Source organism: Crocuta crocuta, unplaced genomic scaffold (assembly GCF_008692635.1).
Source record: "Crocuta crocuta isolate KB4526 unplaced genomic scaffold, BGI_CrCroc_1.0 scaffold415, whole genome shotgun sequence".
In the NCBI taxonomy this organism is placed as follows: Eukaryota; Metazoa; Chordata; class Mammalia; order Carnivora; family Hyaenidae; genus Crocuta; species Crocuta crocuta.
In genome coordinates this window covers 1845423-1917511 of record NW_027531525.1, presented here as the reverse complement: position 1 = coordinate 1917511, position 72089 = coordinate 1845423, and the positions used below count along the sequence as shown (strand labels likewise).

The following is a 72089-nucleotide window of genomic DNA, read 5'->3' as shown; positions in this document are numbered from 1 at the left end:
CTTGCGCTTTTTCTAATTTCTTGAAATAGTCTGGGCCTGAAGTGCAATGTACTCTTCTCCTAGGACTGCCTTTGCTGCATCCCATAGAGTTTGAATTGTTGTATTTTCATTTTCATTTGTTTCCATATATTTTTTAAATTTCTTCTCTAATTGCCTGATTGGCCCATTCATTCTTTAGGTAGGGTATTCTTTAACCTCCATGTTTTTCGAGGATTTCCAGACTTTTTCCTGTGGTTGATTTCAGGTTTCATAGCATTGTGATCTGAAAGTGTGCATGATATGATCTCAATTCTTTTATATTTATTGAAGGCTGCTTTATGTCCCAGTATGTTATCTATCATGGAGAATATGCCATGCACACTTGAGAAGTTTGTTTTGTGGTCACAGAAACTTTCCAAAGTTTTGTTATTGCCTGGGAAGAAGGGGGATCAAGGAAGGCTTCCTGGAGGAGCTGGCATGTAAGCTGGACTTTTCAATAATACAGTAAACATTTATTAAGCTTCTATGAAAAATAATGCCAAAGGGGAAAAGATGATAAACACCAACTAAATAAGCAAGAAGATATCAGATTATTAATTACTTTGTGTATGTCATCTCAATTTATTTTTAAGCAACTATTAGAATTTTTAACCCCATTTTATAGATGATAAAACTGAGATTTAAAGAGATGAAGAATTTTCCTAAGTTTTCTAAGATCATGAAATCGGTAAGTGGTAGAGCTAGGTCTCAAATACAGGTCCTTTTATTCTAAATCTCTGTCTCTTTACATAGAGTTGGTCAGTCACTGTGCTTAATGCCCAAGATACAATTGAGTAAGATGCAGTCTCTGCTTGCTAGGACCTTGCAGCTTGGTGTGAGAAACAGATGGGTGTAGGGTTGATTCAGTGCAATGTGATAAATTTTGCACTGGTGATAGGTCTGGGAGGTGCTACTAATTAATAGAATAGATAGGCTTTTGTCAGATGAAAGTTAGGACAGTGCTTCAGTGGAGGAAATGTATAAGCAAAGGTATGGAGGCTGGGCAGTTGTCTGGTCAGGCTGGAGTCTAGGTGGCATGTAGGGGCATAGTGGGGAACCAAGCCGGAAGTGTAGTCTGAAGGAAGATTACAGAGGTCTTCTGTGTGCATTCAGTGGACACATATACCCACTGAGCATATACCATGAGTGTATACTCTTTTCAAAGCAGAGGGTACAATGGCAAACAAAACAAACGTTCTTCCACTGCTTCAGTTATGCGATTCATCCTTTCCACTGAAGCTACAAGACATCAAGAAGCTGATGAAATTGGGGTCCCTTGTGGCTCAGTTTCTTAAGCAACCAACTTCGGCTCAGGTCATGATTTCACGATCTGTTTGAGCTCCACATTGGGCTCTGTGCTGACAGCTCAGAGCCCTGGAGCCTGCTTTAGATTCTATGTGTCCCCTCTCTCTGCCACTCCCCTGCTCATGCTCTGTCTCTCTCTCAAAAATAATTAAACATTTTAAAATTTGTTTTCAAAAAGAAGCTTATGAAATCAAGGTAATGCTGGCTTCCTAGAATGACTTTGGAAGCTTTCCTTCCATTTCTATTTTTTGGGACAGTTTGATAAGAATAGGTACTAACTCTTCTTTAAATGTTGAAGAAATTGGTAGAATTTCTCTGGGAAGCCATCTGACCCAGGAATCTTGTTTGTTGGGAGGTTTTTGACAACTGATTCAATTTCTTTGCTGGTCACGGGTCTGTTCAAATTTTCTATTTCTTCCTGTTTCAGTTTTGGTGTGTGTGAGTTGCTACAAATTTGTCCATTTCTCCCAGATTACACAGTTTGTTGGCATATAATTTTACATAGTATTCTCTTATAATTGTATTTCTGTGGTGTTGGTTGTGATCTCTCTTTCATTCACGATTTTATCTATTTGGGTACTCTCTCTTTTCTTCTTGATAAGTCCATAGGAGTTTATCAATTCTGTTTATTTCAAAAAACTAACTTTTAGATTCATTGATCTGTTCTACTTTTTTGTTTCTATATCATTTATTTCTGCTTGATCTTTATTATTTCCCTTCTTCTGCTGTCTTTAGGATTTCCTTGCTGCTCCTTTTCTAGCTCTTTTAGGTGTAATAAGAAGCAGCAGAAAGGGAAACCAAGGAATCAATCCCATTTACAATTGCAACAAAAACCATAATATATCTAAGAATAAACCTAACCAAAAAGGTAAAAGATCTATATGCTGAAAATTATAGAAAGCTTATGAAAGAAATTGAAGATGACACAACGAAATGGAAAAGCATTCCATTGGAAGAACAAATATTGTTAAAATGTCAATACCCAAAGCAATCTATACATTCAATGCAATCCCTATCAAAACAATACCAGCATTCTTCATAGAGCAACAACAAACCATCATAAAACTTACAGGAACCAGAAAAGACCCTGAATAACCAAAGTAATGTTGAAAAAGAAATCCAAAGCTGAAGGCATCACAATTCCAAACTTCAAGCTATATTACAAAGCTGTAATCATCAAAACACCCTGGTACTGGCACAAAAAGAGGCACTCAGATCAGTGGAACAGAACTGAGAACCCAGAAGTGGACCCACAAGTGTATGGTCAACTAAACTTCAACAAAGCAGGAAAGACTATCCAATGGAAAAAAGAAAGTCTCTTCAGCAAATCTGGCTGGGAAAACTGAACAGTGGCATGCAGGAAAATGAATCTAGACCACTTTCTTACACCATACACAAAAATAAATTGAAAATGGATAAAAGCCCTAAATGTGAGACAGGAAATCACCAAAATCCTACAGAAGAAAACAGGCAGTAACCTCTTTGACCTCGGCCACAGCGACTTCTCACTAGACATGTCTCCAGAGGCAAGGGAAACAAGAGCAAAAATGAACTATTGGGATTTCATCAAGATAAAAGTCTGCTGCGCACCGAAGGAAGCAATCAACAAAACTAAAGGCAACCAATGGAATGGGAAAAGATATTTTCAAATGACGTATTGGATAAAGGGTTAGTACCCAAAATCTATAAAGAACTTATCAGACTCAATACCCAGAAAACAAATAATGCAGTGAAGAAATTGCCAGAAGACATGAATAGACACTTTTCCAAAGATGGCAAACAGACACATGAAAAGATGCTCAACATCACTCATCATCAAAGAAATATAAATGGAAACCACAATGAGATACCACCTCACACCTATCAGAATAGCTAAAATTAACAACTGAGGAAACCACGGACATTGGTGAGGCTGTGGAGAAAGAGGAACCTTTTGCATGGTTGGTGGGAATGCAAACTGGTGCAGCCACTCTGGAAAACAGTATGGAGGTTCCTCAAAAAATTAAAAATGAACTACCCTACAACCCAGCAATTGCACTACTAGGTATTTATCCAAAGAATACAAAAATGCTGATTCAAAGGGGCACATGTACCCCCATGTTTATAGTAGCGCTATCAACAATAGCCAAATTATGGAAAGAGCCCAAGTGTCCATCAACTGATGAATGGATAAAGAAGATGTGGTATATACACACAATGGATTACTCAGTGATCATAAAACAAAAAAATGAAATCTTGCCAACAATGTAGATGGAACTAGAGTATATTATGCTAAGCAAAATAAGTCAGTCAGAGAAAGACAAATCTATTATTTCCCTCATATGTAGAAATTAAGACCCAAAACAGATGAACATAGGGGATGGGAAGGAAAAATAAGATAAAAACAGAGAGGAGGGAAACCATAAGAGACTCTTTACCTCAGAGAATGAACTGAGGGTTGCTGGAGGTGGGTGAGGGGATGAGCTAGATGGGTGATGGGCAGTATGGAGGGCCCATGGTGGGATGAGCACCGGGTGTTATATGTAAGTCATGAATTACTGGTTTCTACTCTTGAAACCAACAGTACACTGTAGGTTAATTAATTTGAATTTAAATAAAAAAAATTTTTTAAAGCTGATGAGTCTCCTATTTCTTTCAGAACTCCACATGATGGATTTGCAACCACCGTATTGGCTAACTGACGGGGAGGCTCTCTGAAGCAGCTAGAGCCGAATTTTATTTGAACATTCATTGAGTCCCCACTGTCAAAATACATTTTGCACACAAGCAACTTACATTCAGGGACAGGGACTAAATTAAATAGAGAGCAGCAGTCTAAGAGAGAAAGCACTGGACTGGGAGTCAGAAAATTTGAGTTTTAGTCCTGGCACTGCCACTAATGCCACATATGACTGGGTAATTTTGTCCCCATACTGTGCTCCAGTGTTCTCATCCTTAAAATGAGGAGCTGGCACAGTACAACTTACAATGTAGATTTCCTTCAAGTTACACTGCTCTGGTTTCATAACTAAGTGTCTAGGTGAATCAGCACGTATTCCAGAGGCTGAAAAACACCTTGTCAGCCAACTGGAGAAAAATATCATGTGGGATTTTAGTGCCACCTACTGGTTACTGGATTCCCTGTGTCCTGAGACATCTAGAAAAATGACAAAAGCTGTTGAGAAGGGAACAGGTCAGAGTATGGCGCTGTCTGCCCAGTAAACAAGTAAGACTTTTGTCACATGGACTCATCATCAGTTTCTACTACAGCAGCTACTGTCTTTAAGGGCACAATGTATATAGCAGCAGTTTGTGAGTTCAATAGAAGTGAATTCTAATCAGCAAAGCTAAAAAGCAACAGACGGAATGGGAGAAGATATTTGCAAACGACATATCAAATAAAGGGTTAGTATCCAAAATCGATAAAGAACTTAACCAAACTCAGCACCCCCCGAAAAACAACAAATAACCCAGTGAAGAAATGGGCTAAAGACATGAATAGACACTTGTCCAAAAAAGACATCCAGATGGCCAACCAACACAAGAAAAAAATGCTGAAAATCACCCATCATCAGGGAAACACAAATCAAAACAAGGAGATACCACCTCACACCTGTCAGAATGGCTAACACTAACAATTCAGGCAACAACAGATGTTGGCAAGGATGCAAAGAAAGAGGACCTCTTTTGTTCTGCTGGTGGGAATGCAAACTGGTACAGCCATACTGGGAAACAGTATGGACGTTCCTTAAAAAAAAACTAAAAATAGAACTACCCAACGACCCAACATTTTCACTACTAGGTATTTAAAAAGGGATACAGGTGTGCTGTTTCAAAGGGGCACATGCACCCCAATGTTTATAGCTGTGCTATCAACAATAGCCAAAGTATGGAAAGAGCCCAAATGCCCATCAATGGATGAATGGATAAAGATGTGGTATATGTATATACCACATGTAATACAATGGAGTATTACTTGGCAAAAAAAATAATAATAAAATAAAATCTTGCCATTTGCAACTATGTGGATGGGACTAGAGGGTATTATGCTAAGCAAAATTAGTCTGTCAGAGAAGGACAAATATCAGATGACTTCACTCATATGAGGACTTTAAGATACAAAACAGATGAACATAAGGGAAGGGAGGCAAAAATAATATAAAACGAGGGAGGGGCAAAACATAAGAGATTTTTAAATATGGAGAACATGGGGCGCCTGGGTGGCTTAGTCGGTTGAGCGTCCGACTTTCGCTTAGGTCACGATCTCGCGGTTCGTGGGTTCGAGCCCCGCGTCGGGCTCTGTGCTGACTGCCAGCTCAGAGCCTGGAGCCTGTTTCAGTCTGTGACTCCCTCTTTCTCTGGCCCTCCCCTGCTCATGCTGTCTCTCTCTCTCTCTCCTAGAAATAAATAAAACATTAAAAAACTTTAAAAAAAATAAAAATAAATAAATATGGAGAACAAACAGAGGGGTTACGGGAGGGGGAGTGGGAGGGGGAGGGGCTAAATGGATAAGGAGCATTAAGGAATCTACTCCTGAAATCATTGTTGCACTATATCCTAACTAACTTGGATCTGACTTTAAAAAATAAATTAAAAAAAAAAGAAGTGAATTCCAATCTTGTCCCAACCTCTTAAGTTCTTGTTTGACTTGAGCCTCAGTTTCCTCATTTTAAAATTCTGATAATAATACCTTCTTTATAGGGTGGCTGTAAGGACCTGTGGAGTGACTGCCATAGTGCCTGGCACATTCTAGGTACTAGAGAACTGTGGAAACACAACTCATGCTCTGAAAGAGCTTACAATCAGTCAGGGATAGAGCCAGGTACTAAACTGAGCATATAGGTAATGATGATTCAATTTACAACATTTTTGTTCACCCCATGCATACCAAGAGCTATAACAGAAGGTGGTACCGTGATAAGAAAGAAAGGACCATAGAAACTCAAAGGAGGTGCAGATCACATGCTGGTGGGGCAAGATAAACGTCTTCATAGTCGAGGCAGCATCTTCAATGGACTTCAGTGAATGGTTAGGATTTAAATAGGCAGGTGGACTTATTCCATCGATATTGTACTCATCTTTAAAATCTCACTTCAAATTTCACCTCCATAAAGCCATCCCTTACACCTACCTTAGTCATACTTTTTTCATGTCACCTGTCTGTACCTACTATTTTCATTCCTCTATTATGACCTTCTAATTTATTCTGCTTAATTTAAAGTTCATAATTTGTAAGTCTGTCTTTCATGCTGTCTTCCACACACTTCCCTAAAGTCAAGGAAATTATTGTTAGTATTGATTTATAAGGCCCCACAATGCAATGCCTACTAATAACAGCAACATTTACATATGGAACATTAGGGCTACAGTACAAAAATCTCAGATTCATTCATTCATTCATTCATCCAACAAACACTAATGATCATAATTTGCTGGGCACTGTGCTGGCACTGGAGGGTTACAGAGATAAGGGACCACCATCAAGAATTCGCATGTGGGGCAGGAAGACAACCACAATTCCATGTGATGGGTCCAAAAGAACAAACAATTGTTTGCAAATACAAGTGAAAAATAGCCATTAAATTTCACAGAGCACTTCCTATGTGCTAGGCACAATGCTGAGCGCTCACATGCCTATTTCATAGAATCCTTTCATGAACCTTCTTAAGTCAAGTGCTTTTTATCATTTCCACTTTACAGATGAGAAAGCGAAAGCATAAAGAGATTCAATAACTTCCCCAAAGTCATATATCTATCTTGTAAGTAAAAAGAATAGAATTCCAATCCAGTTCTGGCTTCTGTCATCCATGTTTTTAAGTCACTTTATTGCCTCCCACGCCAATGAAAAGAGCCTACCTATAAGCACTTTAATTCATGGAGCAGAATCCTGCATGTAATTGCCAAGTCAACCAGTCTTTGCTAAAACAGCTACACATAAGACCTGATGCTAGAACTGTGAGGGGTACAAATGTAAACCAAGCTGCCCCTGACTTCAAGGAGCTCACAGTCTTCTGAGGGATGTAATACATTTAATCCAAAGAATAGTATGACAGGCTTGTAATCAAGCACATGGGTCAGAGGAAGAAAAATTACATCTGACTAGGGAATACTAGTGGGGTTCTTGCTGAAAGAAAGAAGAATTTGCCTTTAGGGATGAGTAGTCTTTAGAGAAATGCAGGTGAGGAGGCAGAATGAAGGTCACTGGGCTTACCAGCATTAGGCATGACAGATGTGACTAGGACTTTTAATTGATTGTCCTCATAACAGGAAAGTAGTGAACTGTAATTGCTTTAAATAAAAATAAAACAGCCTAAAGCATTACACCAAAAGTAAAGGCAACAAAAGTAAAAATTGATAAACTGGACTACATCAAAATTAAAAACTTCTGTGCGTCGAAGGACACAATCAATGGTGTGAGAAGACAACCCATAGAATGGGAAAAAATATTCACCATATATATCTGACAAAAGATTAATATCCAAAATGTGTAAAAAGAATTCCAAAAACTCAACAGCAAAAAATCCCAAACAATCCAACTAAAATGTGGATTTGAAAAGACATTTCCCCAAAGAAGCTATACAAACAGCCAACAAGCACATGAAAACATGCTTAACATCACCAGTCATCAAGGAAATGCAAATCAAAAGGACAAGATACCACTTCACACCCATTAGGATGGCTACTATTAAAAAATTTTTAAAAGTTTTTAAAACAGAAAATAACAAGTGTTGGCAAGGATGTGGAGAAACTGGAACCCTGTGTACTGATAGTGTTTATGTAAAATTGAGCAGGCATTATGGAAAACAGTACGGCAGTTCCTCAAAAAATTAAAAATAAAATTATCATATGATTCAGCAATTATACTTCTAAGTTTATATCCAAAAGAACTGAAAACAGCATCTTGGGGCACCTGGGTAGCTCAGTCAGTTAAGCATCTGACTCCTGATTTTGGCTCAGGCCCTAATCTCATGGTTCATGGGATTGAGCCCTGACATGAGCTCTGTGCTGACAGCATGGAGCTCACTTGAGACTCTCTCTCTCCCTCTCTCTGCCCCTCCCCTACTTCTCTGTACGCCTGTACATGCGCGTGCGCGCGCGCACGCACACACACACACACACACACTAAATAAATAAATAAATAAACATTTAAAGAAAAAAGAAAACAGAATCTTGAAGAGATAATTGTACACTCATATTATAGCATCTTTCACAATAGCTGAAAGAGGAAAATAACCAGAGTGTCCATTGATGGATGAATGCATAAACAAAATGTGATATACACACAGTGGAATATTATCCAGCCTTAAGAAGGCAGGAAATTCTGACGGATACTACAACATGGTTGAACTTCAAGGACATGAAGCTAGGTGAAATAAGCCAGTCACAGAAAGACGAATATTGTATGATTCCATTCATATGAGGACCCAGAGTAGTCAAAGCCATAGATACACAAAGTAGAACAGTGATTGCCAGAGGCTAGAGAGAGAGAGTTATAGGGGAATGAATGCAGAGTTTCAGTTTTTCAAGATGAAGAGTACCAGAGATTGGTTGCACCACAATCTGAATGTACTTAACACTATTGAACTATACACTTAAAAATAATTAAGAGGGCAATTTTTATGTTGTATGTATTTTACCACAATTAAATGTTTTTTAAATTCTTTTAATTAAAAACCGCCTAAAGCAGGGCACCTGGGTGGCTCAGTCAGTTAAGCATCTAGCTCTTGATTTCAGCTCAGGTCACGGTCTCACAGTGGTGAGATCAAGCCTTGCATCCAGCTCTCCCTCTCTCTCTGACCCTCCCCAGTTATGCTGCCTCTCTCTCTCTCTCCCACTCTCTCTCTCAAAAATAAACTTTAAAAAAAACTTTAAAAAATGCCGAAAGCAATCTTAAATTGAACTAACAGAATTAATGTCCAGTGAGGAAGGAAATAGAACTCCTGACACGCACTGCTCAGTCCAGACATGAGAGAAACAGGCAATGCGGTGAAGACCTGTTTTCTGGGAAGACTTAAAGGATGCTAAAGCATTTGCAAGTATCTGAAGATGGTCACATAGAGTAAGAAGAGACTGTACGTTGCTTGAGAGTAGGACTAGAGCAATTAGATCCAAGTTAAAAGGAAGGCAATTTTACCCAATTCAAAGAGAAATGTCATATTTATAACAGAGTCCACTGCTTTTGGGGGGTAGTGATCTTCTCATCAGCAGCCCTGTCTAGGAAGAAGCTATATGACCATCAGTCAGGGTCACTGCAGAAGCACTCCTGTAGTACATGGGACTGGAGGTGGATGATTTTTCTAAGTTGAATTAGATGACCCAACTCTCAGATTCTGTGACGTAAGGGGGTCACCTAGTGCAACCTCTCCCATAAGCCAGAAATCTCTGCCTTGGCATCCTTGCCAAATGGTTTCCCATACTCTGTCAGAACCTCGTTTAAAAATCAGTAAAGCTCTTAGATATTTTCACTCCTCTGCCTTACCCCTACCTACGGTGTAGCTGGATGAGATAGAGGTGAGTCAGATGAGAAATAAAGAAGCCACTATTCACATTCAGTCCCTCCATGTGTCTGAGCAGAGTACCCAGGAGCTTGTGAACCACACCACAGTGGCTCTCTTGGGTAAGACCAGTGGTCCATACAGTCACTGCTTATATTCTCACTACGGAAAAGACTGGCAGAGAAAACAGCGTCCACACACATTAGGATGCCAGTTCACAAGCAGCTCATTATGCTTTAGCTTCTGCAAATTTGTCCAGGCTCTTCTGGAAAAAAACTGCACTCCCAACCCTATCAACCACATCACAGAGTTAATTCCATGTATTTTCAAACCATGATGTCCTAATTCTTCTCTCTTCATTTGACTTTGAAGTTCAAAGAAGTGAGCCACTGTTCTTTAGAAAATCCCCTCCCAAAAAAAGGGAGGAACTTCCAGACAACTCGGAGCCACATCCAGGAGACATAAGAGGAAAGAGCTTGAAGTAAGATTCAGTAAACTACCAAAACCCTCTCCTCCTTAGAATTTATTCCCTTTGAGAGAAAACAAAAAAGGCCAGGAGGCTAAAGAGACATCACCCCACACAAATTAAGAGTTTTCACTATAATTGATTAAATAAAACCTGATAAAGAAACAAACAGGAAACCAGAGTGAGGAAAGGAGTCAGATTCCTTGACCTACTGTGTTTCTGCCAGTTCACAATCTCTTGCCCATAGATAAGTAAATTTTATTCATTCATTCATTGACTCATTTATTCATTCATCAACAAATAGTATGTGCCTACTATGTCCAAGAACAATCTAGGCACTAGGGATACAGTAATTTTTAAAAATGGACCCCCCCCCAAAAAAAACCCATGGTCCTCATAGAGTTTACATCCCAATGGAGAAATAATAGGAAATAGATAAGTAAAATACATATTACATCAGATAATGACAAGAGTTATGGGGGTGGGGAAGAAGCAATGAAGGAAGATAAAGAATTTGAGGGTCACAATTTTAATTTTTTTTAATGTTTTTTTATTTATTTCTGAGAGAGAGAGACACACAGTGTGAGCGGGGAGGGTCAGAGAGAGAGGGAGATACAGAATCTGAAATCGGCTCCAGGCTGTGAGCTGGCAGTCAGCACAGAGCCCAACGCAGGGCTCGAAGCCACGAACTGTGAGATCATGACCTGAGCCGAAGTCGGACGCTCAAGCTCAATCGACTGAGCCACCCAGGTGCCCCGAGGGTCACAATTTTAAATAAAGTAGTCAGGGAGGGTCTCCTGAGAAAGTAACATCAGAGCAAAGACCTAAGGAGGAAGGGAACAAAGCAAATGAACACCTGGAGAAGAGCAGCCCAGGCCAAGGGTCAGCTGCTGTAACCACTGTAGGGCCGCAGCAGGCCAGCTGAGTTCAGGAATAGCAGAGAGACAAGTCTGAGCAAGGGGTGAGTCACAGGAAATGAGGCCCAAGAGGTCACTCTGCATACCCACCAATCTGGTAGGCTTAAGGATTTTGGATTTCCCTCAGAGCAAGCTGGAGAGCCATCAGATGGTTTTGCCTCAACCCTTTCCTACTTCTTGCACTCACCTAGGATTTGTCCCTTAGATGTTTGGAGCCCATAGATCTGAACTGGATGACATGGACCCAAATAACATCCCAAGCCTATGGGTAGGCATATGATCTGACTCCTGGGTCCTGCACAGAAATCCAGATATCCTGTCACCTGGGGAGCAACATCCTCAGGGATGCTGCGATTAACCAGCATGATCTCACAAATGGTGTTGGCTGCCTAAGAATCACAACAGCCCACTAAACCCCCTTCTAGGAAGGTAGAAAAGAAACAAAACAGTCTGTCCCTAAGGAGTTTATAATCTAGTTAGAAAACCAAATGAATACACACACACACACACACACACACACATACTCACAAAAACAGGCTTTGCTTGCAAAGCAACCTATTCACCAGTGTAAAACTTAATACCACCTTATACCATATGTTTAGCTTTCTTACAATTTCACATACAAATCTTCCAGCAGCCCTTCAAAGTATTTATAGCTATGAATACCTTACAGATTAAAAAAATTTTTTAGTTAAAAAAGCTAGTGTGCTTTAATGACTCCCCCCCCAAAAATTCAGCTAATTAACTTGTAGCAGAGTCCGGATTTGAACTCAGATCTTCAGAGTCCAAGCCCAAGGCTCCAGGCACTGCCCCAGAGCTGGGCCATCTCTGACAAACAACTAAATGTGTGAGGGACTACCTAAAGAGGAGTCCTCAGGATCTGGCAAAATTAACCAGATATTTGGAGTAGGAGCTTTGAGCCAAGTCTTTATATATGGAACATAAGTGGATTGGCATCCTAGCAAAAGGCAGGAACCTGGGTATCGAGAGGAGTTTGAGTAGAGATACAGAGGAGCCCCTTCCAAGTTAAATGCAGGAAATAGCCAACAGATTGGGAGCTTGTGGAAAAGGGTCATTTCAAGTAGTGACTGAAGACTCTATAACAGAGGGTATTACTCTTTTCTTTCAGACTGCTCACTCTCTTAGTACCCTTGGCCCATTCTCTCCTTCCCCTTCTGTCTTCTCCAGTGAGGCTTTTCCTGCTCCTCTTTCTGTATGCCAAGTGCTTCTCTACCTTGGCTGCCACTTTATCATCTGGTGAGTTCTAAAAAAACAAAAATGAGCACTTGGATCCCATTCCCAGAAATCCTAATGTTACTCTGATGTGACCCAAGCTATCTGCATTGTTAGAATCTCTCCACAACCCCATGGTTCTAATGCACAGCCAGAGAACCACCATACCACATACCACCCCATACTTAATCTCATCTCCTCCTGAGCCTACAACCATCTCGTTCCTGCTGATGACTTCCAAATCCATATCTTCTTCCCAGACTTCACTCTTGCAGAATGAAGAGTCCTATTGCCTCTTAGTCCTCCTTACTTGGTATCTCACAGGCAGCTCAAACTCAACACACTCAAAACAGATCTCCTCTCACATCCCTCTCCTTGCCCTATATCTGCCCAGAAGCTCCAGACAAACCCAGATCTCCTCCTGATTCCTTCCTCTTCCTTGTCTTCTATATCTAATATGTCAACAGGTTTTATGGGTTTCTACTTCTTAAAATCTGATTGAAATTATTTTCTCCAGCCCCACTGTAAATATCTTAGTTTAAGCCTCAATTTCTCAACTATTTCATTGCAATGGATACCTAAGTGACTTTGCTGTCTTCTATCTAGCCCACCCTCAATCCATTCTCAGTGTTTCTGCCTGGTGACCTCTCCCAAATGCAAATGTGAGTATGTCATCATATCCTCTCCTGCCTTAAATCCTATAATGGCTCTCCATAGTCTCCAGGATAAAGTCTAAATTCTTTACCTTTGCCCACAAAATCCTTCATGATCTTCCCTACTTAGCTTTCCCACCCTCACCTCTTATCCCTCCCTATCTCACACCCTTCATCCAACCTGGCCCACAAGATTCAGCACACGCCCAACCTTCTCTAAGCTGCCCTCTTCGAGCCTGCTGTCTGGGTGATGCGCCCCTTCAATGTGCTTTCATGATACCCTCTACCATAACTTTTATTATCCTGGATTAAAATAATGGGTTAACCTGCATGACTCCCTGACCACACTGTAATCTCCTCAAGGGCTGGGACCAGGTATAATTCCTCTTTGTATCCCTGGTTCTTTACACATCACATGTGTTTAATTAAGGTGTGTTGAATGAATGAATGAATGAATGAATGATGGATGGATGGATGGATGGGGAAGACCAACTGGCAAAGAGAGTTGAACAACTGAGAGGTAATTATGCAGTAGGCAGTCACTGTAAGCTTCTTAATCAGAAGAGTAGCATAATAAAAATAGTACTTGAGGAAGAATATTTTGATAATAGATTATGTGGTATAGACTAGACACCAAATAGTGGGTGTTGGGCAAATCACGAAACTTTTATAAGTATCAGCTTCTTCATCTAAAAAAACTGGAGTATTATTACCTGTGGTACCTGTTTCATAAAGCTGTTGCAAACATAAAATGAAATTAAATTTGCAACAATAATTTTCTGAAACCATAAATCACTATACAATGTCAGAAATTAAAATTATATGAATAACAAGAAGTGCAGCCACCAAAGAATTTTTAGTAAAACTCAAATCAGCGAGGCATAGTGGCAAAGACAATGGGCTGAATGGGACAACATCAAATTAAAAAGCACTTGCATAGCAAAGGGGAAAAATACCAACAAAATGCAAAGGCAACTTACTAGATGGAAGATGATATTTGCCAATCATACATCCAATAAGGGGTTAATATCCAAAATACATAAAGAACAGCACACAGCTCAATAACAAAAACTCCAATAAAAATGGGCAAAGGCAGTGACATTATTTCAAAAAAGACCTACACTCGTCCAACAGGCAAACAAAAAGATGCTCAACGTCACTTGTGATCAGGGAAATGCAAATCAAAACCACAATGAGGTATCACCACACACCTGTTGGGATGGCCAGTATCAAAAAGACAAGAAATAATGTTGATGAGGATGCAGAGAAAAGGGAACCCTCATGAATTATTGGTCAGAGTATAAACTAGTACAGACACCATGGAAAACAGTATGAACGTTTCTCAAAAAATTAAAAATAGAGTTACTATATGATCCATCAATCCCACTACTGGTTATCTACCCAAAGAAAACAAAAACATTAATTTGAAAAGATATCTGCACCCCCATATTCACTGCAGCATTATTTACAATAGCCAAAACATGGAAACAACCTAGTGTTTATCAATGGATGACAGGATAAAGAAGATATGGTATATATCCATTTGTGTGTATATATGTCTATATGTGTTTATTTATTCATATGTTCAGTTTTTTATTTTAAATATATAAATATGTAAAACAGAATACTACTTACTCAGCCATAAAAAAAAAAAAAAAAAAATGAGATCTTGCCACTTGAGATGACATGGATTTACCTAGAGGGTATTTTGCTAAGTGAGAGAAGTCAGACGGAGAAAGACAAATACTTCATTATTTTACTTATATGTGTATTCTAAAAGACAAAACAAAACAAAACTGAGCCTTGCAGATACAGGGAACAGATTGGTGGTTGTCAAAGTGGCAGGGGATGGAGGGTGCAGAATGGGTGAAGGGGATCAAGAAGTACAAACTTTCAGTTATAAAATAAGTCATAGAGATGTGATGTACAGCTTGAGGAATCCAGTCAATAATATTCTATTAACTTGGTAAGATGGTAACTACACTTACTGTGGTAATCATTTTACTATGTATACAAATGTCAAATCATGATGTTATACGCCTGAAACTAATATAATATTCTATGTCAATTACACCTCAATTAAAAATTTAAAAAAGAATGTGGGCTGAATGTCATGTGACCTTGGGCAGGTCACCTGACCTCTCTATGCCTCATTTTCCTTATCTGCCAAATATGAATACCACACTCATAGGTGTATTATGTTATTTTTGTATCTTGTATACAGCATGATAAATGGAAGGTATTCAATAAATTATAGTTTCCCTTCCCTCATGAGCAACCACTCTGCACTTATCCCTGTGAGATATGATCCCAAGCCTCTGACACAAGGACCGGAACCCAGCGAACAGGAGGGTGGGGGAGAGCTGCACTTACTGAGACTGGTAGTAGTACTTAAGTAGAACGTGAGATGGAAAACTCTTTGCAGCCAAGTGAGAACCACAAGGAGATAATGGGTTAAATGATGCCTTATGTAAATGGATTACGTCAAAGATTAATGATGATGGGAGGAGCCAACAAAATAGCTCTGGAACCAGGTTTCTGAGCAAGCAAGATCATGGGAGGGAATGGGCTAGACAGCTTGGGGTCTGGGAGTGAGGTCAGGGGAGAAGAATCCCTCACTTACATCCTCCTTCTCCCTTGTGCTCGTGAATCACCCTGCAGCCTCAGGCAAGTCTGTCCCATCTCTGCCTCCATCTCATCCTTAGGAAAATGGGCGTCATAAATATACACACATAGCAGAGCACCTCAGTGGTTTGGGCTCCTANACAGCTTGGGGTCTGGGAGTGAGGTCAGGGGAGAAGAATCCCTCACTTACATCCTCCTTCTCCCTTGTGCTCGTGAATCACCCTGCAGCCTCAGGCAAGTCTGTCCCATCTCTGCCTCCATCTCATCCCAGGAAAATGGGCGTCATAAATATACACACATAGCAGAGCACCGCAGTGGTTTGGGCTCCTGAGAGCAAAAAGCCTCTGAGATGCCAGGTCCTGATGACTGCAGATAAAGAATAGCCTAAGACACCATTCCTAGGTGTCCTGGACATGTGGCAAAAAAAGGCCAATAACAGAACAAATGTCCTGCAACATGTCCCAATTTCAGTTAAGTGGGTATTTGGTAGTTTTCATGAAGAGACTATACCTGAATCCTGACACATAGTAGGAAAAAGATTTTATGTAGAAATATAAAACAATCAGGCCGAACACCCCATAATTACGGAAGATGATTATCAACTAGTAGATAGAGGATAGGGAGGCAAATCTCCCAAATCTCTGTGCTTTCAAGGAGAGTAATGTTCCAGGCAATGCTTAGTGAAATCAAGAGTGTGAAGGCCCCTGAGCAGCTCCATGGGCAGGCATCTCTTCCTGACCTCACTGCTCTCTCCGGGGTCTGATCTCCTGGGATCTATTCCCAGGGCTCTGCATTGAGATGCCAAGAGAAGGAAAAGAACATGGAGATCCTTACAAATTCTCTTAACTGATTCCCTTGTTCCTCTAGGCTCAAAGCTTATATGACCTTATTTCTTCTAGCACCACCACCTGCAAGAGGGAGGGAGGAAACAGGAGACATTATTTTAATTTCATACATAGACACGCAGGGCCTGGTGAATTTAAGTGACTCACCTAAGGCCACAGATAATACCAATATCTAAGCTGGACCCCCAGCAGGAACTGTGCCCCCAGCCCACCGGCTCCCAGTTTACCACATGGCCAGCCAGAAGCTACTTAAAACTTAACTGTTCCTGAAAAAAATACATTCTTAACCCCCTAACAATACCACGTACCAAAAATATTCAAGTGCACAATTCTGGGAGGAAATTTGGTGGGGATAACACAAGGGCGTTCTGACTATGTTAAAGCATTATTGGTACAAATGATTTCAAAACGTTGCTCACAATATTGTACAATCTGCATGATCTATACCCCTAAGACCAGTGTATGAAGTTGTGTCCAAACACACACCCCATAGTCGATATTCATGTATGACATTACAGGGGCATAATGAGCCAGGGCAAAAATGAAAAGCTCAGTTCAGAAGACATGTGGTTCATCTCCTGACCTTGAGTACCAGTTCGTGCCTAGAAGTACGTGTAGTAAGGATGATATTTCACCTCCTATGAGAAGTACAAAGGGAGCACTTCCTTGCCTCCTGTGACTCCACAGGGCACAATGGAGTTCCATAAGGAGCAGAGAAGGAAGGGGACTGCGTGCTGCCTATCTGAGTGGGACATGCTTGAGATCTCAGCCTGAATTTCCTCAGGGGTATTCCAAGAAATGTCACTGTCAGAAGACAGAGTGAAGGAAAAACTAGAGTCGGTAGTCCTTGAGTTTCAGACATGGTTTACGCTAGAGTCCTCCCTGGAAACTCACAACACACAGAAAGAAGGCTTTGAGAAGTCCTACTGTACAAGAATAATAAATAGGGGTGTCTGGGTGGCTCAGTCAGTTAGGCATCCAACTCTTGATTTCGGCTCAGGTCATGGTCTCACAGTTTGTGAGTTCAAACCCCACGTTGGGCTCTGCACTGATAGCACAGATCCTGCTTGAGATTCCCTCTCCCTCTTTCTCTGCCTCTTCCCTGCTTGTGCTCTCGCTCTCTCTCTCTCTCTCTTTCTGGCTTTCTCAAAATAAATAAATAAACTTAAAAAAAACTATTCTAAAAAATCAATAAAATAAAAATTAAAAATACTTATTTAAAAAGAATAAATAAATAATGTGTTTCAATTTGCTTAACCCTGAGTTCCTACAGTTTGTTAACATTAGAGCCTGAAGTACCTGCATTCCTAGGAAGATCTCAGAAACCAGTGCTCTAACGAGAGACTCTCTGTAGAGAATGAGAGGATATCACAATGCTATTTCCAAGCAAAAGAGAGCTATCTTGCGATGCTCACATGGCCTGTAATCAGCATGATCATAACTACACACCACCTGGGTCCCTCTCTAAATGCCTGGAACTTGAAATCACTCATTCAAGACCAACTTCTTCTTTTGGAGTATAGAGGAAAAGTTGGCACATCGCAGAAGGGGAAAAGGAATGACTGAGTTCTTCCACTTTTGATTCATTGGTTCTGGACACCAAAACCAAAATTCACAATGGAAATCAAATCACAAATTTCAAACAACACATCCTACTACCTTCCAGACCCCCAAGGTATTACTTCATTAGCTCTAAATTTCCTGATTCCCACATCAAAGGAGCAGACCACATCTGGCCAGTCCATTAAGTCGGAACCCCAGCTCAGCCGCTGGGTGACCTCTGGCAGAAAACTTAACCTCACCGTGGCCCTGTTTCCACATCAGGAAAGCAGAGGCGGCAGCCCTTCTATCAAGCTTGCCTGGATGGAGAACAACTAATAAAAAGGAGATCGTAAAACACTTGGCAATACATTTAGTGTCCTATAAAATCTTAATTATTATAATCAAGCTGTGGCTAGAAGTCTGCAAGGTCTGCACATGACATTCAGCAGTCACTGTGCTGGTATCTGATAACAGGACGCTCTCGGCCTCCGAGCATCAGCTGCACAAACTGGTCTAGGCTGACTTTGGTTTCTTCACACAAAGTTGTGGGGGAAAAATATCACACAAGTCCAGGTGTCTTGGTTTAAGAGCCACCATGTCTCGTGGGAGACAAGATCCTCCCAGCATTCCAACAAAGACCGTGAACTTCTGTGGACTTGCAGCTGAGGCACCAGCCTTCGTGAGGGCTGCCCTACTATACAGCATGTGTTTGTTCTAGTCACATGGAGGGCACAAGGGCATTAGCTGACCATGAGAAGGAGTGGTAAAGGGAAGATCTTTTATCTTGATACAGTACTTTCCATAACAAAGTATTGTCACCTCCACCCAGGCTGCAAAGAATTAAAGGAGTAGTACTGAGGATGGTAAAAGAGCATGGATTTTAGAGTCAGATAGATCTGGATTCAAATTCCAACTTCACCACTTGTCAACTCTTCCACCATAGAGAAGTCACTTTGCATCTCAAACTCTCAATCTCCCCACCTACAAAATGAGAATAAGCATGCTCACCAACCAGACCAGTTAAGAATGAGAAACAACAGCTACCATCATGTCTGGCTCACAGTGATGATGATGAAGGTGGTGGTTGTGGTGGTGATGGTCACAGAAACACAAAAAGACTCTACTACGCACCATAAGCCAAACTCCCTTCACCAAACTGGAGACGGAGGACAGAGGGATCTCTATCCATCTTTTCATTTTCAGTACCTGGGCCAGTGCTCAGTAAATTTGATTAGATTTAACTGATTATACGATGCTGAGTGCAGAGGATCAGGCTAAAATATTTCAGATGTTTGGATTAGAAAGATGAGGCCTCCTCCATGAGCCATTGTCTAAATACGGGCAAAGCCAGTCCTCTCACTTAGCCTTGCCTAGGCTGGGGCCCCAGGCACTTTTCCTCACTGCAGCAAATTGTGCTTAGTCAAGCCGTCATCTGAATAATAATAGCAGGGGGAAGTTCAGATGGGCTCAGGTGATACTCTTGGAACTGCTTTTAAATTACAGATATGAAACTAGCCCCTTGGTGAAATTAATTTCTTTCTCCAAACCTTTGTTCCAAGTCTCCAGAAGGAACCACTAACCAGGGCAGTGTAGAAAGAACTGGGATATTAGTTTTATTGTCACTACTCTTGCCCTTGCCCACCCCCCACCCCCCATCCTCACTCCCTTGAGACCAGGACAATCCAGCCACCTACTCCACACTCCCAGCAAGACGTTAAAAAATGAAATAAAAGTTTGCCCTCTCTCCTATTTCATGGCTCATTATAACTTCTCTCACATGCTCTTCTTCCTCTTAATTTCCCATTGATAAGGAACGTCTGAACTCTTCTAGGGCTACTTTCTGATCGTGGCACTTATATGTGGTCTTGTATATGATGCATAAGTGCAATTCATTCATTCTTTCAGTCAACAAATATTTCCTGAGTGCTTGCTCTGTAACAGGCACTAGGGATACAGCAGCAAACAAAACAGATAAAGACCCTGCTTTCATGGAAAACTATGTCATACGTATTCACTTCCTTACTAAATGAATGGATAGGCAGTTGATACCAACATCTCCTCTGTAAGGCCAAACTACAAAAGGACCAAGGAGACACAGCCCTTTATGAAAAAGTGATGAACTCTCCCATATAGTCTGACTGGTCGGCTATCTTTTTCTCACAATAGACTGCCTGTTCCTACTCCCCAGCTTTCCACATGCGGCCTGGAATGCCTGAAATCCTTGACCTGCCTGGAATCCACTCCTCTTATCCAGAACAAGCACCATCTCTTCCTAGAAGCCTTCCCAAACTATGTTAGCCATCAGCGGTGCCTTCCTTCTTTAAACCATGGAGTGTGCGTGGATTATAACCTGGCTTCACAATTATGTCAAACTCTGAATGCCCAGGATGTGATCTTCTTTTCTTCTACTGCAGTGCCTTCCATTTTATATGTTTCTTTTTAACTTTTTTTTTTTTTTGAGAGAGAGAGCAAGAGTGGGTGAGTGGGGGAGGTAAAGAGAGAGAGGGAGACACAGAATCAGGAGCAGGCTCCAGGCTCTGAGTTGTCAGCACAGAGCTGGATGCGGGGCTCGAACTCAAAGACCACAAGATTATGACCTGAGCCGAAGTCAGACGCTCAACCAACTGAACCACCCAGGCGTCCCTATGTAGGTTTTCAATGAAAGTTTTGATTAGCTGAGGAGCAAAGTGCTGTGAACATTCATGGGACAGGTAAGGGCATACAAGCACTATTTTAAAGTTTGCATTCAGAGACTTTCAAAGAGTTTTGCACCTTGAAAGCATGACGAAAGGGATCCCCAGATCTGATTTTGAAATCCACTGGCACTGAAAGGAGGGATTACATTAATGTCAGAAAAACTGACTTTTCGCCCTGTGAGAGCTTGCAATCATTCCCTGTTTGCAATACCTATGCAGGTTGTGGTTCACTTCAAAGACTCCATTTGTGCTGCTGAAAGCACTTTTTCTTGGAATTTGGGAAATGCTTTCAAACAATGCGGTTATAGATGAGCCACTCAGGGTGCACTCTCGGATCAGAGCTGATGGCCAGCCAGCTGCGAGCCCAGAGCCAGGTGGGGCCGGTTAGACAGCCAGAGAACCAGCATCCACGGCACTCTTCATCTGCAGATACGGAAAAGCCTCAAAGAAAACTATCTCAAAAGTCCCAATTATACATCTGGCAGAATAGCTAAACGGCAAAAATGCATGCTTAGTGTGCAACCACTTTAGTGAGTTTTAAGGTTCAAATATTTTAAGGGCTACTTCATTTCATTGCAATTAAAATACCTATATATGAATCCTCAAGTACCCTGCCAGATGTAATACCAAGTGAGTAAATGAGATGTCTTCTTGTCTTCTAGAAGCACTGACTCCCAGAAACTCTCCTGTTTCTGCTCTTTTACATCTTAGAATAAAATGTTTGATTCCTCTATCTCCTTCTGCCAGTTACCTTCACTTTATTTCATCTCTTTTCTCTTGGACTGGAGCGTGCCTGCTTGCTCTTTTCCACGTTTGAAGACTGTGACTTTTACTCCCACAACCCAACTTTACTAAGTCTGAAGCCTCAGCTCCCCGTCTCCTTTATGTTATGCCTTACTGTCAGAAGCAAACCTTTCTCAAAAAAATTTTTTTCTTAATTGTTTAGACACAAATCCTCTTATCTCATCCCAAAAATCGACTTACCATTGTACTAGGAGCAGATCTAAGTCCGACAGAGAATGTCACACAGCACTTAACCCTGAGGAGCCATGGCCCTTCTCTCATATGGCAGCTGTGAGCCTTTTTATGATAGAACCATAAAGCCTCCACCGCCCAACCAAACATGCCTGCGTCCTTCCTTCAGAGTGTTCAGCAAATTATTAAAATTAGATTCATTTTTCCCACTCAGTGTGTCCTTCGATCGATCCCCACCAACACCGTGCAATTGAGAACTGCTGGTTAGGATATACAGTTACAGGACAGAGAAGAAAAAATCACTTGAAATCTGTGACCAGTTTAATGACAAAGAAAGCCAGGAGCCCTCTGCTACTCTGGGCGAGAGCGGGAGTCAGCAGAAGGTGGAAGTGCCCTCGCTGGGCACTTGTGCCCTGTCACCCTGCACGGCATGATGTAAGATGAAAGCATCTGCTGACTCTAAGAGGTATAATTACCACCAGGGTGGGGGTATAATTAAAGTAAGAATAATTTACCTTAAAGAAGATAAAAATTAAGAATTATTAATGATCATAATAATTAGTCCCTTTATATCTAAGAATCACAAATGCTTTACAAGCTGTAATTATCACAGCTCCCCTCTGAGGAAGGGATTCATATCTTACAGCTCCTCACTTAACAGAGGGGTGAAGTGATGGGCATGGGGGAAGGCAGAGAGGGGTGGAGAAATGCCTCCTCTGTCATCTGTCCAACACGTGGCGAAACTAGAAAGAGGCCCCAGGAGGGCTGACTCCCATTATGGTATATGCTTTCATCCCTAGACCCAGAGAACTCCATCCCAGATCAAGCAGCTCATCTCATTCTGACCTGCTGGCCATTTAAACTACTGCAATGCAATAAAATTTTATCATATCAGTAAGGACTTTACTAAACACCTAGTCAAAATAAAAGATACAGCACTGCCTTCAAGGAACTTAAACCCTAATTGAGAAGACAAAAGGAGCCCCCCAATAAAATAGAGAAAAAACTCTGAAATCACACATTAACTAGTGCTAGGTTGTATGATGCTGATTATGCATGCTGTGTAAGTGTTTTTTAATTGGAAGATCATTATATGTAAAGGTCAAAGAAAGTTTTGGAAAGAGATGGAACTTGTACAGGGCCTCAGAGAAAATATATTAGGTCTTAGACAGGCAGAGGTAGGGTCCCAGCAGATGGATCAATGAAAAAGAAAAACAAAACAAAACAATAGGAAAACTTGAAAGGTTTCACACATAATTTTAAGAAAAAAATTCTTCATTGGAGAGGTTTTTAGAGAGTTTAGCAAACAGTCTTCTTTTTTAAAGCTGTCTAAAGTCATCCTATGACTTTAGACATTTCCCCAGAGTTCCACATTGTGGCTCATATTGTGTTCTGGAAAAGCTCATTAGCCTTAGGATGACACTGGTACCTTCTCTGCTTTATCTAAATTTTTACTTTGGGGGCACCTGGGTGGCTCAGTCAGTTAAGCATCTGACTTCAGCTCAGGTGATGATCTCTCAGTGTGTGGGTTCAAGCTCTGTGTCAGCTGACAGCTCAGATCCTGGAGCCTGCTTCAGAGTCTATGTCTCCCTCTCTGTCTCTGCTCCTCCTCCACTCACGTTCTCTCTCTCTCTCTCTCTCTCTCTCTCTCTCTCTCTCATAAATAAACATTAAAAAAATTTTTTTTTAATTTTCACTTTGGTGGTTGTCCAGTAAAGCCAAGATAGGTCCTGGTCCTGGTAGAATGCCACAGAATGTCAAATCTATTATTTACTTTTTCTAGGTTTTTGCAGGAGAAAAATGAGATATGAGCCTTTGACTAGGATATAGACAAGGGAAACCTAATACTTCCTTAGTTCTATTAATCCAGCAGAGCTCCACCCTGAAAGATCTGAGCATGACTGACATAATATTAAAGCATCTGATGGAGCGCCTGGGTGGCTCAGTCAATTGAGCAACTGGCTCTTGGTTTCAGCTCAGGTCATGATCTCATGGTCATGGGATCGAGCCCTACACTGAGCTCCATGCTGACACCATAGAACCTGCTTGGGATTCTCTCTCTCCCTCTCTGCCCCACCCCTCCACATGTGCACATGCTCATTCTTTCTCTCTCAAAATAAATAAACTCAAAAACATTTTTTAAGCATCTGAGTGATATAAATTTTATTTTCTCTTTTCAGTTCCTCTGTAATGAAGATCCCAAGTCTCAAAGCCATGTAACGGTACAATCCTGTAACTGTGCTCTGGAACCAGTAGCATTAACCCTTAATAAAGAAGGACATTCTTACAGAATGGAGCAGGGGCACTTGGGTCCTTCCTGGGTCAGTCAGTAGTATTTTCTGACCTCTCAGTGCCTTAGTCTCCAATCTTATAAGAGAAAGATAATGAAATTTTTCTGTCTATAAAAAGGATGGAGATCCTCAGATTATGAAAAACACCATTCTTTTTTGATGAACCATAATGAGTGGACTGCTACATTTCATAATGAGAGAACACTGCTACATTTCAAGGATTCCCAGTTGGTCTTTAAAAAAAACCAACAGATTGAACCAATATGTTAGGGCTTGATTATTTTCTACATTCTTTGGCATTTACCAACCTTTTAACAATCTAGAAAACAATGAAAATTATTTCCTTGTCCAAACATCATGTCAGAAGCTTCTTTTTAAATGGGATTTTAAAATAATGATACTGTGTTAACTAAAAGAACATTATATAGTAATGAGGGCCACTTCATTAGAAGAATATCAAACATGATTTTAGAATTTAGCATTTGAATTTACTTACAATTTTTCTGATGACAGACAAAGAGCAGCAAGAAAAACAGGCTAACTCTCTTAGGCCTTTCAGGTTTTTAAATATTTTGCCTCATGGTGTGCTGACTTCAGATAAGAGTGGGTAAGAGAGCCATCACTAGATCAAAGATCTAGTTTCATTCAGAATGGGGGGGAAGGGGTTTTTCTGAAAACAATTTCAGCTATTTTCTCAAGGTTATTCAGAAGCACTTTCCTTTGGGTTTGCCTCTATATTTTTTTGCTTGCTTACCCATGATTTTAGAATGATTAAAATTTTCCCTTTGTTTTCATAGAACCTAGTTACTGTCCACTGTTCTTTGAGTATATTGACTCCAGGAAGGTAATGGAATCACACAAATGAATCCCAACACCTGGGCTAGGTTCCCCAACAGATCACACACTCATGTATAACAACAGAATCAGACACAAATCAGGATTTGTCCAAGGAATTCCTTGAAGGACACCCATAAAAAAGGCTATCCTCTGTGAGATATAGATGTTCTAAGATTGTCTGTGGTTACATTGTACACAATGCTCATGATGGTTCTACCCTAGAATCCAAAGATTAAGAGACTGTATAAACCCCTAAATAGAAAGGAAAAAAGGAAACATTAAGTTTGCTATCTGATCCCAAGAAATAGTGACAGTTCAGGAAAATCCCTAGGTCATAGGCTCCAGTGCTAAAGTCCTTAAGGATGTAAAGTTCAGTTGCAAAAGATGTGATTGTCTTCTTACCACCTCTCACTTCCACTTTCCTCTTCTCCCACCTCTGGGATGGCAGCAAGTGAGGAGAGAAATAGAATTCAACTCTACTGTCATTTGCACCAATATTTGCCCTCAAGATTTAGGTTCTAAATCTTTACTTTGAAGGGCCCTACAGAGTCTCCTCAAAATTCAGAAAACCAATAATTGGATGTATTAGACAAAGGAGAAGATAGAAATGCTGAAATCCGTTGAATCATTTAATAGTCTCCATAAAACTATTGTGAACCAACGTTTCATAAACTCTGAAATGTAAGGGTGGAAGTCACTGACAACCAGGGAAAAATCCAGTTCCTTACAATAAAACAGAGCTGAGATTTGCAAGTGATCGCCAGGGTTGAGAAAGCCCTGACAGATATAATGGGCTAGAATGACCGATTACTTTAATGTGCTTTTAGGAGAAGCAGACTCAAGTGTTTAAATGTCATAATCATTAGTAACTTAGGCTGAGTAGGATGATTATATCTACAATAATGCATTACACCAGCTCTTTTTCTCCAGGGGCATCAATATGCTAATGAGAAAAGATATGAGCAAACTTCATTTAGACGTAATATCCTAAGAATGAAATTTCACAGATTTCATGTTCTCTTTTTTATTATTTTATTATTTTATTTTTTTAGTGTTTTTGAAAGAAAGAGACAGAGTTTGAGTGGGGAAAGGCAGAGAGAGGAGACACAGAATCCGAATCAGGCTCCAGGCTCTGAGCTGTTAGCACAGAGCCTGATGTGGGGCTCGAACCCATGAATGAGGAGATCATGACCTGAGCCGAAGTCAGATGCTTAACTAACGGAGCCACCCAGGCACCCCACAGATTTCGTGTTCTCTTATAAACAATTAATGAAAACATATTTTTAAGCTGCCAAAACTGCTTACCAAAGAGGCAATCCCAGTCTGTAGAGAAATCATCATAAGACCCAAAAATACAAATGCAAACATTTTCCCACCTTCATTTTTAGAGAAAAAACTAAAACTAACTCTTTACACACTCTCATCATCCTAGAATTGCTTCAGGTAGAGTTATATTATTTGGTTCTCACCAGTTTATGTTAAAGTTTTTGTTTAACCCCATTCTAGAATTTATATCTTTTATAAAGTAAAGGGCCTAGAGGTTACTACTTTTTTATGAAGTCATAATTAAACATTAATTTCTTTATTTCACTGTTTTATTTAAATATTAGCACTTTAAAAAAATTACAGATTCTGTCAAATATTCTATCCATTCATGTTAGGTGGCATCAGTAGTACCTCAACTGTCAGGAGGATAGGTCTGTGAACCTCATGTCAAACAGCTACGTGAGCAAATAGTGAGATAAACAAGTCATTCGTGGAGACAGAGGTGGAGCTGGGCTTGGTTAGGAATGAATCAGGCCATCCCATAGAGTGGGTGTCTCCTTCCCAAGTTGCTCTTCAGGGCACAATTAAATCCCCTATAAAAGGCCCAGCTCCCAGCTGCCCAGTACACTTGTCAGCAGTGTCAGCGAGCGCTCAGCTTCCTTTGGTGAAGTGGGTAAGTCCCAGCCAATGGATCATTTCTTCTGTACAATTCATTTTCCAGCTGTAGTAGATGCTGGGTGGAGGTCTAGAGGGTCTATGTACCAGAAAGGATCAGTATCTTCCAGGGATATCAAACTCCCACTAACTTCATGCCATTTTATAGCTGGAGCCATCAATGAAATGGAAACTTGGCTCTTCTCACAAGTCTCTGAATTCTTTAAGTTTGTTTGCACATTAGGGGTGGAGGGTGGTTCATGCGTGACTCTTATGGGGTTCATCTTCCTAAAAATTGCCGTCTCAAGAGGTTGCCAATCCGGGGCGCCTGGGTGGCTCAGTCAGTTAAGCGTGTGATTTCAGCTCAGGTCATGATCTCGTGGTGGGTGGGTTTGGCCCCACGTTGGGCTCTGTGCTGACAGTCAGCTCAGAGCCTGGAGCCTGCTTCTGATTCTGTGTCTCCCTCTCTCTCTGACTCTCCCCTGCTCATGCTGTCTCTCTCTCTCAAAAAAAATAAAACATTTAAAAAAATTTTTAAAAGAGGTTGCCAATCCTCAGTACTCTTTTTATATTGGTTCTACTCAATATGGGCCATCTTCATGTAGTTATGACATCTAAGAAGCCAGCCAATAACTGAGTATTTGCAACATATCCGGGTTAATGCAAATAACATGTACTGTTTTCTGCATTGTTATACCTGAATATTATAATGCCACCTTTGCCTAGGAAGAAGTGGTGCTTAATCTTAGAAATAGTGACTTATGAATTATCCTCATAGATCTCATATGTACTATAATGTTGGAAAATAATCCATGTTCCCTTTTTATTTTTCTGGTTACCACCAAATGTTTCGCTGCCCCAATTAGATCTACATAGCTTCTATCCACTTTAAGATACTCTCAAATCTTCCTTCACCTTTTGGCTTTCACCTATTCTCCTTATTCATCTTTAGAAGAAGATGCTTATGAATAGCCACATATCAAATTTAAATTTCTACACTCCTCACTATTTGATCTGAAATGTGCTAGGGAGCAGGAAGAGACAGAAGTAAAGGATATGGATAATCCAGATTGACTAGACAATCAAAAGCTGACTACAGAATAGTCTGAAGATAATTCCATAGCTTGAAATTTCTCAGGATCTGTCTTTCCCTTCCTAAGTACAATATTCAAAAATAAAAAGCTTTGAGAGCCCAGGTTAAAAACAGTAGTTGGGGCACCTCAATGGCTCAGTCAGTTAAACACCTGACTCTTGATTTCGGCCCTGCTCATGATCTCAGGTTGGTGAGATCGAGCCCCATGTAGAGCTGGGTGCTGACAGAATGGAACCTGCTTGGGATTCTCTCTCTCCTTCTGTCTGTGCCCCTCCCTCACTTGTGTTTCTTTCTCTCTCTCTCTCTCAAAATAAATAAAAATAAAATAAACTCAAGAAGAAAAGAATTACTGTTATAAATTTAGGGCTCTGATTGAAACAGTGTGGATGAAGCCTCCCCAAGATGAGAAGTAGTTTTAATTCTGGGTCCTACTTTATTCTTCTAGATTTACTTGAACTTGAAGGAAGGGAAAAAATGTCTCCACTTCTGAGAAGCATCTTCGACATTACTGAAATTTTCAATCAATATGCCTCACATGATTGTGATGGGGCAGCAATAAGCAAGAAAGACCTGAAGAACCTCCTTGAAAGGGAATTTGGAGATGTCCTTCGGGTAAGAAATAACAAGAAAAGGAAATCTATTGATTTAGGATTATAAAATTTCTTCTCAGGAGAGATCATAGCAAAGAGTGGTGACTTTGTATCCATTTTATACCATCACAGCTCTGCACTACATTCTTCATTCATCTGAGTCAGAAGGCACTTAACTGGCATTGTAGTCTAAGTACTTAAAGAAGTTACTAGCAAATATTTCATGTACTTGAAGGAAACGTCTATGTGAATGAACATTGGAAGTTATCACCAAAGATGTCAGATCAAACTAAATTTGGAAGCAATTTAAATTTACTTCCAAATTTTGATCATTAAAATCAGTGTCTTCACTAGTAAAATGGTGTTAACATAAATGTTTTGTTCTGTTTTCAAACATGGGATAAAAATCAATCAAGGGTACTGACTATTTCAGACAGAAATGGCTGCCGTAAAACTTCAAAATTTTTTGTTATTCTTCTGTTGAGGATGAGGTCATTCTTATTCACCCAGCTAAAAAGAACTTGGGTTCTTTTGATCAGCATTAAATTGGAAGTTACAAAAAATCTCCAACAAATGTATGCTTTAAAATGAAGTGTTCACATTTTACATAGGGACAAGACTGGAAACACAACTGGATGTTTTTCTAAATGCTTTTAATGTCTTGTGAGTGTCAGCGTATCACAAAATATTCGTTGTGTGTATGAGTGAAAGTTTACTATTTGTAAATAGTACATTGTAAAATTTTTGTTTTCATTTTTTCGTAGAGACCACATGACCCTGAGACAGTAGATCTGACCCTGGAACTTCTGGATCGAGACTGTAACGGGCTCGTTGATTTCAATGAATTCCTCCTGTTCGTTTTCAAGGTAGCTCAAGCTTGTTACTACGCTCTCAGCCAGGCTTCCGGGCTGGATGAGAAGGGGGCCAGGTGTGAGAGAAAGGAGAACTCGTTACAAGATCCCAGGCAAGAAGACGAGAGGAAATTTGAGTCCCGGGACAGGCACCTAGAAGAACACTGGCAGAAAAGGCAGGAACTGGAGCGGGAGCTCGCGGAGGGAGACAAGCCGCGGCTGCAGAGGCGAGAACTGGAAGAGCGCCTGCAGGAGGAAGAGCGGCTGAAGAGGCACAAGGGTCGGGAGCCTGAGAAATTTCCCGACGGAGAGCAAAGGCAAGAGAGGCGGGAGCAGCGCGAGCTCCAGGAAGAGGAGCAGCTGCAAAGGCAGAAGCGGGAGCAAGAGGAGCCGCGCTTGGAGCAGGAGCTAAGGCGCGAGCAGGAGGTGAGGCGCCAGGAGCCGCGCTTGGAGCAGGAACTGAGGCGCGAGCAGGAACTGAGGCGCGAGCAAGAACTGAGGCGCGAGCAAGAACTGAGGCGCGAGCAGGAGAGACGTGAGCAGGAGCTGAGGCGCGAGCAGGAGGTGAGGCGNGGCGCGAGCAGGAGAGACAGCAGGAGCTGAGGCGCGAGCAGGAGCTGAGGCGCGAGCAGGAGCTGAGGCGCGAGCAGAAGCTGAGGCGCGAGGAGGAGAGACTTGAGCAGGAGATGAGGCGCCAGGAGCCGCGCTTGGAGCAGGAGCTGAGACGCGAGCAGGAGAGACGTGAGCAGGAGCTGAGGCGCCAGGAGCCGCGTTTGGAGCAGGAGCTCAGACTCGAGCAGGAGCTGAGGCGCGAGCAGGAGCTGAGGCGCCAGGAGCCGCGCTTGGAGCAGGAGCTGAGGCGCGAGCAGGAGAGACGTGAGCAGGAGCTGAGGCGCCAGGAGCTGCGCTTGGAGCAGGAGCTGAGGCGCGAGCAACAGCTGGCTGAGGAGGAGCCGGGCAAGAGCCGCACCTCCAGGTGGCAGTGGCAGCTAGAAAGCGAGGCCGACGCCCGTCAGAGCAAAGTCTACTCCAGGCCCCGCAGGCAGGAGCAGCAGAGGCAACTCCCGGAGCGCGAAGAAAAGAGGCAGCGCCTGGAGCTCCAGCAGCAACTGCGGGAGGAGGACGCCCAGTGGCGAAGCCGGTCCGGGTCCCTCCAGGAAGAGCACCAGCAGCGCCTGCGCCGAGAGGAGCAGGCACGCCTGCAGGAGGAGGAAGAGAGCGAGAGGCGTCGCCAGAGGCTCTCGGCCCGGCCGCAGTTGCGGGAGCAGCAAGAGAGGCAGCTGAGGACGGAGGAGCTGCAGGATCGGGAACTGCTCCGTGAGGAGGAGCAGCAGCGCCGCCAGCGACTGGAGAGGGAGCGGGAGCAGCAGATCCTCGAGGAGGAGCAGCAGCTCCGGTTGGAGCAGAGCCTCCAAGAGGATCGGGAGAGGAAGCTGCGCCGGGAGGAGCAGCGCCGTGACCAGAAATGGAGGTCGCAACCAGAAGAGGAAATCCAGAGGCGCCGCCACACAGTCTACGCCAAACCAGCTCAACGAGAGCAGCTGCAGAGAGAGGAACGCGAGGAGAGGAGGCGCCAGGAGAGACAATATCGGGAGGAAGAGCAGCTGAGGGAAGAAGAGCAGCTGCAGAGAGAGGAACGCGAGGAGAGGAGGCGCCAGGAGAGACAATATCGGGAGGAAGAGCAGCTGAGGGAAGAAGAGCAGCTGCAGAGAGAGGAACGCGAGAAGAGGAGGCTCCAGGAGCGGGAGAGACAATACCGGGAGGAAGAGCAGCTGCAGCAGGAGGAAGAGCAGCTGCTGAGAGACAGGAGGCGCCAGCAGGGCGGCAGGCAGTACCTGGAAGAGGAAGAGCTGCAGCGCCTGGACAGGAAGAGGCAATTCCAGGATGAGGATCAGCGCCGTGATCTGAAATGGCAGTGGCAACCAGAAAAAGAAAATGAAGTTCGTAATCACAGGGTTTACTCCAAACGCAAAGTGAACGAAGATAAACTCCGGCGATTGGAAGATTCTCAAGTTCGAGACAGACCATTCCGGCAGGATCAGTGGCTCCTGCAGGATGAACAGAAAGAGGAGAGAGCGCGAGATAAAGAGAGAACCCGGCAGCAGCGCGACATGCAGTTCCCAGCTGAAGAACTGCTGGAGCGAGAAGACCAAAAGGAAGCCAAAAGGCGAGACAGGAAGTTGCTTGAGGAAGAGCAGCTCCTGCGGGAAAGGGAAGAACAGCTGCGCCGCCAGGAGCGCGACAGACAGTTCCGCGAAGAGGAACAGCTGGGCCGCCAGGAGCGCGACAGAGAGTTCCGTGAGGAGGAACAGCTGCGCCGTCATGAGCGCGACAGAAAGTTCCGTGAGGAGGAACAGCTCCTTCAGGAAAGGGAAGAACAGCTGCGCCGCCAGGAGCGCGACAGAAAGCTCCGTGAGGAGGAACAGTTCCCACAGGAAGGAGAACAGCTGCGCCGCCAGGAGCGCGACAGAAAGTTCCGTGAGGAGGAACAATTCCCACAGGAAAGAGAACAGCTGCGCCGCCAGGAGCGCGACAGACAGTTCCGCGAGGAGGAACAGCTGCGCCGTCAGGAGCGCGACAGAAAGTTCCGTGAGGAGGAGCAGCTCCTGCAGGAAAGGGAAGAACAGCTGCGCCGCCAGGAGCGCGACAGACAGTTCCGTGAGGAGGAACAGCTGCGCCGCCTAGAACGTGAGCAAAGGCTTCGCCAGGAGCGCGACAGAAAGTTCCAGGAGGAGGAACAAAGGCTGCGCCGCCGAGAACTAGATGGTGCCCTCTCCCTCGAGGGGCAACTGAAGGACGCTGAGCAAGAGCAGAGCGTCCAGCAGGAGCGAGAAGAAAAGCGACACCGACAGGAGCGCGACAGGAAGTTCCTCGAGGAAGAAGAGCAACTGCCACGCGAAGAGCAGGAAGAGCTGAGGCGCTTGCAGGAGCGAGGCCAGCAGTACCGCGCGGAGGAGCAGTTTGCCAGGGAGAAGAGGCGTCGTCAGGAGCAAGAACTGCGGCAAGAAGAGCAGAGACGCCGCCTGGAGAGGGAGAGAAAATTCCGGGAAGAACAGCTCCTACGCCAGCAGGAGGAAGAACAAAGGCACCGCGGGCAAGTCTCGGAAGACGGAGACAAGGGCCGTGGGCAGACTCTGGAGGCAGGCAAGAGTCAGTTTGCCAGTGTCCCGGTGCGCTCCAGCCCTCTCTATGAATATATCCAAGAGCAGAGGTCTCAGTACCGCCCTTAAGAGATGCTGCCAATATCCCGTCACCTGCCAAACCTTCCAGCCAAGGGAAAAGAAACACTGGTTACCACATGACTCAAATGTTTCTGGTTGTGGGAGAACTCTGATTTTCCAAAATCTTTTTTTCCAAAATCTTAAACTACACTCATCTCATGTACCTTGTACTCTTGCCTTTTATTCTTCCTCAAGTAGTTCTTTACTTCAGGGTGTCTTTGCTCTTTGGTGCAGATGTGGTGTGCAATTTTTAAAAATATAAATCATTTAATTTGTTTAACAGAGTTTTGTTTGGGGAACGTTTCTTTATTGCTTTCAAAAGTAACAAGAATAATAGGATTTAAGATTCAAAATAATAGAGTCTGTTTTAATGATTGATTCATCTTGTGGAGAGTTTAGATATTTTTTATGTTCCAGCTGGCATTTTTTTCTTGAGCCTAAATTACATTAATATTTACCTCCAAACAGATTCTCATTTTCTTGTGGCATAATTAATACAGATCCTGCAAGGGGACTGAATTTTTACAATCATTGAATACTGCAGTGGGGAGTGACTTCTCCAGAAAAAATTCCCTGTGAAATCAGCCCCTAACTGGAAGAAATATGTTATGAAGTTTTATCTTCAAAACTTAATTTGAATTCGATTTTCTCATACTTCATAAAATCCCTGGAGGCAAAAGCAAGGTGTTTCCCAAACAACTCCAGAGCTCAAATTTTAAAACTGTCTACCGTAGTCTGTAGTGCTCAGTTCTCCCCGCCCCCCCCATTCTTTGATGAATTTGAGAATATTCCTACCTTTGTTCATTTTAACCTAGAGGGACATGCTCAGGATCCTGTAAACATCTATTTCACTCTAGAGCCAATAAGAGAACAGCATTTTGGGGGAGGGAAAGGGAAAAATTTGTGAACAGAAGGGCAAGTTCCTAGAGGCCCTTAGATGAGACCCATCAGCTCACAATCCTTTGAGACCTATTGATACTACCTTGGAGACATTCTTGTTGAAATGATTGGACTGTATGAAAAATAAATGTTTGGCAAACAATTATTTTTGTCTGGTTTCATTATGCATCAAATCATAACATCTATTGATCTATAGCTGATATAAGTTCCCACTTAAAAAGTATTTGGCTACTATTATCTATGTCTAAATATGAAAAGGGGGGGAAGCTATTTTCCCCAACCATTTTTCCCTATTAGGTTGCACCCTACGTTATTTCCATCCCCAAAGCTATACAATTCTCTTTCCAAAGGTTTTTATTCTTCACCCCACAGCTTTCTGTGTCCTTTCTTGCAGTGACTCATTGATCATGACATTATTATTTGTATAATGTCATGGACTAATGTTTGTTAATATTTCCTTCTAAGACTACAGCATCATCTTGGTCTCTGATGTCTGATAAGACAATAGTAAAAAATGACCTGAAAATTCAGCTCAATATTATAGAAATTGTAGACAACCTATTGACTTAAGCAACTTAATACCAATCAGGCCAAAGTATCAAATTGTTATCTAATAATCCAAATACTTCTGTACCACCTGCTGAAGTTTGTATTTAGTATTCATACCTTTGTAACTAGGAATAAGCCCAAGAAGGCCTTGATCCAGGATAGGACCATTTCTAATTGTGAGGGTCATGGATGAGAAGATGTTCTAAGCTAAAGACACTTAACATTTTGATCAATGGTGCAGATAATAAAGCTAAGCTTACAGCTCCTGAGAATCATTCTGGTAAAGTAACATTTTCTCCAAGGAACACCAGCCTTTCTCTCACTTTAATACAAATAGCAGATGCCCACCAAGGATAGAACCTGGGGACCCCCTGACCTTACCTTGGAACTTCATCTCTTCCAAATGATTTCTAACTGCAAACTGTTTTTCTCTTAAAGTAAGTATAAGCTTTTCCTTATTTAAGGATCTTCACAGGGACACCTGGGTGGTTCAGTCAGTTGAGCATTCGACTTTGGCTCAAATCATGATCTCACAGTTCGTGGGTTTGAGCCCTGCATCGGGCTCTGTGTTGACAGCTCAGAGGATGGAGCCTGCTTCAGATTCTGTGTCTCTCTCTCTGCCTCTTCCTTGCTCGCACTCTTTTTCTCTCTCTCTCAAAAGTAAACATTTAAAAAAAAATTTTTAAGGATCTTCACAGAAACCCTTGGGAGAGCCTTATTGGTTTTCCCCAGGATCCTCTCAGTGGGAACACATTTCAGAGCCTCCTTATAAATGTCACCCCCAGGATACTCCTGAAATATGCACTCATCATCTAAGCAAGAGTTCAACCATAATAAAAACAATCAAATCCCTTCAGACTTCTTATAGCACTTTACAAGATGAGGAAAGAGCTAATTTCCAAAGAAGAAAGTATTGTTTCATCAGTTATAATAACATGTAGTTAAAAAAAAAAAAAAAAAAACAGTCAGCCAGTCCATGCCCTATGGCTCCTTTTTTAGTTGCTGGCAGGGGGACATGCTGGCAAGCCAACCTTCCTCCTCCACCTGGATAATGTACATGCATGGACAGAGCCTTGAAGCTGTTGGGCAACTGGCTGCTTAACTATAAACTGGGAGCTCTGTTAACATCACCTTGGCTACTGATGGAGAATGGGGTTGACAGTTTAATACATATGCTCTGTGATGGAAAAGCTAGTTTCCATGTTATGAGCTGAATTATGTCCCCTCTATGGGTTCATATGTTGAAGTCCTAACCCTCAACACATTAGAATGTAAACATATTTGGATTTACAATATTTAAATAGGCCATTAAATTAAAATGAGGTCATTAGGTGGGCCCTAACCAGATATGAATGGTGTCCTTAAAAGAGTTAATTTGGACACAAGCATAGACAGAGGGAAGATAATAAGAGAACACAGGAAGAAAATGGCTGTCTACAAGCCAAGGATAGAGATCCTTAGAACAGATCCTTCTTTCATGGCCCTCAGAAGAAACAAACCTCCCCCCTCCCCCCAAAAAAAGAAGAAGAAACAAACCCTCCCAACACCTTGATCTTAGACTTCTAATGTCCAAAACTGTAAGAAAACAAATGTATGTTGGTTAAGCCACCCAGTCTGTGGCACTTTGTTATGATAGCACTAGCAAACTAATACACAATGTGAGATGAGGTTATATTGCTAAGGTAGCATATCTGTATTGTAATTGTGATGATCTTTATCCTTTGACACTGAACAAGCAGATCCTGTTTCCTTACAGACACTATTGTGTTTTTTGTTTTTTATTTTTATTTAAAAAATTGTTTAATGTGTATCTATGTTTGAGTGAGAGAGTCAGAGACAGAGCACAAGTGGGGGAGGGGCAGAGGGAGAGACACAGAATCCGAAGCAGGCTCCAGGCTCTGAGCTGTCAGCACAGCTCAAACTCACAAACAGCAAGATCGTGACCTGAGCCAAGGTCAGCCACTTAACCAACTGAGCCACTCAGGCACCCCTAATTTTATTTTAGAGAGTGCAAGTGGGGAAGAGGCAGAGAGAGAGAGGAAGAGAGAGAATCTCAAGCAAGTTGCACACCCAGCACAGAGCCCAACATGGGGCTCAATCCCATGACCCTGGGATCACGACCTGAGCCAAAACCAAGAGTCAGATACTCAACCAAGTGAGCCACCTATGCACCCCTCAAAGACACTGTTTTATTAAATCTGCCATACTTCTACAGTGCAGTGGAAACAATGCTACAAGGAATCAGAAGCCTGAGATTCATTCATTCATTCAGCAAATATTGAGTTCTTCCTATGTGCAAGGCATTCTAAGGCAATGTGCATACAGTGGTGAAATAGTCCTTCTCACCTGTTCCTTCACTTTACTATGTGTCCTTGTGCAAGCCACTTAAGCTTTCTGGGCTTTATTTCATATTTCAGGCTATGAGGCTGAAATAGCTATTACCAAGGTTATTCCTAGGACTGAAAAAAAAAATGACTTTAACTCTAACATTCAGTTTGTTCAACTGAAAATCTAAAAGCAACACAAATAATGCCTCACCCTAACTTCTACCTTGAACTAAGTGAAAGCAGGAAAAAAAATTAACTGACAGTGATCATCAGTTCCAGCTTCACAGATCTTTCCTTTCTAGACAATCAGATCTGAACTTCCATCTATCTCCCAAATTCCTCTCCAGAGTGCTTTCTTTTCATCCCAGGTTTATTCACTGAGGGAGAAGACCCTAAGCCTACCCCACTTTCTATGATCCTAGAACTTCACATATACATTTAATTACTCCCATATGTTTCAGAGGAGAAAACGAAGTCTGAAACTTGGTTCCACTCAAAGTAAAAGTCAGTGGCCATTAGTTAGGTATGAACCCATCTCTGCTCCATCTTCTACACTAATTACACATTGCCAATATTTTCATTCAGTCATAGTAATTAGTCTGTTCAGCAAGTGTACTGGTACTATAAGCCACAGAAGATTATGATCTAGGTAATATGTAATAAGCACATTTCCCTTGTTATTTAAGAGCTGACAGTCACATGCAATAACCTAAAATTAATGCAAAACATAGATTTCTGAGTAGGTTATTTTCTGAAACCTCAGGACATCTAGGGCAAGCATTTAAATTACAGAACTCTTAAAACTTTGATTTCTATTTGTCATCACCCTGCTTTAAAAGAAAAATGAGTGTGGCATTTTCTGCAAGATAAAGTTTAAGATCTTCAGTTTGGAATTTAAGGCCCTCCACATTCTAGAGATAATATACCTTTTAACTCTGGTCCCCTCAATATCCCTTGAACCTACTATGTTGTTAAAAGCAGACTCCAGGGGCACCTGAGTGGCTCAGTCGGTTGAGCATCCAACTTGGGCTCAGACCATGGTCTCAAAGCTCATGAGTTTGAGCCTCGAAGAGCTGGCTGCTGTCAGCACAGAGCCTGCTTTGGATCTTCTGTCCCCCTTTCTCTCTGCTCCCTCCCTGCTCTGTGCACGTGTGTATGCGCTCTCTCACGCTCTCTTTCTCTCTCTCTCTCAAAAATAAATAAATCTTAAAAAGAAAACAACAACAGACTAGTCTATGTTGTCATCGGGGCATCTTACGATTGCCCTTCCTTCAAAAACTTATTGGCATAAGTTTATCTATTTAGAACACCTGCCTCCCTGTCTACCTGGACAATTTCTACTCAGTTGAAAAGACTCAGGTTGAGTCCCACCTCTTCCCTAAAATCTTTCCTAAGCTCTCTGATACATATTCACTGAGGTTCTAAAATGTATACTATCTTTACTACTCATTAATTTGTTGCAACATCTGCCTTAGCTGGCTTTATCCTTGCTTAATCTCCCAACTAGATTGTAAAGACCATGAAAACAGAGACTACAATTTGGAATTCTTGATTTTTTATATTCTTTCCATGAAAAACAATAAGCAATAGATCTCTGTGAAATTCTAATCAAATATATGGCTGTCTCACTAGAAAAATATACATACTCAAAAATTTCACCTAGGATTTCAAAAGTTCTTTGTCCTTATGAAGCCTTCTTAACTTCATGCTAAGACACCAGGCCCAAAGAATTGTGAGAATAAGAGGCATAATGTAAGCATTCAATAAATATTTTTCACATGAATTACTATAACCCTTATAGTTCTTTTAGTCCAAGGTTCCTACTACCCACCTAACATATCATTCCTCCTTCCTGAATACCAAAGTCCTAAGCCCTTTCTTGTATTTTGAAAATTCCTCAATCTTGGGCATTACTGAATGTTTATGAAAGGAGAAAGGTTGGGTGCAGTTAAGGACGCAAGACAGGATTTTATAAGGTAGGAGACTAGAGAAATTGCAGTATAGAAAAGAGAAAAATTATCAACATAGAAAATTTCCTGAGAAGTCAGGAAAAAACAGGACCCCGAGAGAAAGAGAGATTAGGCTTACATGGATACCTTTTCGGATGTAACAGAAAGAAACCATGCATAAAAATTAGTGCCAGTAAATTTGTAGTTTGGTGGAAGGAAGTTAAGGGATTCTCATCTGATGACTTTTATTTTCTTTACAAAGTAAATAGGCAGATAACCAAAGGATGTGGAGATGGTTTGAAATAACTGTTGTATTACAAAGCTGTAGTGATCAAAATAGTATACGACTGGCGCAAAATAGACACATAGATCAATGGAACAGAATAGAAAATCCTGATATAAACCCTCCATTATACGGTCAGTTAATCTTCAACAAAGCAGCAAAGAATATCAAGTGAGAAAAAGACAGCCTCTTCAAAAAATGGTGTTAGGAAAACTGGACAGCAACATGCAAAAGAATGAAACTGGACCACTTTCTTACATCATACACAAAAATAAATTCAAAATGTATGAGAGACTAAAATGTGAGACCTAAAGTGCTCGCTTCGGCAGCACATATACTAAAATGTGAGACCCAAAAACATAAAAATTCTAGAAGAGAACAAAGGCAGTAATTTCTTTCACATTAGCCATGGCACCTTCTTTCTAGATATGTTTCCTGAAACAAGGAAAACAAAAGCAAAAATAAACTATTAAGACTACATCAAAATAAAAAGCTTCTGCGTTCTGGAGGAGACAATCAACAAAACTTAAAGGTATTGTACAGAATGGGAGAAGATCTTTGCAAATGTCATATCCAATAAAGGGCTAATATAAAAAATATGTAAAGAACTTATAAAATTCAACACCCCAAAACAAATAATCCAATTTAAAAATGGGCAGATGGCCAACAGACACATGAAAAGGTGATCACCATCACTCATCATCAGGGAAATACAAATCAAAACCACAATGATATACCACCTCACACCTGTCAGAGTGGCTAAAACCAACAACACAGGAAACAATAAGTACTTGTGAGGATATGAAGAAAAGGAACACTCATGCACTATTGGTAGGAATGCAAACTGGTGCTGGCACTGTGGAAAATTGTATGAAGGTTCCTCAAAAAGTTAAAAATAGAACTACTCTAAGATCTGGTACTCTTTTGAACCCCAGTCCCATTCCTCAGAGAAAGACATTTAAAAAATAATGTTTGTTGTTCTTCTGGTAGTAAATTTTATCCATTTAAAATTGTATATCCACTATAAAAAGGGAGGATTTAAATCACTTATACTGCCTCTCTTCTCCTCCCCCTTTCTCAGTGTTTCTTATTTCATTATTCTGATCTTTCACCTTCCCAACTCTAAATAATAACCTATTTTTCTTTTCCCATCAACTTCCAACAGTATCACTTCCACTTTTACGTTTCCAACCACAACCAAATATACCAGGCATTGTACATACACAGACTCTAACACTTGGAAACCAATGAATATCTACATTGTTGTGTTAAGCACATAGGCACAGAAGCAAGATTGCCTAAGAACGAAAACTGGGTTTAACACTTAATAATAGCTTTGTAGCCTTGGGCAAAACACTTCACCTTTCTTTTCCTCATCCTTGGAGTTCTGAAATTTCCAAGGATATATCTAGATGAACATTTTGTGGACCTTTTAAAATCTGACATCTCTACGAAATCTTCATTTAATTTTTTGATAAATTAATCATTTATCTTCCCGTTTTGTCTTTCTGATGTTCCTATTAGTTGGAAGTAGGATCTCCTGAGTTGATTATATTTCTTATCTTTTCTCTTACGTCTTAAATTTATTTCTCTTTTTGCTTCATATTCTAAAATTGTATTATCCAAGGAGGTAGCCACCAGGTAAATGTGGCTATTTGGATTTAAGTTTAAATTAATAAATATTGAATAGGGGCACCTGGGTGGCTCAGTGCGTTGAGCATCAAACTTCAGCTCAGGTCATGCTCTCAGAGCTCATGAATTCAAGCCCAGCATTGGGCTCTGTGTCTGTGCTGACAGCTCAGAGCCTGGAGCCTGATTCAGATTCTGCGTCTCCCTCTCTCTTCCTGCCCCTCACCTGCTTGCTCTGTATCTCTCTAAAAATGAAAACATTAAAAAACTAAAAAATAATTTTAATTAATAAATACTAAATAAAAGTAAAAATTTAGGTTCTTAGTCACACTAGCCACATTTCAAGCCACATATAGCTAGTGACTATCACATTGGACAATGCAAATATCTAAAATTCTATTAGATTCTATTTAGCCATGCTAAAAGATTTTGTCAACATTGGAGGGTTTTGTTAATTCTATCGTTCTTTCTAAATGTCATTTATTTTATTTTATTTAATCTAAACATACCATTTTATTCTCTGATTTTTGTTCTCTGATTGTTCTTTTAGAGTACCCTGGTCTTGCCTTAATTAATCTCTTTGAAGTATATTAATTAGAGGGTTTTTTAAAAAAAATTCTCTTCTGCTTCCTGAATTACATCTATTATATCTATTTCCTCTGGAATCATTTTTTCTATTTATCTTCTTTTTTTTCATGCTGTCGATTTATTGATATGACTGCATATTTTTAGTATATTCTTCCTATCAGTTAAAACATCTGAGTTTGTTCTGATTTGTATAAATAGGTCTGTTTTCACCCCAACTCTCTGACTTGCATGGGGACTTGTGGCAAGCTGGAGGACAAACCTGTGAATTTTCAGATGCTGTCAGTCGTCAGACCTGCCCCTTCCCCAATGCCCCCAAAGAATGCTATCTGGAGAGGGGTTTCCTGGAGCAACATCTACACTAGATGCCTTTGCTTCTCAGTCCTTCTATTAATCAACAAATATGACAGAGCACCTACTACAGTCCAGATACTCATTCAGCTTCTGAGAATAATGTGGAAAGTAAGATACAGAGTCCTGTCCTCAAGGAGCTTACATTTAACATTTCTAGGAATTTTGTTCCATTTCTTTAGGGAAGAGCCATTTGGGATTTTGCTAGGAAGTAGTATATGCCCAGAGGTCTGTGTTCTGTGCTCGAAATAGAAGAGGGAGATGGGAATGGCCACTGAGACAGAAGTTCCTCATATAAACTCTCATTTACTTTGCCTATGTAAAGCTCCACCCCCCACTCCCACCTCCCTCATGCCTGCTAATTCTGAGTCCTAGACCTTCTCCAGGTTCTGATGGCCAGAACCACCTTCACCTCTGATCCTCCTTCATAACACATTCTGGACTGTGCTTTTCTCCATTTGTTTCTATTATGAACATTCAATCATCCACTTTTCAACTTCCATAAACTTCCTAAATCTAAGCTGTAATTCTCCAGCTCTGCTTAAAATACTGGTTCATTTTTTTTCTTCTTGCATATTTTTATTTTAGAAGATTCCAGGAGAGGGGCGCCTGGGTGGCTCGGTCGATTAAGCATCCGACTTTGGCTCAGGTCATGATCTCGTGGCTAGTGGGTTCGAGCCCCGCATCGGACTCTGTGCTCACAGCTAGCTCAGAGCCTGGAGCCTGTTTCAGATTCTGTGTCTCCCTCTCTCTCTCTCTCTCTCTCTCTCAGAAATTAAAAAAAAAAAAATAAAAATAAATTTAAAAAAAAGAAGATTCCAGGAGAGACATAAGAATATATGTTTGTATAGTCCATCATCATCTTGAACACTTTTATAATAAGTAAAAAAGATTATTAAACTATAAGTATAAGCTGCTCTTTTTTGCTTGCCACATTTTCCAGTATTACAGAGAATCATTAACACTTGCTTTATTTGCCATCTTTTCCAACGTGGCCATCAAAGTTTTGTTTTGTTTTTTTTGTAGTTTTTTTTAATGTTTATTTTTCTCAAAGAGAAAACAGAAAGAGAGACAGAGCACGAGCAGGGGAGGGCAGAGAGAGAGGGAGACACAGAATCCAAAGCAGGCTCCAAGCTCTGAGCTGTCAGCACAGAGACTGACATGGAACTTGAACACACTAACTGTGAGATCATGACCTGAGCCGGTCAGATGCTCAACTGAGCCACCCAGGCGCACCATAGAATTTCATTTGGAGCTTTCGTTGAAGACTTTAGTTGTGACCTTGAAAAGTAATTGGCTAGGGGCACCTGGGTGGCTCAGCGAGTTAAGTGTCTGACTTTGGCTCAGGTCATGATCTCGCGGTTCTTGAGTTTGAGCCCCGCATCTGGCTCTGTGCTGACAGCTCAGAGCCTGGAGCCTGCTTCAGATCCTGTGTCTCCTCTCTCTCTGTTCCTCCCCTGCTTGCATTTTGTCTGTCTGTCTGTCTCTCTCTCAAAAATAAATAAAAAACACTAAAATAAAAGCAAATGGGTTTGTTTTAAGTTTATTTTGAGAGAGAGGTGGGGAGGGGCAGCGGGGGAGTGAGAGAGAGAATCCCAAGCAGGCTCTGCACTGTCATTGCAGAGCAGAGCCTGCTTGGGATTCTGCTTGAACTCACAAACCACAAGATCACTACTTGAGCCTAAACCAAGAGTCAGAGGCTCAACCGACTGAGCCACCCAGGTGTCCCAAAAAGTAGGAGGCTCTGAAACAGTTCTTTATTAATCAATTTCTTTTCACTCCTGTCTCTCTCTCTCCCTTTGTTCACTATCCCTATACAAAATTAGAAGGGAGAGGAGATCATAGAGGGACCATGAGAGACATCTTTTTGGAAAAAGAAAGGGCAGCCTCGGTCTTTTCTTTGCTAATAGAATTGTTTGTGCTCTATTGTATAGTGGTTTAAATAATTTTTTTAAACCAAAAATTGTTATTACTGTTCTCCTCCCATCTTTCTCCTGCTTCTGCCGTCCCCTGAGTCACTACCCACCCAGGAGTAGGAATATTAATTAAATGGTCTGAAAAAGTGCTGAAAAAATAGGAATGTCTATAAAAAGGCTAGGGAGCCAGTCCTTACATTGTTCAAAATCCAAACTTGACCTTCTAAATAGAAACTATAACCTAAATACTTGTGGGGATGAGCACTGAGTGTTATATGGAAACTAATTTGACAATAAACTATTTGTAAAAAAAAAAAAAAAAAAAAAGAAAGAAACTATAACCTAAAAACATAGATAGACATTTAGGGTTGAAAGAGTTCTGTGCCCTTCACTGTACGCCACTCTAGTCTTTCCTCCTGCTGTGGCAGGACTCTCCCATAACCTAGAGACTGTGATTCAGCCTCTATTTGACAGTGCCAGTGACAGGGATCTCACTACCTTAGGAGCAGTGTGTATCATTGTCAGACAATACTGCTCCTAATAGAGATCTTAATAAAACTAAAGACTTCTTTTTAGAAAATGTCATTGATTCTAGCTCTATTCTCTGGCATTACACAGAATAAGGAACTCAAGATAGTGGAGATACCATGAGCTCAGAGATACATTCTTGAGGCATTTCCATTCTAAATCTGGGCTTGCTATTTACTGGGCACCTGGGCGGAGGCAAGTTACTTAACAGCTCAGGGCCTTAACTTCCTTATCGACTAAAAGAAGATAACTACCTAAAAGGTGTATGAGAATTTAAGTGAGACAGCAGTGTAGAGTACCTGACATATCATAAGTATTCAATGAATGTAAGTTCCTTTCTCTTACCACTTCATTCCTCATCCCTATGAAAACCTTTCAAATATTTGAAAACAACCATTAGGTCTACTCTAAGTCTTTCTTTCCAATCCAGCCTTGAAGATATGACGTTTCCTTCATCCATTTCTCTTGAGACTGGCCTGTGACCTCCAGGGCAGGGAGACAGAAGGTACTCAACTTTATGTTTTTTATTTTTCTAGCAGTGATTTTTCATATTTTATTTCTTTGGACATTCTAGAATGATAAAAGAATTTTTGCAATTGCCCACTATACAGATTGTTTGGTTTACCTGAATACCCAATTTTTCATCAGTCAAAATAAAGGGAACATATTTTATTAAACTATAATATTTTCTATATTTATTATTTCATTTTTGCTTCAATTTCTTTTTTAATGAAAAATAACTATTTTTCCAAATAAAAATATTAGAAAGAATGGCATTGCTTTATAGTTTTGCAAATTTCTTTAATGTTTGAATTAAATGAAGCTAACCGGATTCTCGTTTCTATCTTTTCTTTTCTTTTTTAGTTTTTTTTTTTTTTTTTAAGTTTACATCCAAATTAGTTAGCATACAATGCAGTAACGATTTCAGGAGCAAAATCCATTGATTCATCCCCTACATGTAACACCCAGTGCTCATCCCAACATGTGTCCTCCTTAATGCCCCTCATCCGTTTAGCTCATCCCTCGACCCACAATCCGTCCAGCAACCCTCAGTTTGTTCTCTGTATTTAAGAGTCTCTTATGTTTTGTCCACTTCCCTGTTTTATATTACTTTTGCTTCTCTTCCCATATCTTCATCTGTTTTGTATCTTAAATTTCATCACACGAGTGAAGTCACCTGATATTTGTCTTTCTCTGACTAATTTCACTTAGCATAATACACTCTAAGAACTTACTCAACTTTAAACACCCCAGTACCTCACATGGTGGCTGAGAAATAGCTGGTACTCATGACCTTCACATGCCAACTTCAATTCTCAGGACAAGGCTTCTACCTTTTAGGAAAATTCTGAGAAAATTTTTTTTACAGGCCAGAACTATCAACATGGATTCCCCACCCCCCCTAATATTCAGTTCCCTTGTGCCTGCTTTGATTATCAGAAAGATCAGAACAAGGTTTTGCTCAATATAGATGCTGCCCTTAGCCAGTCTTCTTGTAAAATTACCCTCATCTCTACCCCTCCGTTCTCTTGGTCTCTGCCTTTTATGCTGTTTTCATTGCTCTGTTTCTTTTTCTTTTTTTTTATTTTGAAAGAGAGAGAGAGCACAAGTGGAGAAGGGGCAGAGAGAGAGGGAGAGAGAAAGAATTCCAAGCACTGACAGTGCAGAGTCTTTGTGGAGCTTGAACCCATAAACCATGAGGTCATGACCTGAGCTGAAATCAAGAGTCAGACACTTAACTGACTGAGCCACCCAGGTGCCCCTCATTGGTCTGTTTCTTACATCCTTTTACAAACAAGCAAGAATTGGGGTGCCTGGGTGGCTTAGTTGGTTAAGCGTCCAACTTCGGCTCAGGTCATGATCTCATGGTTCATGGGTTCGAGCCCCGGGTCAGGCTCTGTACTGACAGCCAGCTCAGAGCTTGGAGCCTGTTTCAGATTCTGTATCTCCCTCTCTCTCTGACCCTCCCCTGCTCACACTGTCTCTCTCTCTCTCTCTCTCAAAAATAAAACATTAAAAAAAAAAAACCAGGCAAGAATGTTTTAAAACAAATTCTGTTCTCTTTTTAAATATCTAATAAAACAACTAAATCTAATTCTGCTGTTAAATATTCTCTGTGAAGAGGGACCCAGATCTAGAAGGTAATAAAAATATTTGCCAGTTTAGCATCTCAGGTCTTTCCCACGTGTCCTCAGATTGGTGGTTTCTAGGTTTCCCTTTCCCCTTTACAGAAAGAACACAGGAATATAGATGCCCATTTCTAAGCTCCTTGGATATAAAAGCACCTTTAAAGAGCAGATATCAATCACTTTTTTAAAATAGCACATCCTAGGTAAGCAAAGTTCTGCACACCCAGCAAGATTTTTTTTTTTTCTAACTCTGCCTCTGGGCAAGGAGAGCAAAGCATCGAAATACCTGCAACAACTGGTGTCTCCACTCTTGTCACATGGCTCAATAGGGCCTCTATTTTTAAACACATGATTGACACCCATCTGTCCAGGCTGGGTCAAATACAGTCCATCCTGTGGGCAGAGGGAGGGATCAGATGACTTCTGAGGCCCCTGCCAGCCCTATGATTTGTCAAACAGAAATGTAATTGTGTTCTTAGGTTAAAAAAAAAAAAAAAGCCAGCACCACCCTGAAGATACCTCAAAACTATAACCTGAAAAAGTGGGTAAATGAAACAAACAATCCTCTCTCTTTCCTTTGGATGAATCTGAAGCCAAGACTTAACTGAAGCTGCTTAAAGAAGGAAATAAAAATAAGAGAAGCTGACAGTATACAAGGAGGGAAGACTGGGTTTGGTGGTGATGAAATCAGGGCATTAGACCCGGAGGGTGTCTCCTTCCTAACTGTGCAATTAGGGACTCAATAAAAGGTTTCAGTGCCTGCTGTCAGCTCATAGCCCGCTGCTCATTTTATTCTACTTGCTCTCATTCGTGAACAAGGTAAGTCTCATAGACCATATGCTTGAGCTTGGATCTCAGCTGCTGCTCTGCTTATCTGTGAGATAGTGTAAGGATTCCAGAGGAGATTATAGCCCAAGTCTAATTTGACCACTATTAATCCCACTAAACTGGGAGCTCCAGCCCCCAACATGATTCTTTGCTTATGGAACTTCTTTGAACGTTGTCTTTTTTAAAAAATATAAACTGTATGACATAGGCATGAATACTTTTTAATAAGACATTGGACTCAGAGCTCTACTAAAATGAAAATACAGAGTCATTTAAATGATGGGTAATGCTGAGGGGTCAGTATTCTATTTGTTTTACCGGTGAGTTCACTGAGCCATGTCTTCTTGGTAAAAATATGTTGCTTCAGCCTGCATATATACAGGGGTTGATTTTCTTGGCATCACTTCTCTTTTCTCTAGAAGTCTTACTAACTTTAAAAGTCATGCTTTCCCAGGGAAGCTGGGTGGCTCAGTCGGTTAAGCATCCAACTTTGGCTCAGGTCATGATCTTGGGGTTTATGAGCTCCCCATTGGGCTCTGTGCTGACAGCTCAGAGCTTGGAGCCTGCTTCGGATTCTGTGAATATGTTGCTTCAGCCTGCGTATATACAGGGGTTGATTTTCTTGGCATCACTTCTCTTTTCTCTATAAGTCTTACTAACTTTAAAAGTCATGCTTTCCCAGGGAAGCTGGGTGGCTCAGTCGGTTAAGCATCCAACTTTGGCTCAGGTCATGATCTTGGGGTTTATGAGCTCCCCATTGGGCTCTGTGCTGACAGCTCAGAGCTTGGAGCCTGCTTCGGATTCTGTGTCTCCCTCTGTCTCTCTTTCTCAGGTGGTCCCCTGCTCATGCTCGGTCTCTCAAAAATAAACATTAAATAAATAAATAAAATTATGCTTTCCTAAACAGAGGAGTTAGACTGAGCCAGGGTAGGAAGAAAACAGTGAACGATCTCAGAAAAGGCTAGAAGGATTGGTCCCACTCTGTTGGCTTCATTTGTGCATTTCAGTACTTACATTTACGTTCTTTTTCCACTTCCTTCTGCAAAAAAGCTTTCTCTGAACACATGAGTGTCGCTGTCTTCTGCAACGTGGGGTGCAGTGTTGCTTCTAATACATACTTGTGCCAGATCTGATTTCATTACACTATCCAGTAAAAAATTAAATCACTGAAATTCAGATGCCGTATCTTAAGATCCAGAAAAGAGCAGATGACGCCAGTGGAGTAGAGGGAGGGGCAGGAAAAAGAACGGCCTTGGCATCGCGTTCCTGAAAGACTGATCCTAGGAAATGAGCTTTGTTTGTTCTTTCTCACAGTCTCCTGAGTTGGGAAAGATGTCTCGGCTCCTGAGAGATGTCCTCTGTGTAATTGAGACATTCCACAAGTATGCCCGGGAGGCTGGTGATGAGGCAACGCTGACCTGTACAGAGCTGAAACGGCTCATCCAGGGCGAGTTTGGGGATGTTCTTCAGGTGAGGAGTTCATGGAGCTGCGCAAATTCTCCCCCAGTTACCCTTTCTGCATAATCTAATGCAAGCTGAACTTCAGTGACCCCTGCCTGCTTTGCACTTGGCTACCAGCTCTCTGTACTCACTGATTTTGAACAACTTTTTTTCAGTCTCAACTCCCTATTCTCTGCAATTGCTTAATCGATCTTAGAGAGGAAAGTGAGGTTTTCCTCACTGGGACTATGCGTCAGGAAAGTAGGTTCTGAGAGGAGTCATGAGCCAGTATACATGCAACTCACAGTGATGTAAAAGCTCCTTCCTAGGGACGCCTGAGTGGCTCAGGCAGTTAAACTTCCGACTTCAGCTCAAGTTGTGATCTCACAGTTCCATGAGTTCGACTCCACATTTGGTTCTCTGCTGCCAGCTCAGAGCAGGCTTCAGATACGCATCCTTCTCTCTCTGCCCCTCCCCCCCAAAATGAATAAACATGAAAAAAAAAACCCTCTTTCTTAGCATAGCTCTCTGACCCAGAATTAACAAATTCTTACTGTTTGGGGAAATGTCACTAGTTCCTAAGGAAGAAGCTTTAAAAAGAAGAAGAAGAAGAAGAAGAAGAAGAAGGGGTGCCTGGGTGGTTCAATTGAGTGTCTGACTTCTGGTCAGGTCATGATCTCAGGGTCAGTGAATTCGAGCCCCACATCAGGTTCTGTGCTGATAGCTCAAAGCCTAGAGCCTGCTTCGGATTCTGTGTCTCCCTCTCTCTCTGCCCCTCTGCCACTCACGCTCTATCTCTCAAAGATGAATAAATAGTCAAAAAAATTTTTTCAATTAAAAAAAGGATTCTTGGGAGATATTCAGACTCCAGGCACTTGACCACATATAAATAGGCTGATTCCTCATTGTGTTTTCATGCAGCCACATGCCATTCTTGCTGTGGAGAGAAACTTGAACCTTCTGGATACCCATAGCAATAGCACCATCAGTTTTGATGAATTTGTTCTTGCAATCTTCAACTTGTTGAACCTCTGTTACCTTGATATACAATCATTACTAAAATCAGAATCCAGACAAGTGTCTAAACCAGAGGAGAAGCCAAGTGGTATGGATCTTCAGGTGACCAGTGGTCCTGGCCAGTGGACAGAGCACACTCCACCAACTCAAGACAGCGTGGTACCTCCTTCAGGAATGGCATTATCAGCTCAGCTCAGCCCTAAGGAAAGGGGACACAATGGGGTTGACCCACAGGGAAACACCAAGACTTACAAGCTGCTAGTAGAAGCATCTGAGCACAATGACTCTAAGAACCAACACCTGGAGAAAGATCAACAGAGCCAGGAAACAGCCCAAGATGTACCAGCTCCAGGAGACAGTGGGGCTCAACTTGAGAGAGATAAGCCAAGAGCAGGATCAGAACAGCTCGGCGGTCCCCCAAAGGGGAAGGGACAGGATGAGGACAGTCCCAGGGAGGGAGATAAACCAGTCAGGGAGCAAAGTGGCACTAAGACAAGAGATCAAGAACAGAAAGGGAACCTGAGAACCCGAAGTGATCTACCAGAAAAAACACCCAGGCCTTCCAAAGGTCAGGAAGTTGCAGCAGAAAAGGGCATTAAGGAACATTCTGAAACACAAGAACTGTTGCTGACAGGAAAAGACGAGTCCAGCTCAGAGCACGCTGGGCTGCCAGGACAAGTGGCTGCCCAGAAACCCTTGCAGACAGAGGAAGCAGCCGAGCCTGAGGATGCTGATAGAGCATCTGAGACTCAAGAACCAGGAGAGGATGCTGATGGGACACCACCTGAGCCAAAGAATCCAGCTGAACCCAGAACATCTGAGACCCAGGAACCACCAGCACAAGAAAGAGAACGTGAAACAAAGAACCTGCCTTTCCAAGGGAATAGCAGAAATATTTCAGAAACACCTGAGGTTAGAGCCGTAAGGAAAGAGAGGAGAGGCTCTGAGGCCCATGGAACAGCAGGGGAGAAACAAAATGAGAGAAAAATTCAGCTACCAACTCTGGAAGAACAACCACAGGATGAAAAGTATCAGGAACTTCAAGAGTCATCAAAAGAAAGGTTGGAAGAAGGTTCTAAGATGAAAGGGTTACACTCGCAAGGAGGAAATAAGAATCGTACTGAAACTGAACGAGCAGTCACTCCAGATGAGGCAACATATGCTGAGAAAGACATAGCAGAAGCACTCATGAGCACCAAAAATGTCACTGTAGCAGAAGGGACACCAGGAGCGAAAGAAATACAAGAATTGGAACCACTCAAGAACCAGTCTGGAGAAGAAAATAAGAGGGTCACCAGGACACATGACAAGCCAGCAAAGGAGGATGATGGTTACCAAGGAAAGGATCCCGAGGCCACGCTCGCACAGAATAATGAGAGTTCTCCCAAAACTCCCAATAGCCTGGCTCCAGAGGATGGTGACAGCAGCTCAGAGACCACTGACTTGCCTGTGCAAGAGGATGCCCAGAGTCAAGTGGACCCTCTCAGAGAGTCTGTGGAAAGAAGTCACAATAATAACCCAGACACTGGGAAACAAGTAGCACTGGATGGGGAAAGAAGAAGTCAGGAAGCCATGGTGCCGGCAGTGGGAGGGAATAAGCAGCTCACTGAGGAACTGGAATGGGCTTCCAGAGAAGAACACAGGAGTCAGGACTCAGGGACCAAAGGCCCAAGTCCAGCTGTGCATCCCGATGGACATCCAGAAGCACAGGAGTCCACAGCAAGTGGTGAAAACAGAAAGTTGCTGGAGACAGACAACCCAGGTACCCTGGATGTAGGCTTCCCTGACCAGCTTTCTGTAAGGCAGCTCCCTGCAAAGGAAGACAGCAGTAAAACACTAAAGGTCCAGGGCCCAAGTACTAAAGGAGAGGAAGACGGAGCACCAGAGACCCAGGAGGCTCGAGTAAAAAGTCTGGGTCAGGACAATCCAGCCTCCCCCACGACACAACTTGAAAGAGAGGAACCTGCAACATTGGAGGAGGATGAAATCCCCCAAGAGTTGGCAGGAGAAGCCAATGACCAGCAAAATCCAGCCAAGAAAGGATATGATGCCTCAGTCCCCCAGTCAGGCCTTGAAGAGAAGATCCATATGGACCAAGAGCCCCATTTTGTGGAGCGGGGTGCAGTCTATGCTAGTCCTCTGTACCAGTACCTGCAAGAAAAGCTACTGCAGCAGATGGATATGACCCAAGCAGGGCAGCAAAATCAAGCTCGGTCAGCCAGAGCATCAAGTCCAGATCATCCGGTCTTCTTCAGTGACTGCCAAGCATTACGTTCCACCAGGGAACATCTGGCTGGTGCAGATCCTGCTGATGCACAGCAAACACCAGCCCCTCAGGCCTCAGAAGTTAAGCAGGACCACCGTCAGGGAGAGAACCCAGCACTGCAAAGGGAGGCAAGCACCAAAAAGCAATAAATCATTATCATGATTGCAGGTGAAGTTCCAAGGAACTTCATGAATCTCAACATGTCCCAGGCTTCTTCCCTCCCAACCACCCTCCGTGTTCACATGCACACATTCAGATGCAGATTAACAATCCTTTAAATTCCCTTCCTAGGTTTCTACAAGTGCAAATAAGAAAGTCTTCAGCAGCGGGAGCTGCCACCAAGAAATACCACACCACACATGCTACCATATGATGCTACTTTCGAGTACCAAAATGGATTTTCTCATGATACAATTTATTGCAACTTACCTGTCACTAAAAATAGAAAAATTCCTTTCATACCTTTAACAGATGCTGATTTCTTCAATGGATTCACTGGCTTTTTATAATGTGGCAATAGTGAGCCCAAAACTCTGCAATACCACCTTATAATCATAAAATATCACTAATTCATAGATGCAGATTATTCTGCTTCATATTTCCTAACAGATTTCAAGTTTGTCCTAAAACTTTATCCTTCAAGATAATCTCAGACATTGCCATTACTTAAAATAATTTTTCTAGCCCCCATTCAGAGTAGATTCGTGACTCTTTGTTAATGTCCAAGTGCAACTAAATCTATGCCATAGATTCACTGATTCAGCAAACTTCTATTAAAACCCACTCCTTACATAGCATTTTCAGAGTTTCTGGCTCAAATACGCAATCAGAATAATTATCAAGGAGAGAGTATACAAATCTAACAGATGCTTGACTCCATAAGAACCTCTTAAAACCTATGATCCACTAAGTCTATGAAATGTTTACCCATGTGGTTTGCTGACAGCATTGTATCAAAATTAGCAAATAAATAACCTTGTGATCAATATCTTTTGTTGGTTCTTTTTTTTTTCCCCTTCATGTTCCATCTAGCCCTGGAGACACTGGCAGAAACAAAAATAATCTTAGGTAATTTGTGGTTATTTTAAAAGACTGTAATTAAAGGGTGATGTCTCAGAGCTTAGTAATGACCCAGGAAAGGAATAAAATAGATATCACATAATGTTTCCTGAAGCCAAAATGCCCCATCTCCTGTTGCATCCTACTTTGAGGTTTAATATTCTTCTACTTCATCTCACACCTCTTCAAGAACTTAAAATTCTTTTTTTTTAAATGTTTTATTTATTTCTGAGAGAGAGAGAGAGAGAGAGAGAGAGGCAGCATGAGCAGGGGAGGGTCAGAGAGAGAGGGAGACACAGAATCTGAAACAGGCTTCAGGCTCTGAGCTAGTTGTCAACACAGAGCCTGATGCGGGGCTCGAACCCATGAACCGTGTGATCATGACCTGAGCCAAAGTAGGACGCTTAGCCGACTGAGCCACCCAGGTGCCCCAAGAACTTAAAATTCTTTTATATTTCTTCCCCCTCCAACATTTTCAGCTCCCTTCATTCTACCTTTGAACATGAATGAATATCCCTATTTAAAAAAAGAAAAAAATATGTATTCTCTTTAATGACCAAGAGACATGAGACAACTCACAAAAAAGAAAAATATATACTAGAGCTTAAATTAACCAGCTTTTTTCATGAGGAACAGGCAAAATATATCAGGAACCACAAAAATGACAAAGGGTATAAATAACAAAAGAAGCTATACAGATGACCAATGAATACATCAAATCCTCACTAGACTTTAAGGAAATGCAAATTAAAAATAGTTTTTTCACTTGTCAAGTTATTAAATGTTATTTGTTTTTAACAACCACACAGTGATTTGAGTGTAGAGACACAGAAACTCTGATATACAAATGATAGACGTATCAGTGAGAAAAACTTTCCAGATGGTAATTCAATAATATGCACAAAAATATTATTAAAGATTTCTCAGATGGCTATATAAGGAAATAATCAGGGATGTGTATAAAAAAATTCATCTACGGGGCACCTGGGTGGCTCAGTCAGTTAAGCGTCCAACTTCAGCTCAGGTCATGATCTTACAGTTTGTGGGTTCGAGCCCCGCATTGGGCTCTGTGCTGACAGCTCAGAGCCTGGTGGAGCCTGGATCGTGCTTTGGATTCTGTGTCATCTTCTCTTTCTCTGCCCCTCCCCCACTCAATGCTCTGTTTCTCTCTGTCTCAATAATAAATAAACATTAAAAAAATTTTTAAATTTATCTACAAAGATATTAGTCATAGTGTATTAAAGACAGAATAAACAGAAATAACCTAAATGTCCATCATGACAGGAATGGTTAACTAAATTATGGTTACTGGATACTGTGGAAGGCTGAAAATCATTAGAAATTATGAGGTAAGACTTTCTTTAACTGAGGAAGGATTCATAAAATACTAAGCTTTGCATAACTATAAAATTGTATATGGAGTATGATTGCACTAAAAGATAAAGATATAGGCAAACTATGAGACCAAAATCTTAACAGTAGTTATTTCTAATTAGGGCAACTGTAATGATGTTTATTTCCTGATTTAAGATTTTCTTCATTTTCCAAATTTTCTACAATGAAAATGCAATACATTTGCAATCACAAAAATAAGTGCTATTTTTAATAACTAATTATAACCTTTAACTCTAGTCTCAAGAAATAATGTAAAATAGAAGAAAATTTTTCTTCAAGATGTTCACATCATTATTTTTGTAATGAAAAGCCATAAAATCAACTTTTTAATAGCTTATAAAAAGCATCAAATATACATTAAATGTTTAAAAATATCACTTTGGTGTTAAAAAAATATCCCTTTTTTTAACATTTATTCATTTTTGAGAGACCAGGTTTGAGCAGGGGAGGGACAGAGAGAGAGGGAGACACAGAATACAAAGCAGGCTCCAGGCTCTGGGCTATCAGCACAGAGCCCTATGTGGGGCTTGAACTCCCAGACCGCAAAATGATGACCTGAGCGAAGGCAGACACTTAACCGACTGAGCCACCCAGGCACCCCTGATGTGTATTATTCTCTAAAATGTGCATTCATGAAGTGTCTGCATCATATGGAAAATCCATTATATGGAAAAAGATGATACCATCTGTGCTTACAGCAGGATATCGACAATATGTATGATGGAGAGAAAATACACCTAAGTATCTACAATGTTCATCTCTTGGTGACAGAATTACAAGTGATTTTTCCCCTTTCTTCTAAATTTCTATATTTTCCATGCTGAATATACTTGATTTATTTTATAATAAAAGAGTCAAAAAATAAATAATTTAAACATTATAAAAAATAAAAAATTAAACATTCTCTTCACATTCTAGCAACCATCCAATTTTTCTCTCCCTCTCTCTGCCCTCTGTTCTTTTTTTTTTTTATGTTTATTTATTTTTAGAGAGAGAGAGTACAACCACGGGAGGGACAGAGAGAGAGGGAGACACAGAATCAGAAGCAGGCTCCAGGCTCTGAGCTAGCCATCAGCACAGAGCCCGATGAGGGGCTCGACGCACGAACCGTGAGATCATGACCTGAGCTGAAGTCAGACACTTAACCAACTGAGCCACCCAGGCACCTCTGCCCTCTGTTCTAACCCTAATACAAAGCAACATTTTTCCACCATCCAATAAAAATTCTTCCTCTGAAGAGGGCATTGCGCCCCCATCCGACAAGCCTAGAGATCTCTAACCTCTGTGTTTTCAGATCTCTTGCGGCAGTTCCTACTGATAACCGCCTCTCACTTCCCCAGTCCTTTCCCACCTCCTGTGGGTTCTTCCCAGCCAATTCCCAAGACTGTAGGTTATTTCCAAGGGTGCTTTTTTTCTGGACTTTCTCCCTCTGAGAACCTCTGCTTGGCCCAGTTACTGGTGTCTCTTCCACCGTGGTGTTTCAACTCACCTTGTTCAGATTTGACTGTGCACTTCAATCCAGTTTATGCAACTGCTCACAAGATATGACCCCTGAGACTGCCAACCAGTCCCTATTAAATTGGCTTGTCTTCTCAGTTTCCCTCATTCTGTCCTTCTCTCTATCCCCATTCTATTAGGCTTCAAAGACACAAACTTTAGGGGCACCTGGTGGCTCAATCAGTTAAGCGTCCGACTTCAGCTCAGGTCATGATCTCACGGTTCGTGGGTTCCAGCCCCGTGTCAGGCTCTGTCCTGAGAGCTAGTTCAGAGCCTGGAGCCTGTTTCAGATTCTCTCTCTCTCTCTCTCTCTCTCAGAAATAAAATATTTTTTAAAAAAATTTAAAAAAAAAACAAAGACACAAACTTTGGAATCATCATTTACCTTATTGCTCTTATTTTCCATATCTAATTCTCTACAGTATTTCCATAGTCTTCCTTAAACCAATTCTCTACTCCCAGATCCATCTTCCATTCTCTACTCCCTATAGGACTTCAAATACCCTCCATCTAAAATAATGTCCCTCCCTCCCCTTTTACTGAATGTCCAAATCCTACCCATCCTATGGAATCCAACTTCAATGCCACTTCATTCATTCATTCCAAAATTTTTATTACAAGATTTATGTTAGTACCAAACACTGGGTGAAGAATTTATAAATGACAAGTAGATACTCTCTATCTTGGAGCTTGCATTCTACTAAGGGAGGGTAGAGACAAACAGCAGACAAGTACAACCATAAATAAACAAGATAATTCCAGAGAATAAAGCAAGGTAGCATGATAGAGAGGGACAAGGGAACAGGAAGGCAGAGGCAGGTAGAAGTGCTGCCACAGAAGACTACTTGAACCTTCCCTGATGCCGAGCAAAATGGATGTCGTCCTCTCCCAACTCCATAGTCTTTACTTGTGCCTCTTTTTCAGATTTCCTTCCATGAATTACAATTATTGGTGTGCTTCTCTTAGCTCTCCTCTCAGACTGTAAGCTCTTTGATGGCAAGGTTCATGATTTGCACATATTTCTATCCTTCATTAGCATGGAGCTTTGCACCAAATGTGTAGTATGACTTCAATAAGTGTTTGTTGAGGGGCACCTGGGTGGCTCAGTCACGTAAGTGCCTGACCCTTGATTTCGGCTCAGGTCACGATCTCACAGTTCATGAGATCGAGCCCCGGCATCATCAGGCTCGTGCAAAGAGACTGCTTGGGATTCCCTCTCTCTTCATTCTCTGCCTCCCCTTCCCCCCACTCATGTGCTTGCTTGTTCTGTCTCTCAAAATAAATAAATAAACTTTAAAAAAAAGTGTTTGTTGATTAAGTAAGAAAATCCTGATAATCCTTACAACAGCCTCTTTGCTGAGCCCCTGCTCCCAGTCCATCCCTCATTTAATCACTTATGAATTTTGCAAAACATTGTTTTCATCTCATCTCTCTCTGTTCAAGACCTCTCAGTGATGCCTCACACTTTCCTCTGTGCCACATCAAGTCTCAACTGATCAAACTCTATAATCTTTCCCTCCAATTATAATTTATCACTAATTTCTTTATAAATCCTGCTGAGGACATCAGGTCGGTCATCTAATTTAAATCTTCACCTTGATCATTTAAATTCTATTTTACTAAGTTGAAAGGAACATTGTTGGGATTGAGTGCATTCTTTCATTTCATTTAAACATATTTATTAAACACTTGCTATGTGCTGGGCATTATGGTGAGTACTGAACATGCTCTGGTCAGTGGAACAGGCATGGTTCCTGCCCTCATGAAGGATGTAGTCTTGCATAAGACAACTGTAAAGTTCTGCAAAGCATTACTCAAAGGCAAGGTGTTAGTCACATTATTTCATCCATTTCCCTGCCTACTTCTTCTTCTGTGGTTCACCTTCCCTGAAATGTGTTTTCATTTCCTCTACTTCCTCAATTATACCTGTCCTTAACATCCTAGACTAAATCCTACCTCTACCAGGAAGCTCACGCTGATCCTTTAACTACTATATCATTCATAGCCTATACCACCCACACTAATACTTTAATACTTACTGACTAATATTACTCACTAATTGCTCTCTGAGTGTTATTTCCCCAGCTAAATAGGTTATAAGTCAAGAGAGAGAAATAGGTTATATATGTAATAGGTTATAAGTCACTAGAGAGAAAGAATAATTCTTATATTCTAATACCCAACACGTCCATCAGCAAGTGACTTAACCCCTCTAACCTCAGTATTGTCATTTTAGTAATTCACAGGGCTATTGTAAAGAATTTTTTAAAAAAAGAAAACAAAAATCCAGAGCTAGTATCCAGAATATGGAATATACAAAGAATGCCTATAGGTCAATGAGTAAAAGACAACCTTCTAAGCCTTCTAAAAAAAAAAAAAGTAAAAGACATGAAAAGGCACTTCAAAAAAGAGGACATCAAAAGAGGCAGTGAAAAGGCATCCAACCTTACTGGATATCAGATAAGAGCCAATTAAGCCACACTGAGAACAACTCATATCTACCAAATGTCTGAAATTAAAAAGTGATAATATCAAGTGTTTGCAAAGAGATAGAGCAACTAGAACTCTCACTCTGGTAGCAGGAGCATAAGTTGATAAACTAGTCATTGGGAGAACTGTAGGGCAATATCTACTAAAACTGAATATATACAACCCTATCACGAGTAATTCCACCCCAGGTATGTAACCCAACAGAAACACACCAAAAGACATGTTCAAAAATATTCATAGCAGTACTGCTTGTAACAGCCCCCAAAAAAGATAACTCAAATGTCCATCAACTGAGAATGAAGCAATGATTTGTTCTATATTCATATAAAGGACCACATTTAAAGGATACAGCAAGGAGACTGACAGAATTGCAACCAGTAATGTACAGCATGGTGACTATGGTTACCAACACTGTATTGTATATTTGAAAGTTGCTAAGAGAGTAGATCTTAAAAGTTCTCATCACAGGGGTACCTGGGTGGTTTAGTTGGTTAAGCATCCAAATCTTGACTTCAGCTCAGGTCATGATCTCACAGTTCATGAGTTTGAGGCCCACATCCAGCTCTGCACTGACGGTGCAGAAACTGCTTGGGATCCTCTTTCCCCCTTTCTTCTCTGCCCCTCCCCTGCTAGCACACTCACTCTCTCTCTCTCTCTCTCTCTTGCTCTCGCGCTCTCTCGCTCTCTCTCCTCCCACCACAAAAAATAAATAAACTTAAAAAAAAGAAAAAAGAAAAAAGTTCTCATCACAGGGAAAAAGAGTTATTAACTATATGTGATGATGGATATTAACCAGACTTACTGTGGTAATCATTTCACAACATATACAAGTATTGAACTACCATGTTGCACACTTGAAACTATAATAATATTATATGTCAATTGTATCTCAAAAAAGTACTATAACCACACACAAAATAGAGTGAAAGAACTTGATAAGTATGATGTTGAGGAAAATAAAGCCAGACACAAAAGAATTCATACCAAGTGACTGCGTTTACAACAGGATAATGGTACCACTGGTGAGGAGGGGGATGACAGAGTAAGAACAAGAGAGGGATTTCTGAGGCACTAGTTAATGTTCTGTTTCTGGATTTGGGTAGTGGTACATGAGAGTGTCTACTTTGTGATAATTCGTCAAGTGTGCACTTACGATTTGCATATTATACTTCAATCAGAAAATTTGTTTTAAAAAAATAAATAAGCTAATATACATAAAAGTGCCCAGCAAACTGCCTGGCATTAGTAAGAATTCAATATATATGTGTTTACTATTTCCCAGTGGACCTAGACTAGTACTAAATCCATGGGAGGCACTTTGTTCATCTATTAATTCAACAACTGATTGTCTACTGAACTATGTTTACAGGGTATATAGTGATGAACAAAACGGACATAATTCTTGACCTCACAGAATATAGAGTCTGAAGGAGAGAGTCATTTAAAAAATTAACAAAAAAACAATGCGTAATTACAAACTGCCTTAAGCAGTATGAGAAAAACAACAACAGGGAGTCCTAATTTAAATTGAAGAGTCACAGAAGACCTCTCTGAGAAAGTAGCACATCTTCATGATGAATTTCTGAATCCTTGGACATCAAAGATGGGAGGATCAACCCATGGAAGTTAACGCCCTGCAAAGCACTTGAAGGTGTGTCGATACCACTCAAGGAGTATCACTCCCACAAGTTATTATGGTAAGGCTGAATAAAAATCCATGCTTCTTCCTCATTATATCACAAAATAAGTATTTAAGAAATGAGGAAATGAGGAATAAAGGTTGGAGTAGTGGTTAAGAACATGGTCTCAGGAGTCAGCCTGTACTCAGGTTACAATCAAGGTCTGCCACTTAGTGTGTCCTTGGGCAAGTTCCTTAACCTCTCAGTGCTTCTGTTTTTGTAACTGTTTGGTGTTTCTTTTATGTTTTATTTATTTTTGAGAGAGAAAGAAAGAGAGAGAGAGAGAGAGAGACAGTGTGAGCAGGGGAGGGATGGAAAGAGAGGGAGACATAGAATCCGAGGACAGGTTCCAGGCTCTGAGCTGTCAGCACAGAGCCTGACATGGGGCTCGAACCCACAAACTGTGAGATCATGACCTGAGATGAAGTTGGACACTTAACTGACTGAGCCACCCAGACGCCCCTGTTTTTGTAACTGTTAAACATGTTTAGGGGCACCTGGGCGGCTCAATCGCTTAAGCATCCAACTTGCTCGGGTCATGATCTCACAGTTCATGGGTTCGAGCCCCACGTCGGACTCCACTCTCAGAGCAAAGCCTGTTTCAGATCCTTTGTCTCTCCCTCTCTCTCTGCCCTTCCACCCCCTTTCTCAAAAAATAAACATTTTTTTAAATGTTGCAAAAAGTCTCAGGAAGTTCATCAACTAGTCCCAGAAACAGGTTAGGAATCCCTTTCAAGGGATTCCTGAATTTCAGAAAGAGAAGATCAGCTCATAGTCTGCAGAAAGGCTGCCTGAGACCCAGAGAAGGAAGATGACTTGTCCAAGTTCACTCCAGCCCTTTTGAGAAAGGCAGTCTGTTGCATACAGTCCTTTGATCCCCACTTGACCACAGAAGAATGGGTCTTGGTGGGCACCTGGGTGGCTCAGTTGGTTGGGCATCTGACTTCTGCTCATGAGTTTGAGCCCTGCATCAGGCTCTGTGCTAATGGCTCAGAGCCTGCAGCCCTCTTTGGATTCTGTGTCTCCCTATCTGCCCCTCTGCTGCTCATGCTCTGTCTCTCTCTCAAAGATAAGTAAACCTAAAAAAAAAAAAAAAAAATGGGTCTTGGACCTGGAACACTTCCTCACCAAGAGGTAAAAAGTCCACACAGCCTGTGCTGGGCTTATCACCTTGTCTGAGAATATCTTTTCCTGTTTTAGATTTCTTGTGTACTCTTGTGTTCTGTTTAAGCATCTGCATCATATTGGCACCTGGCCCACTGCTTTACGTGTCCCCTGCAAGGAAGAGACAGGGTTCTTCATTCTATGGCACAAGAGGGGTGCATGCAGGCCAATGGCCTTACATCAGCTGCCAGGGTCAGGGCTAGTCCACAGACCTTCTGAGCTCCCAGCCTCAGCTCCTTCCAGACCTCTAAGGTTGGTCCCTGGGCACGAGATAATCATGCTCTTACTTCATTGTTACATTCGGGGCGAATGCGCAGGTTCTGGGTTCATAAATATAAACAAGTCAAAAACGAATAGTCTAAAGGAAACAGCTGCACAAATGCCACCTCTTCCTTACAGCCAAGCCTCCCCACCAGGCGACCTCGAGCTGAGTCAGTCACCGCACCTGGGTGCCGCCAGGGATTTTTGACAGACCCACTGCAGATGCCCTGGCTCCGAATAGTGGCAGCTGATCAAGGCCTTAAAACAGGGTGGGCGGGGCTGGTTTCCCAAAGCCAATCAGAATCACCTCATCATTAAATGTCACAGTTCTGCCGCCAGGCCGATGATGCACACAAAGTGCAGGCTACTTTCCAGTCACATCTGACATTGATGACACAGAATGCAGTAAGGAGTCTATGAACTAAAAGACAGACTGCCCTTGTGGTCCATGTGTGTGCAAAGATGCGCAGTCTTTTATCCAGGTGAGAGGACTGCCTCCGTTCTCCCAATGTCACCATGCCTGACACTGCTCCTCGGGTTCGAAGACTATGAACACCCACCCTTCACCACAGTGCCAGGGAGTACGGCACACTGTGCTCATCAAGGAAGACAAGCAGACACTCCTGCTGGGGGAATGGTGTCTACCGATGACTGTGTACCAGCTTAAATCTCCGCTCCTCCAATAGCTGAAATTCTATCCCTGACCTGAGATAAATCACAGGAAGACCACAAACAAAGGGACCCAATCATCTATGCTTCAGAACTGCCTTCATCACTAAGTTGCTTTAAAGTCACATACCACATGATCTCACGGTTCGTGGGTTCGAGCCCCAAGTCCGGCTCTGTGCTGACAGCTCAGAGCCTGGAGCCTGTTTCAGATTCTGTGTCTCCCTCTCTCTCTCTGACCCTCCCCTGCTCATGCTGTCTGTCTGTCTGTCTGTCTGTCTCTCTCTCTCTCTGAAACAAAACATTTTAAAAATTTTACATAAAGTCATATTTCAAATTTTTTTAGACCCAATCAATAGCAACTTCCATTCACATCCTTAATTTTTGTCAAAACTACAAGAAATAGATGTGAAATTCATCACCACTCTTATCAAAATATTGTTGAGAGTTGAGGAGCCTGGGTGACTCTCTTGGTTGAGTCTCCAACTTCATCTCAGGTCACAATCTCATAGGTCATGAGTTCAAGCCCCATGTAGGGCCCTGTGCTGATAGCTGGAAGTCTGGAGCCTGCTTTGGACTCTGTGTCTCCCTCTCTCTCTGCCCTTCCCTGGCTTGGGCTCTGTCTCTCTCTGTCTCTCTCAAAAATAAATAAACATTAAAAATTTTTTTAAAAAACAAAAACACCATTGAGAGTTTGGTCCAATTCATTATGGGGTGCCCACCTTTATATAGTCCAGTGTGAGATATTCCTTTTAAAATTCAATTCTAGGGGGCGCCTGGGTGGCTTAGTCTGTTAAGCATCCGACTTTCGCTTAGGTCATGATCTCGCGGTTCATGGGTTCGAGTCTCGCGTCTGGCTCTGTGCTGACTGCCAGCTCAGAGCCTGGAGCCTGTTTCAGAGTCTGTCACTCCCTCTCTCTCTGACCCTCCCCTGCTCACGCTGTCTCTCTCTCTCTCTCTCTCCTAGAAATAAATTAAAAAACATTAAAAAAAATTTTTTTAATTCAATTCTAGGGGTGCCTGGGTGGCTCAGTTGGTTAAGCCTCTGACTTTGGCTCAGGTCATGATCTCACAGTTTGTGGGTTTGAGCTCCGCGTTGGGCTGTGTGCTGACAGCTCAGTCTGCTCTAAGTCTGGTGACAGCCTGCTTCCAACTGTGACTGCCTCTCTGGCCCTCCCCCACTCATGCTCTGTCTCTCTCTGTCTCTCAAAAATAAATAAAAGTTAAATTTTAAATTCAATTCTAAGAAATGCTACTTCTTTTACTTCTGATCATGAGGGCCATATAACTGATGGTATTTTCTTTTGAGAAGTGCTGCCAGGAAGCTTGAAGAACAGTTGTGCTGACCCTGTGGGTGGTGTATTTGAATTCTCCTTTTTCCTAGTTCTATTTTTCTGCCCCTCAAGAATTTTACTAGTTCATGGTCTATGTGTTTTATTAGAAGCAGCTTTCAAACCTGAAGAGGCTATCAATAAATAAATCCATTTAAAAGGGAAGACTAGGTCTTCTCTCAAATAGGATAAACAGCAGATAAAGACATAAACTGGTTTATAAACAGCAACTTAGGTTTCTGGTTTTACAACCATCCAATGACAGGAATATGTTGATCAGAATCTAGATGGAGGAAGGAAGATCCAAGGACACTGAGACGTCAGCCAGAAATGTCACACCCGTGCAAGCAGGACATGAATTTCATATAAAGGACCCAAATGAGGGATGCCTGAGTGTCTCAGTCAGTTGAGAGTCTGACTCTTGATTGTGACTCAGGTCATGCTCTCGCAGTTTGTGAGTTCCAGCCCCACACTGGGCTCCAAGATGACTGTACGGAGCCTGCTTGGGATTCTCTCTCTCCCTCTCTCTCAGCCCCTTTCTCATGTGCTTTCTCTCTCTCTTAAAACAAATAAACTTAAAAAGGGGGGGAGGACCCAAAATGCAGGTTCCAATAACCAAATCCGCTCTGTCCTTAGGGTCAGTTTGACCCCACCAAGGGTTGCCATCACTGATTGGCCAATCAGCGACGGTTAGATGTTGGTCATACTGTGCTCCACAATTGGCAACCTTCAGTCTTTTTATGCATATGGATAAGCAAACAAACAATCACTAATGGAATCCAATACCATTTCAAGTGTTAAGTCATTAAAAAAAGAAAAATCGTAAAATTTTATTTCTACACCCAAATAGGTACAATATAAATGAGTAAATAAGACATGCTCATGAAACAATTGGAGAACATGCAGTTAAATGATGAAGGCCTAAATAAGGCATCATCATTCAGCTCTTACAAGTGCCTCAGGACAGGCCTAGTGGGCACGACACAGGCAATTGGTGTAGAAACTATTTTTTAATAGTTTTGTCTTTTTTAAGACAAAATTATGGTAGTTAGAGTCACTGGTTGATTCATTCAACAAATACTTGCTGCACACCTACCTCCTGGTAGGCATTTTCTAGGTACAAACCTTGGTTTGCGAGTATAATTCATTCCAGAATCATGCTTGTAATCCAAAGCACTTATATACCAAAGCGAATTTCCCCATAAAAAATAAGGAAAACTCAGATGACCCATTCCATAGCCCAAAAATATTCATATAAAAATGATTACAATACTGTAATATAATACAAAATAATAAAGTAAATACAAAATACAAAGAAAAATAAACAAATAAACCTGCACTTACCTTTGAAAACCTTTGTGGCTGGTGTGAGGGAGACAGAGAGGAGTTACTGTGTAGAACAACTTTCATGATCACTAATGGAATCACTGCTATCTACTGGCTCAGTGGAATTTTGTGCAACTTTAACAAGGAACCTGACACTTGCTTTTGCCTCATTTTGAGGATTTTGCAGAAATGTGACATTGTAGGGCGCCTGGGTGGCTTAGTCGGTTAAGCGTCCGACTTTCGCTTAGGTCATGATCTCGCGGTTCATGGGTTCGAGCCCTGCGTCGGGCTCTGTGCTGACTGCCAGCTCAGAGCCTGGAGACTGTTTCAGAGTCTGTCACTCCCTCTCTCTCTGACCCTCCCCTGCTCACGCTGTCTCTCTCTCTCTCTCCTAGAAATAAATAAAACATTAAAAAAAAATTTAAAGAAATGTGACATTGCATTGTCATTAAACAGATTCACCACTTGCACTGCTACAGCCTTATTCAGGTGGTGCTTTCCTACAAAATTTTGCAGTTTCCCACATTTTACACATCTCCCTAATCTCGTTTGAAGTGAGGGATTCCTCCGCCTTTTTCTCCTCCTCTGAAGATGAGATGCAGACATAGGCTTCTTAATAAAATCTTGCAATTTCCGCCATTCCCATACCTTGTTTGTACTTCTCGATTTCCTTCCTAACTTCCACCGTGATCATCTTCTTGTTACCACCTTTCTTTTCAACCTTTTTCTGCACGGGGGCAATAGTATACGCATTGACTACAGTACAGTATTAATACATTCTTGTCATTTACTGTATTTAATGTAACTGGCAATAAGGTAGCAGAGGAAAGGGTCTATATCTACAGGCAGCCTGACCTAGAATGAAGCAAAGCATTCCCAAGCTCACTCTTGCATGGAAAAGCAAAGGACTGTCCATAGGTGCTCTGAAGTGACAAAACATACACTAATGTCCAACGTTTTGAAACATCATTGATTTCAACCAAACACCATGGCCTGAGACTGAGAATCTGAGCCTGGGAGATGATCACCCACAATCCCACTCATCTTGCAGAACATTCGCAGAACAAGTTGCTCACAATCCAAGGTTTTACTGTGTTAGGAGTACAGAAGCGAACAAAACAGACCAAGTCCTTGCCCTCATGGAGCCTACATTCTAGTAGAGAAAATAGAAAATAAATAAGCAACTATATAATACATCAGATGGGATCCATGTTAGGGAGAGTAAAAAGCAGAGTGAGGTGAAGAGGGAGAGAGGCCAAGGAAGCAAGAGTGTTGCCCTTTAAGACCGGAAGGTCAGAAGATATTGAGGTAGAAAGGTGAGGAAGGGAGCCATGCAACAGTTACTAGGGGATAAGCATTCCAGTGGAGGGAGCAGCACATACTAAGGCCCTGAGACAGGTAAGCCTTGCATGTTCAAGGAATAAGGAGTGCCATGTGACAGGAAGAGTGAGCACCAGAGAAGAAAATGAGGCCAGAGGGAGTTCAAACTCAACCAAATCTCCAGAGAAGTTTCCTCGAAGAACACAGATTCAGCTAGCAGGGAACTCAGCTGGCTCCTTTCAGGCCAAAGGAACACCATGAACAAAGGCTTGGAGGCAGGGAAGCACACAGAAAAGGCCTGTGCCAAGGGAGCGTAGAGTATGAAGTCAACCTCATTTCAGATGTGAGCAAACATGAGTGAAGCTTGAATGGTGAGGAGAGGGCTGTGATAAAAATTTCTGGGGAACTTTTCAGGAAGCACTCAGGGAAGAGTAGCAACCTCATCACTGTCCTTTCCACAGAGACCCAATATGGACCCTGCCCAGGCACCATTTTCAGGAAAAAGGAAAAAAATTAGAAATGGAATGATTTAATGCAAAGATAGAATCTTTCCATAGGTGTCCAGAATCCTCCAGGAAATACCACAAACATGTTTCCCTGCCCTTTATAAATGACTGAATGAGAAACTGGGAACATTTCAGAGCCAATGCTTCTGGGAAAGCAGAACATGATGAGAACATCCAAGAGGCATGAGGCAGATGAAAAGACAACAGAAAGACTCTTTCATCAGCAATGTTTCAATTCTTTGAAGAGAGCCTGAATAAATATTAATCCCCTTGTGTCAAGCTGAAAGCTCCAGGGATTGTCAAAAAGCCAGAAGAGAATGTTGTGGTTTCCCTCAGGTGAGATGGAGTGGTTTTGAAACACCGAATCTGGAAGCCTTCCTCACCACGTTACTAACTCAACTGGAATAAAATGTCGTGCTGTTGTTTCTCTCAACCACCAAGGTTTTAGTTGACTCTTCCTCACCATTCTCGACCCCCCACCAACACACACACCCCTTGCCCAGGCTTGGGAGTGAAGTGGAGAGGGTGAAGTCAGACCAAACAGAAGATGTAGTTCAACCCAGTTAAGGAGACAAAACTAAACCGTGGGGGAAATATGTGGAGACTGATACACACATCTCCTTGATTTCCTCTATCGATAAAAAATGAAAAGGCAAAGGAAAGATCTGAAAGCAAAATGTCCACCAGATAATGGTTGTTACCTCTGAGAAGAGCTAAAAGGGACCAGGAGTCATGGTACTCATCAAAGAAGTCTTACATTTTTATCGTAAGGTTTTAATTTTTTCAAGAATCAAGAATTTATAGCTTATTTATATGTAAATAAAAATGACTTTGGGGTAAACATACAACTTCTACTCGGGTCCTGATCTCGAGGTTTGTGAGTTGGAGCCACATATCAGGCTCGCTGCTGTCAGTGCGGGACCCGCTTTGGAACCTCTGTCTCCCTCTCTGCCCCATCCCAACTTGTACTCTCTCTCTCTCAAAAATAAATAAACATTAAAAAAATGACCTTGAGGGGGCTCCTGGGTGGCTCAGTCGGTTGAGCATCCAACTTTGGCTCAGGTCATGATCTCGCGGCTTGTGTGTTTGAGCCCCTCATCAGGCTCTGTGCTGACAGCTCAGAGTCTGGAGCCTGTTTCTGATTCTGTGTGTGTGTCTCTCTCTGCCCCTCCCCTACTCACACTCTGTCTCTCTCTCTCTCTCTCTCTCTCAAAAATAAAGATTTTTAAAAACTTTTAAAAATGACCTTGATATCTATAATTATATTAATATGATTGAATCACAAGAAAGAAAACGGTATGCTCTACCGATTTGGGTCTTACTTAAAATCCTTAACAGTTTCAGAAATAGGTCCTCATACATAAGGAAAACCAGTTAAACATCACCATTCTTTAGTCAATGACTTTATTATCTTCTTCCAAGGAGATGCAAAGGACAAGAGTTTTATGTCTCTTTTCCATTATCTGGTCAAGAAAAGTTCAGCAGGGCTAAGCAAGAACATGTCAGGACCTCAGAGTCCACCTCATGCCCCAGTTCATTCGGCTACACTCCTTCTTAATTGTGAACAAGTTTGAAGGAAGTCTTAAATCTCTAATTACTGGCCCAAGTCTATTTAAAGGAGCCTCATTCAGATGGCAGAAATGCTTCACATTTACTCATGCTGAACCCCATATTAAGGATAATAACTGGGATCTGTAAAGAGCTTTTCCCCCAGATGAGTTTAAAGCACACCACAGTACAATGTTTCCTTGAGCTGCACAATACCTTAGGGACACAACCAGGACATGACGGCCACCCTACCTGGCTGCCGAGATTTTGTAAGTTGTCTGAGTGGGCAGAGCAGGTTAGGCACCCCCAGCCTCCCACAGAGGGCTCGATGCCTTACAATGACCTGGTAGCCTCCTCTCATCTCAGCCATGACTGTGGACACTCGTGGGAGTTCCTCCCTTATTGCTGAGGAGCCATGGCCACACCACCAGAAGGCTGTCACAGCAGAAGTTATTCTAACATCAGTTGGCCATGAACTCTGGGTCAGAAATTGTCCTCTTTCTGAAAGCGGCATGGGCAGTATAGTGGGAAAAGCACAGTCCCCGGCACAAAGCAGACCAGGGTTGAAGCCCAGCATCCCTGCTGTGTGACTATAGCAGGCTCTCCATCTCCCGAGGCAACAGAGCTGATGATCAGTAAATGTCGCTTTCCCTTCTGCTAACAAGAACACATCATATCAGTTCTCAGGGTGCTCTACTTTTATCTTCCCTAATAGGAAATAATAAAGTTTTGATCAAGAGGATAACAGAGAAGACCAAAATGGAGATTTCGGATATTCTGGAACAAATGGGGTGGCAATGGAGGAGAGGGTTGGAAGACACCAAAGGTAAGATGATGCACAGAAAGAAAAGGATAAAAAATAGGGATTGAAATGTTGAATGGAGGGTAAGACAAAAAGGAGACAGAAAAGATATAATCAGAAAATGAGAGGGGCGCCTGGGTGGCTCAGGTGGTTGAGTGTCTGACTTCTGCTCAGGTCAGGATCTTGTGGTCAGTGAGCTCGAGCCCCACATCGGGCTCTGTGCTGACAGCTCATAGCCCAGAGCCTGCTTTGGATTCTGTCGCCCTCTCTCTCTGCCCCTCCCCTGCTCATGCTCTGTTCTTTCTGTCTTTCAAAAATCAACAAATGTTAAAAAAATTAAAAAAAGAAAAAGAAAAAGAAAATGAGAAAGAAAGAGAGAGTCTGACCCCAGGAACTAGATAAGCCAAGCTCAAAAGAAGTCAGCAAACCTCATGCATCAGCCCCAAGATCACAGCAGCAGGTCTGGCTGCCAAAGACTGGTTTACCAAGAGGGTGGGAAGACATTTACACAAAGACAATTCCTCTCCAAAGAAAAGTTTTTCAAAGCAAGAATTATAATTATTTGTATTACTGCTAATGAATCACCCAGCAACAGCAACTACTGGCTGTAGGGAGCCCATTCATCAGGCCCCTGCCCCTTAGGCACACCGGGCAACTGGCTCCTCCCAGGTCACAGGAAGTGAGTGGCTTAGGGGGTGGGGGAGTACCAGGCCTCCCTCTTCCTCCTTCAGTAGATATAAAACATTCCAGCCCGTGTCTGGGGACCCTCTGAATATGGGCATGAGAGTTTCCTACACAAATTCAAAAATAGTGGAATATTATTGCATCACATATCCAGAATACCTCTTTTCCAAAGCTTTTTTTTTCCATTTGTTTAATAAGTAACATACTTAAGGCATTCTCTGAAATTAATTGCCCACAACCTTGGAGGTATTTAGGGGAGAAACTGGATAGAATTGACATTTCGTGGTTTTGTTACAGACTTTGGGAAAAAACTCAAGATGTCTTCATTACACACAGTCCTAGAAATCACATAAGAGACTTAAAAACAAACAAACCAAATTAGAGGTAAAACGATTTGGGACCCAGGCCTGTGATTCACTATGTTTCTTTGGGAAAACAATCACCTCTTGTGGCCTCAGTATTGCCTTCTATGACATGGATATGAAAGTGTCTACTCATGGAACTGTTCTTAAAGTCAGTGTAAGTAGCAGAAAAGGAACTCTCATGCTCTCCAGGAAATAAATTCACTCATATTCACTTTACTTGATTTTATAGTTCTTATCAGCTTGTCATTTTCACAATGCTACTACAGGTTTCTCCAGCACAGTTTAATACCTTACAGCCATTAACAAGACTAGAGGACTTGCGACCTCTAAGAGAAGACTACAAATTTCACCCATAAAGACGAGTGGGAATTATTTTTATTGCCATAAAAGATTCTGTGAGCGCCTCCACCTATACATAATTCCTTTGAAACTAAGAAATAATGTGTAAGTTGGTGAAATTGAAAATGGTCTTTAATAATAATGGGGAAAAAAACTTCCTTCTGGGCTTACAATAGTGAAATAAATAGTACCAAATAGAAAGGGCAGTAGGCTGGTGAAATTCTATAAAAAGCAGAGAAATTTCAAAAGACCAAAACTCTGTACCCACAGATCCTCTCCTGGGTCCATGATTTCACTGCTAGAAAAGCATGATCTTGGGGCACCTGGGTGGCTCAGTCAGTTGAACGTCTGACTTCGGCTCAGGTCATGATCTCATGCTCGTGGGTTCAAGCCTCATGTCAGGCTCTGTGCTGACAGCTAGCTCAGAGCCTGGAGCCTGCTTCAGATTCTGTGTCTCCCTCTCTCTGACCCTCCCCTGCTCATGCTGTCTCTCTCTCTCTCTCAAAAATAAATAAAACATTAAAAAAAGAAAAGAAAAGCATGATCTCTACCACAGGACTAGCATCTTATGCTTGTACAGCATATGGACAGACAGAGAGGGATCCTGAGAGGAAGAACTGCCAGCTTGGGGAACAGGTCAGATGGCAGCAAGGCAGACCTATGGTTTTATTCACCATCACATGAGAGCAAGCATATCGTGTAACTAGAGGTTTAGTCCAAATACCCAAATCAGATGTGCTATCATAAATCTTGAGAAAGACCTTATTGAGGACCAAAACAGCTCAGCTCAAGAATCGATGTATTTTACTGTGAGGACGTGAAGCCACTCTTGATTCACCAGGTATTTCTTGAGAGCATGTCAGCACACCATCAATCAGCATGCTCTGGTGCTATGGCCTCACAGTGGGTGTGAGGTGCACCTGTCCCTCAGAGGCCAAGGTGTGGACAGGAAGAGAAGGCAGGAGGAATGGCATTCAAGGAAACAGAAATTAAAGGCCCACTGGAGAAGAAACAGTATGGGGTTTGGTTGGCAATGAATCAGTCCATTAGACACCAAAAGCATTGTCTGCAAAAGATATCTGGCTAAAGGATGCATATTAAAACTCCTATATAAGCACCAGGATCCCCAAACCAGTATTCCACAAGCTCTCAACCTATATCCTCCATTTCTCTTTAAAAACCTAGGTAAGTCTTTCAAGAAAAAAATTCTATTTTTATACCTGTTCTTCTTTCTTAGTACTCTTACATAGACAATATAAGATTATGCAGATTGTGTAACTTTGTCTTTCTGGCGAGTTCTATGACATTCCCAACCATGACATGTTCTTATTCAAATGAGAGAAGAAAAAGTCTAGTGGACTTCACTCAAAAGCTAATATTTTCAGAATCTTCTATCATCTTCAAGAAGGAGAATATCTGAAGAAAGTTTCTTGTCTTAGTCTCCAGCCACTAGGTGTCCATTATTGCACTATATTGGTTAACTCTGTAACATCTCCACCTCTAGGCTTTGAGTTCTTTGAGGAAAGGAACAGTTTCTTATTCATCTCACTTTCCCAGAATATGCCACTGCAGTGGCACAAAAACAAATACTTGTTGAATCACTTAATTTATTAATTTTGCCATCACAGCATCTTCTAGCTGCAAAGAGGTCAGGTAGCCAGTAGTTCTCGAAGCTACATCAGCATCAGCCAGGAGCCTTTTAAGTGCAGAGTCCAGGGTCCCACCACAGACCTACTGAACCACTATCTCTAGAGGTGGGACCTGGAGTCTGTTTCTCCAAAGAACCCCTGGTGATGCTAAAGTACAGCAAGCCTTGGGAACCACAGACCTAACCCAACATACCACTCAAATTAGGAATTATTCATGTGTTCATGCATCCATCCATCAAAAAATTTCTGAACTTCTACTATATTCTAGGTACTAGGAAAAATGTAAAATATATAAAAAAAAATAAGAAAATATAAAAATGATGGACACAGTCCTAGCCCTCACAAAGTCCCAGGCTCCTCTGTAAAGGAGTAAGGTAAGAAACAAACAATTCATCTACAGTGTGACATGAAGCATAACAGGGGTAAGTGCAAAGAAAAAGCAAATCTCATGGAGAGGATTCTCTAGGCCTGCTCTTTACTTATTGGGCCAGGTAGTCTGGTACAGACAGCCCTCTGGAATGCTCCCATCAGCACTATCCACAGAGGACACTTCAGATGTGGAAGGAAAGGCCATGCTATCTTCATTCCAGATGACTTCTATGTGGTGCATTCAGAGCTAAAGACCAAGGGAGCCTGTTTATTCTGCCCTCTTCTTTTTGGGGATTATAATAAGAGCATTATCACTGGAAATGAACAATAAAGTAAAAATGCCAAATGCCACAAATTACTCAAGCTGGCCAAACATCTGGCATTACAAAT

The 72089-nt window shown here is 41.7% G+C and overlaps 2 protein-coding genes across 2 annotated transcripts; both read left to right on the top strand.

Annotated features, from left to right (window-relative positions):
• Nucleotides 1-28364: 28364 nt before the first annotated feature.
• On the top strand, nucleotides 28365-33582 carry TCHH (trichohyalin). The gene is given in 3 exon segments (XM_077772576.1): nucleotides 28365-28502; nucleotides 29245-29904; nucleotides 29907-33582. Coding segments are annotated over 3 exon segments (3453 nt in total). The 3' UTR covers nucleotides 32562-33582.
• Nucleotides 33583-47858: 14276 nt separating this feature from the next.
• TCHHL1 (trichohyalin like 1) lies at nucleotides 47859-51398 on the top strand. Its single transcript, XM_077772597.1, has 2 exons — nucleotides 47859-47996; nucleotides 48888-51398. Exons 1-2 carry the CDS (start codon nucleotides 47859-47861, stop codon nucleotides 51396-51398), a joined length of 2649 nt encoding a protein of 882 aa, XP_077628723.1.
• Nucleotides 51399-72089: the final 20691 nt, after the last annotated feature.

Coding starts and splice junctions, on each gene's coding strand:
- TCHHL1 (XM_077772597.1), top strand. CDS start 47,859: ATGTCTCGGCTCCTGAGAGATGTCCTCTGTGTAATTGAGACATTCCAC. Junction 47,997..48,887: donor AGTTTGGGGATGTTCTTCAG/GTGAGGAGTTCA, acceptor GTTTTCATGCAG/CCACATGCCATTCTTGCTGT.